This window comes from Zingiber officinale, chromosome 1B (assembly GCF_018446385.1).
Source record: "Zingiber officinale cultivar Zhangliang chromosome 1B, Zo_v1.1, whole genome shotgun sequence".
Lineage (NCBI taxonomy): Eukaryota > Viridiplantae > Streptophyta > Magnoliopsida > Zingiberales > Zingiberaceae > Zingiber > Zingiber officinale.
Window position 1 is genome coordinate 112554651 of NC_055986.1, and position 72089 is coordinate 112626739.

Here is a 72089-nt window from a genome sequence, read left to right on the forward strand (position 1 = left end):
GCAAAATTGGAGAGTTTGAAGATGCAAAAGAGCTATGGAGCAAATTGGCCAAGCTTCATGAAGAGATCCCCTCCACTGTACAAGATTATGAAGAATCCAGAGAGGGTGACTCTTTGGAGCAAGACCAAGAGGAGGACTCCGAGGTTGAGAGATGCTCAACCTCCGAAGAAGAGGAAATCCAAGAAGCTTCATCCTCAAGGGAATGCAACGAAGGGAACGAGGAGGAAGCATACTCCTTGTTTCATGTTCAAGATGATGAAGCCTCCACCTCTAGGATTGAGGGGGAGCAATCCTTGGTGACGCCAGATCAAGAAGAAGGAGAAGCTTCTACATCCGGGCCAAGTGAAGAAGAAGAAGAAGATGGTGCCACCTCCGAAATTCAAGAAATATCAAATGGAGGAGCAAGTGCCATCCCTACACAAGAAGGTATAAAAATTTCAATTAATAATAAAAATCATATCATATGCTTTGAATGTAGGGAACATGGGCATTACAAAAGTAAATGCCCTAAATTGGCCAAGAAGAAGGGCCAAGTGGCACAAAAGGGCAAGGTTAAGTCAAAGGAGACCACTCCCGGAACAAAGAAGAGCAAGGAGCATATTATATGCTTCTCTTGCAATCAAAAGGGGCATTACCGAAGTCAATGCCCCAAGGGGAAGAAGGTGGTCAAGGCTCAAGGAGGCACTAGTCAAGGGGGAGCCTCCAAGGTAAAGAAGAAGGTATCTTTTATTGAGCCTACCCCTTTACATTATGGTAAAAAGCATGATAGTTCTAATTTTTATCATTTTAATGCGATTTACCATAAGAATAGGAAGCATGAGGGCTTTAAGGAAAAGCATGTGGCCCTACATGCCAAAACTACTACACCTAAGGCTAGGAATGTAGGTAAAAGTATAGGCAAGAACTCTAAGGATTGTAGCTACAAGCCTAGAAACAAAAATGCTCATAGACTTAATGGAAAACCAAAAACTAAGGACTTAGTGATGGAAAATCAAGTCTTGAGGTCAAGACTTGATAAAATGGAAAAGACCCTAAAAAGGATGGAAAATATCCTATTAGGGTAAAATGAGCATAACCTAGGTTTAGGGGTACAAAAGCCATCCAATGGCCATAGAGGTTTGGGATACAAACCAAAGGCTAAGAAGGATGTGCCCTCTTACCATAGAGTTCCATATAGTTATGGAACAAACCCTAGGTCTAGTGGTCAAGCCAAAAATACTAGGGAAGTCATCCCTAAGAGTATTTTTGCAATAAATGTGACTAAGGCTTCTAAGAAGTCTAAGAAAGTCACAAACAAGGTCACAAGGGAGGCTATCCCTAGAGTTGACCTAGAAAGTGTGACCAAGGCCTCCAAGAAGCCAAACAAGGTCACTAGGAAGGTATCTAGGGAAGTTATCCCTAGTGAATACCTAGAGCATCCAAGGAGCACCAATAGGTGTTGGGTTCCTAGGAGCATCTTCTCTACCCCATAGATGGGTTAGAGAGTGTCAACTCCGATTAGAAGGGTAGTTAACCCAACTTTGAGGAAATTGACACTCAAGGAGCATTTTCAAGGTTTTTGTTAACCTTTGAAAATGAAATGGAATTATTATTTACTCCTTGAAAGAGTAAAATGTGCCTAATGGTGGAAAAATTGATTTTAATCTTAAATGGCACATATTGGGAAATTCATAAGAACTACCAAGTTGGGATTTTGGTATGTTCTTAGGAAATTTAAGGCAATCCGGGCCTTAATTTAAAAGTGCTACTCTTGTGGAAAAATGAAATATGCCAACATTTGAGGATATGCTTACTTTCAATTGGCATACATTAATCAAGGGAATTAGAAATGCCAATTTAGGCTTTGGCAGTTTCTTGAAGCACTTTAGGGCAATCTAGGTTTAAGTTGTAAGTTTAGCTAAGATTTTAAGGATACTTAGATAGTTAATCTAGGAATACTTTATTTATGCTAAATCTTGCCATGATTGTTTGCCCATCATATGTCATGACATCATGTCTATTTTTGCATTCATGTTTTATTATGCAAAATCCAAAAATACCATGTCATGACATTCATACATCATGTAGTTATAGGAATCTTTCTTTTGAAAGTTATTTTATTTTGATGTATGCCATAACATTATCATGCATTAGTTTATTTCCTTGTAATTAAGGACAAATGGCATTTAACAACAATTATTGACAAGTGACATCCTAGGTGGATGTCTAATATCTCTAGAATGCCTAGATAGATATGCATGATCCCTAGATTTGGGCAAAACCAAAATCTCACATCTCACAAGGACTATAAGGTGACTTATACGTGTTTTAGTGTACATTAGATATAAGTGAGATGTTAGGAAGATGAACAAAACTCAAGATGTTGATTTAGTGCATTCTTTTGAGTTTTAGGTTCATCAAAACACATAGTTATGTGTTTTCCCATCATTGGGAAAGCTAATGTACAAGTCATGTGCATTATGCCCAAGGAACATGATGGGATATTGGTTTTGAAAATGTTTTTAAATGTTTTTGGAAAACCTTGGTGAAGGCTGTCGTTTGATAGTAATCACCATTGAATAGTTAGACACAAACTTGAAGAAAACACTAAAGTTTTTGCAAGTTTTCAAGTTTGTGTCAATCTTTGAAAATATGATGTATTTTCATAGAAAACTATTTTTCCATGATTAAGTATGCCCTAAATAATGTCTACACGAAATTTCATGATTTCTGGATTTTTGTAGAATTCTCTAGGGGTTTCTGAAGTTGACTGAAATGGAATTTCAGCAACTATCAGAGCTCCGATCGATCCATGGATCGATTGGAGTGCCCGAATCAATCCGTGGATCGATTCAGAAGGCAATTCTCCCGCGCGCAGAAGCTCGTTGGATCGATCAGCCGATCGATCCAGGTAGTCTGAATCGATCAGTGGATCGATTCAAATAGGTTGAATCGATTGGAACCCAACTCCAATCGATCCAGGATGCTGATTTTGGCTGGGAAGGTCTGATTTCAGCACTCTAAACCTAATTGAGTCTAGGTAACCATTCCAAACCCCTAAAAATACATTTGTATATATAAAACGGGTGTTTTCGTGTGGAAAACAAGGATGGATTGGTTAAGGAAGGCTAAGTTGAAGTTTAGGTTGAGGTTTGTTTCAAATTTTGAATATTTGAACCTCAAAACTTCTAAATTTGGGGTTCCTAAAGGTTTAGGGATTCCAAGTCATTGTTGGTGCAATGACAGAAGTTACCACCATGTCTTTAGGGGGAGGGACTCTTTAAAGACATGAAAAATTATCTTTTCATGAACCTTGGAAGGTGGTTAACCTTCTTTTAAGGAAAATGCTCATGTATGAGCTTTTGAACTTGAAATGGGGAGTGGATATCCTCATTAGTTCAAGTGGGAACTCACGTGGTTAGAAAATGCTCAGGGTTGAGTATTTGTCTACAATGAGGGAGAAGTTAAGGATGAATGAAGGGTATGGGACCTTCTTTAGCATGTTGATCACAACGAGTGATGTTGTGAACAACGATGAGCAACTCTTCGGGGGGAGAGTCTTTTACCAATGGATTTGTTGAAGTATACCCGAAATTGAGGCATGGGTTGATGTGTGCCTAAAGATGGGTTGAGTGTGCCCTACAGGGGAGTTTGATGTGTGCCAATAGGGGGAGAATGAAAATACTAGTGAAAGGGAGTCAGTTAGGCTTTCATTATCTAAGAGGGAGTTTGCCCTCTTAGGGGGAGAATGAAGAGCTTAACTTATGCTTTCATTACCTAGTGGCATGAAGAATGAGACTATGGGATTAGCCTAACTTATATGTGGTATTGTAAGTGTTATTGTGGTATTGTCAAACATCAAAAAGGGGGAGATTGTTGGTGCAACATCCCTCAGGTCAAGGTTGACCTGGTTGACCAAGCTGAGTCTTGGTTTGAGTTTAGATGTTTGACAATAAGATGTTAATTGAAGAAGAGTCAAGTAGGTCAAGGTTGACCGAATACTTGACTGGGAAGTCCTAACTGGGATGTTAGGCAGAAGGAAAATCCTGGTGAGTGAAGCCAGGTGAAAGACCTAGTGAGTGAAGCTAGGCAGATGGAAAACCCTAGTGAGTGAAGCTAGGTGAAACTCCTGGTAAGTGAAGCCAGGTGAAAGACCTAGTGAATGAAGCTAGGCAGATGGAAAACCCTAGTGAGTGAAGCTAGGTGAAAGTCCTGGTGAGTGAAGCCAGGCAAGGGAAAATCCAGATGGATCAAGGATGATCGGACATCTGGTGTTGGGAAGTCCAAGTAGGTCAAAGGATTGACTGGATACTTGGCACGAGAAAATACAGATAGGTCAAAGGGATTGACCAGACATCTGAATAGGAAAGTCCAAGTAGGTCAAGGGAGTGACCAGATACTTGGCATGACGAGAAAAGTCCAAGTGGGTCAAAGGAATTGACCGGACACTTGGTGGGAAGTCCTGGCAGGTCAAGGGAGTGACCAGATGCTAGGCATGATGTACCAACAGTCAAGGATGACCGGATGTTGGTTTGGAGTCTTGGAACTTGGTTTGGGCAAAACCCAAGTCGATGATCGATTCAGAGGCTGGATCGATCCGCTGATCGATCGTGCTTTCGAAATCAGAAGCTCGGATCGATCCGTGGATCGATTCAGATGTCCCAATCGATCGTGGATCGATTGGGATGCGGCCGCTTCGCGATAAGCGCCGGATCGATCCGTGGATCGATCCGGTGTTTTTCCTGAACAAGGCGCCGATCGATCCGTGGATCGATCCAAAGCCTCCCCGATCGATTGGGAACATTTGAATCGATCGGGTTCCGACCGTTGGCGTCGATTTAAGCTGCAGGCGTGCGATGGCTGCAGTATCTCTTCACCGATTCACTCCAGATCTTTCGCCAACTCCTCCACAGCGCTCTCAAAGATCAGATCGCCAGTTCTTGAAGGATCTTGGAAGCTTTCCAAGTCAAGAGGCGGATCAAAGGCAAGAAGAGAAGCTAGGGTTAGGGTTTTCTGTACTCATTGTAAGCTTTGCACTTGTATTTTGTTTCCCTTTCCTTTCTTCTTGTACTGAGAGTCTTGTAGGGCTTCTCCGCCCTCGGTAGTTACCGAAAAGGAGTGTTTTCATAGTGGAGGGTGCGTGCGTGGTGTGGATCCTTGGACTAGTCACCTCTTGTGAGGTGGATACCAAGTAAACCAACCTTGTTAGCGTTGTGTGATTTGTTTCTTTGTATTTTCCGCTGCACATCTTAGAAGAAACAAGCATCGCCGAGCAACGAGCACGCGACGAGCTATTCACCCCCCCCCCCCCCTCTAGCTACTTTTGGTCCTAACAAAGGGGACGTGGCAGTCAGAAGTCAAGGGGACGTGACAGTCAACAGGTATGGAAAGAGGAAGTAAGACCCAGTGACGACGTCAGCTACCTGATTCCCGGTCGAGTTCTCACAGATCGAAACCTCAAGTCAGGGACACCGGGGTAGGTAGTCAGGGGAATAATTGGTCGGGATCTGATTGGTCGGGCTTTTGCGACATGATTATACCGAAGCCAGGTGCACTCAGTGAGCTAATTCTTGGGCAATCAATTCTCGGTCGGCTCTTGAATGATCTCTCCATAGCTCTCGACCCCCACAGTTTTGGCCAGATGGTATATCCGACTGATTATCCCGAGCTACTCTATTCATACTCGGTCAGGACAACATACTCTACAGGACAACAAGGTTAGGGAATTGTAACCGCCTGTCAGAAGAATAACTGCTGCATATTAGGAAATATTCCAACGGTCCACAACCACCTACAAATGGAACCTTCCTTCAGCCTATAGGAGGATGTCATGTGTCCTCCAGCACCCGACAAGTCTTGAAACTCGACATTCTCTGACATCATCAGTCAGGCTCCTAAAGGTACGCACTGTCATATAAAAGGGGAGGTCCTCTCCCTTTCGCAGGTACGCTCTCTCGCACAATGACACTTATCTTCTACTTTCTTTTTTGCTTCGTACACTGTTCTTTTGGGGAAAAAGTACTTGACTTGAGCGTCGGAGGACCTGCTTCGGGAACTTTTTTCCTAGTTTCTAGCCTCTAATGCCCGTGTGCTTGTCTGAGTGTGCGCAGAGCCTAGGTACTATCAGCTCAAGTGATACGGTGCGTGATGGTGGGGTCCGATAAGGTTTGGCAGTCTGGAGTCAAGGGGGCGTGACAGTCAGAAGTCAAGGGGGCATGACAGTCAGAAGTCAAGGGGACGTGATAGTCAGAAGTCAAGGTGGCGTGGCAGTCTGGAGTCAAGGGGGCGTGGCAGTCAGAAGTCAAGGGGACGTGGCAGTCAGAAGTCAAAGGGGCATGACAGTCAGAAGTCAAGGGGGCATGACAGTCAGAAGTCAAGGTGGCGTGACAGTCTGGAGTCAAGGGGGCGTGGCAGTCAGAAGTCAAGGGGACGTGGCAGTCAATAGGTATGGAAAGAGGAAGTAAGACCCGGTGACGACATCAACTACCTGATTCTCGGTCGGGTTCTCACAGATCGAAACCCTAGGTCCGGGACACCAGGGTAGGTAGTCCAGGGAATACTTGGCCGGGATCTGATTTGTCGGGCTTTCACGACATGATTGTACTAGAGCCAGGTGCACTTAGCGAGCTAACTCCTGGGCAGTCAACTCCTGGGCAGTTAACTCCTGGTCGGCTCTTAGATAATCTCTCCACATCTCCCGACCTCCACAGTTTTGGCCAGATGGTATACCTGACTGATCATCCTGAGCTGCTCTATTCATACCCGATCAAGACAGGAGGCACTACAGGATAACAGGGTAAGGGAATCCTAACCGCCTGTCAGAAGAATAACTGCTGCGTGTCAGGGAATATTCCAACGGTCCGCAATCACCTGCAAATGAAACATTCCTTCAGCCAATAGGAGGATGCCATGTGTCCTCCAGCACTCGACAAGTCTTGACACCCGACATTCTCTGATATTAGTCAAGCTCCAAAAGGTACGTATTGTCATATAAAAGGGGAGGTCCTCTCTCTTTCGCAGGTACGCTCTCTCGCACATTCCCACTTGTCTTCTACTTTCTTTCTGCTTCCTTCGTACACTGCTCTTCTGGGAAAAAAGTACCTGACTTGAGCGTCGGAGGGTCTGCTCCGAGGACTTTTTCCCTGGTTTCTAGCCTCTAACGCCCGTGTGCCTGTCTGAGTGTGCGCAGAGCCCGGGTACCACCGGCTCAAGCACATCGTCCGTCAATATCACGTGGGAGTCCATTTTCGGAAGCGCATTCGAAAAAGGTGTCCCAGTCACCCCTCCATTAACGCTAGCAACAGCTCACCCGACCTTCATCTGACTCAAATTCCGGACAGGATCATCAAGCATCATCACCTGTCAGTACCACGTGGGAGTCCAATTTCGGAAGCGCATTAAAAAAAGGTGTCCCAATCGTCCCTCCGTCAACGCTGGCAACAGCTCACCCGGTCTTTATTTGACTTAGATTCCGGACATGATCAATGATTATTGAGATTCGGTCAGAATAGATGAAATCGATATGATTATACATTAGAAACGATTTTACATACAATTTAGAATTTCACGGACAACATTGTAGTCGGCGGTGGGTGGGCAACAATAGTAGAGGGGGCGGGCCAGAGTGTGCGAGGCAACGCAGGTGGCTTGCGAAAGACTTGCTTCAGGCGACAACTGGTAGCTACGACGACATCACAGGGAAGGGAGCAGTAACGACCAATGACCTCGGCGACAACGGCGACAACGGCGACCGGCAGCGACAGCGGAGGGACGCGTGAGGAGGCATCGTCGACAATTTACGGATGGCTTGCATCGGCCGGTGGCTAGCAACGACGGCGACAATGCATTCGCGTAGGTGAGAGGAGGATGGGCAATGCATTCATGTAGGTGAGGGGAGATTGGGGAGCGATGAGGGGCAGCGTTAGGTGGTTAGGTTTTCAATTTAAAATTTATTTAATTAATTCAAATAATTTTTAATTTAAATGAGATATACATAATTTGTGATAGAGGGGATCCCCTACCATTTCATTAAATTTTAATGTTTTGCAGAGGAAAAGTTATAAGCACATGAGTAGGATTTTAAGTTATTACAATAAATATTTATTCATTTAAATCTCATATAATACATTCGATATTTATTTAGCCCCTAAAGTTTAACTTGTGAATTCATCTAAATGGCTTGCTAAAATGAACTTGAAGAGAAGGTGGGGACCAGGTTCTTCCAGCTAAATCCACTTGAAACTCAATTTTCATCTTTATCAATTGTCCAAGTCGTCCTTAAGCAAACTTTTTTTTATATAGAAAATAATGTTTTTTTTTACCATTAAGAATAGATTTAAAATGTAAGTAATTGATTATAATCATTAATTGCTATCGTTAAGTTAAACCTAGATGCCAAGTTCCAACATTAAAATATAAGGGTATCTTTAATTAGAGCTTTAATTTATCCTAATATGTCACATCAATAATATGAAAGTTCATTAAAATATTTTAAATAAATTTTTTTATGAGTCAATTCATAGTATGAGTTGTATGACTTCATACATATTACATCAAATTCAAGGCAAAAGAATAGGTTTGTACTTTCACTACTATTTTTAAACTATAAATCTCAAACTTCACTTCTACCATTGTTAAAAAAAATTTATTCAATTTTTTAGATTTTATAAATCTGGTATTGGAGATGCCTTAAGCCTATGCATAGGATATTTGTCCAATTTGTGAGTATCAAATTTATTTGGATGGCCGATAAGAAAATTTTGATTAATCATGATTATTTGATTTAATCGTATGTTAAATTCAAAATCATACAAAAAAAAAAAAAAAAAAGACAAATTTACTAATTCACCCTCCTAATTCTTGTTATCACGTACCGGCACATCTGGCCATCACGTGGCTGCGAGACCGCAATTCCTCAGCCCTTTTCCCGTCTCCTCCTGTCTCCATTTGCACAAACATGGCGGATGAAGGAGGCAAGTCCGGCGGCGGAGCGAAATCGCCGCCTCCGCCGGCGTCGGCCGCTGCGGAAACGCAGGCTTCGCCCAAGATCGTCTTGAAGAGCATCGACATGAGCGAGAAGATGCGCAACGACGCGATCGACTGCGCCCGCGCCGTACGCCCCCTCCTCTCCCTGCAACATCTGTAACTTCGGTTCTATTTCCTTGATTCGGGCCGGACTTCGCCTCCGGCGCTGATCTCGTCGTCGGTTTTGTGGTGGTGTGTGAAATCAGGCGTTCGAGAAGCACAGGCTGGAGAAGGACATTGCGGAGTATATCAAGAAGGAGTTCGATAGCAAGTACGGACAGACTTGGCACTGCATTGTGGGTCGCAACTTCGGTAACCCACTTTTTTGTTTTCATCTCTGCACTTCTCCGATTCGATTTCAACAATCGATTTCATGCTTGATTAAAAAAAACAACAAAATTGAAGTTCTCGAGGAGTTATCCTGTTTTTGTGGTCCAACAGTGATTTCGTTTGGGGATTTGGTTTATACATCCGTAGATTGCTAGGTTTCCGGACTAAATAGCTCAACTATGTACTCTTTTTTTCTCCTTCCTCATGTAGACAGGAAACGAAACAAACTCATTGTTCATGCTCATAAGTGGGTTTTTGTTGAATTTTGTTTCTGATTCTACTCAATCATGGCCTGTTGCTATGTTCTGACAGCTCGAAGTTACTGATTAGGTTACAGTGGGTGTTCAGTTAGACTGTATTGACTAAACAATTTGGAGTTATTATTGTGATGCTAAATTGGACATATTGAAGACAATCAATTGATTTGTGGTAAGATTGAATCTGTTAAAGTCCAAAAATATAAAGAGCAAACTCAAGAGAACTCTGATTAACATAACTTGGCATAGAGTTGGATGGAGGAACAATATCCATATAGTGAACCAATATCAAATAGTTGGACTAAATGATTTTAACAGCACGAGATCGAGAGGCATGGCTTAATTTTTAGTTTTTAGAGGGACAATAGATGTAAATGATGGTTCCAAATAAGTATTAAGGCACTGAGCAAGATCTAGGGTTGATAGCCAATTTCGAGGTTTGACAGCTGGAAATGGTGTTTACTGTAGATCATAGAATTTGTTGTGTTTATTTAGACATATGAGTGATGGTATCTAAAGTTGTAAACGAGCCAAGCCAAGGGTGATATTGTTCGAGCTTGTTTATTTTTTTATGACCTTGTTCAAGCTTATCTATAGCACAAGCAGAGCTTATACTTTTGCCTAGCTGAATTAGCAACATGGTTGCCCTTAGATATGTTGAAAGTCCAAAATGTATAGAATAACAAAAATAGGAGATACAAATAGTATATATTGTTTATAGATTTGAATTAAAGATCACAGAAGTCAAAACGTAATCGAACCTAAAGTAAGTTTGTGAATTTCTTTGTTCATGAGCTCTTCGTGAACTTTCTTTGTGAATGTAATTGAGTTGAGTTTACTAATGTTCAAGTGCATATTTTGTTTATATCGAACAAATATAACCCAGCTCTTATCAAGTCTAGGATAAAAGCAACATAAACATAAATTTTGTGAACAAAATTTATATTATTTGCTACAATAGTATCAATTTTGTTCACAAACATTATGTTTATGCTGCTTTTATCAATGTTGATAAGGTTTCCCTGCTCAAAATGCGCAACTCAGGGGTATCATGCTACCAACATGTTAAATGCCAAATCACTAAATAAAGGCCAATTCAGCTACCTTGAATGGACTGCAATAGCTGGTCTAAAGATATATATATATATAAGATGTTTTTTTTGTTATAAGATTATTTACTTGTCAAAGTTTGTTTCCTGGCCCCTAAACTAATTATCTCCTTGAAATCATGAACTCGAGTGTTCTTTCTAATGTGGCATTTGCATTGCAGGATCTTATGTAACTCACGAGACCAATCATTTCCTTTATTTTTATGTTGACTCAAAGGCGGTACTGCTATTCAAATCTGGTTGAGTGGAGCATGGATGCTTGCTGTTAATCGATACATCTAATTCGACGAAGCATGTCCTCAGCATTTCTCTCCCTTTGGCCGTCTGGTCGTGTACTTTCAGCTGCTGTAACTAATAAACCAGTGCGAATATGTATATTGGTCATGTGTATTATCGAAGTATTGCCAAAATATTAACTGGAGTATGTATCCTTTTAGCACCGTGCTATGCAAAATAATGCGGGGAGTGCTTGCTCCATTCCAAGTATCGCCTAACATATTCGCTGAATTTTGATAGTACTATTATCTTGAACTTCAGTCGAGTACAGCATCATGTGTTCTCCTTCTATGCTCATTGTACACTAAGCATACTCTATATTAGTCTGCAATGTAACTGAACCACTATTCATGATCATTAGAGAATCAAACATAGCAGACAAAAGACTCTGTAGAGCATTTCGAAAGTTTAGACTACAAGGAATTTTGTTGCTGCCTCAAGATATACTATTTATATCGCATCACCTAGAGCTGCAACAACATACAATAGAAGTGAAATTGTGATATCCTAAAAACAGAGCCGCAGATAGATCTTGAGATTGGATCTTGCTGAGTTCTTTCATAAACTCTCGATGAATAGTAAGTTCATGAGATGATATCTTCAAGACGCACCGCAAAATGTCATCGATCTCTCCAGCCACTTGAGAAGCACAATGGTGGCAACATAGTGTATGAGTGCTCCAAGGAGCACAAGGACATGGAATATCTGATGGCTATGTCCAACAAGATCAAATTCTCCTGGACGCCACTTCTCAGGAATTCTGCTCGCATACACCAACGCACCGACAGCATAAGCTACGCCCATGAACACCTCTAGCCCCAACACCATATGGGCTTCGTGATGCTCCCAGTTCAACCATATAGCATGGACAGCCGGCACAACTCCGAAGAAGCCCATGGCAAGGAAAAGGGTGGCTCGAAAGGGGCGAAAGTGTGGGGTAGAGAAGGCAGGATATAGGAGAGTGAAAATTGCAAGAAGGCCTACAGTGGAAATGGTTGAAAGGTAAGTAAGCTGGGCTATTGGTTGGCAGAGAAAGATATAGTAGATAGGTGGAACAAAGGAAGAGACGATCATGAGGGAGATGCCGGCGTAATCAAGCCTCCAAAAGAAGAGACTGAAGTGACGAGAATGGCACGCAAGGAGATGGGAGATGGCACTGATGATGAGGCAGCCCATACATCCAACCAAGAATACGAGCATTGGCCATCTTGGTATCGAACGCTCACTGGGGAAGCTAGTTCTCGACCATGACAATTGTAATGCTGAAGAATTCTGAGAAGAAGACAGTAATCATTTTAGTATTGCAACAAGATGAAGCCTACTAAGACTTTAGACTATACTAATACAATCAGGGTGTTGGATTTCAGTTTAGCATGAATTAATGAAAATCGTAAAAGAATCCAGATTCATATTACTATTGACTTCGAGGCTAGAGATTTAACATTGAGGACCGAGATAGAAAACTAAATTTAGCTTTTACACAATGTAACTAGATAGGGTTAAGGTCATTTAGAATTGTAAGCCACCGAGATATTCTTCTTAGATTTTTCAACCACATGGTATAAGTACAAACCCCGCTGAAGAAGACAACAGAAAAACTTTCTTGCTTAAGCATTTCAATATGTTTAATCCTATCTGAGCAAAGGAACAATAATGTGGAGTTAGTTTACAGCTACAACTAAACGTACTAGAATTAGATCATGGAAAACTGATGGCAAATTGTTTCTTTTCCCCCTTTTCTGTGAGGTAATTGAAGCACTATAGAACAGTTGTGAATGATGGAGCAAGATAGCAAGCATGAAGCATATGAAATTACACGCACAAGTAACAATTTCACTGATATTATTGTATATTACCTACCGAAAAGATGTTTTCTGGTACATTGTTCTTGGAGGAGCCGAAGAATCTAATCATCAAACTGCAATGAAAGAGAGATCTTTAGGGGGGAAAAGGTACCAGAAATATGAAGGAGACAAGGAAATGCCAACCCTGAGAGCTCCGGAAGGACCGCATGAGTGACCTTGTCGACCATCACCACCAACTCCGCCAACGCCAGTAGCAAGAAAAGGAAGAACCCTCCCAAATGCCTGTAGAAGAGCGAGAAGAAAAACGAATCATCCGATCCATAACCGGAGTGGATCAAAGCTATGAATCGAGGGGGTACGTCCAAACGTTGAGCGTCTCGTTGTGCCAGGCGAAGGCGCTGAGGAGAGCGTCCCGGATCGGCCACTCCGACCGGTAGTGGTCGAGGATGAACTCGTTGTCCTTGAGAAAATCCGGCAGCTCGTCGTAGCGCAGGAGCCGGAGGTCACGACCGGCGTCTCGCCCGCCGATGGGCTTTCCCCCAGCAACAGCCGGCGTAGTGGCGATGGGAATCCACCGCGTGCTCCTCCGCCGCCCACGTTCCGGCGCCGGCGCCTCCATGACTCCGCTGGGACCAGGCGAAGGCGATGAAATCGTGATGGGTTGGGGCCAAAAGGCAAAGGAGAGCAAAATGGTACAACTTTAATTGGAGAAGTGACAAAGAAGCCCTTCCTTGATTAATAATTGAAGAATTTGCTCGCTGATACACGAGGGTCGAGGGCTCTAACTATTCAGTCTTCGCCACTCAAATTTGAAAATATTACACCAAGGGCCATTCATAAAAGTAAAGTTTTTTATCTTTAAAAATAAATAAATAAATAAATAAAAAGAAGCTTTCAATTATCATTTCCACTAAAGGACGGACAATGATTTTTTTTATAACAATTAAAATAGTTGCTTTAATTAAAATCAATTTAATTTTATTCAAATCATTTTAAAAGTTATGAGAGTATATAGCTAATACCACGTAATAGGTATGCAATAGCTATACAACAATTCTCGCCAGACACATGTTCTTATAAAAAAAAAAAAAATTTAAACTTCTATGTCAATTATAAATTAATTCTATAATTTATCGGATAAATTATGAAAGACGCTTGATATGAGTATAATCATATTTACTAATACTTATCCTAAACATCCCCGCAATCTGTTCTTATAAAGTAAACATAAAAAAAGAGGAATGTTTTTTCAAATCATCTCACTTTAATTTTTTATGAAAATAATGTCCATAGTATTTTTCAATCGTTTAGAATTATCTAACTATCCTTTAATATTATTATCTCTCGCCTAAACCTTAAGTCGCCTAAATCTTAGGCTGATTGAATGTATTGTAGTAATTATGATTTTATACCTTTTATAATATATACTTAATCTATTTAATGTTGTAGGAATTCATGTTTGTAGCAATTATAAAATTATAACCTACTGTAATATATTCATGTTTAAAAATTAGATGGAAAATAATAGAATTAAGCAAGATTAAAGGACAATTCAATCATTATACATAGCCAAATAAGAGTGAGACTACAAAGTAGAATGGTTTAGAAAACAGAATGTTTTCCTAAGTTTTACCCAATGTATAACTACTAAATTTGGATAAAATTAAAACAATTTTAAGTAAATTTAAATAGTGATTATTTTAATATAAAAACTATAATTATTACAAGAAATAAAATTATTTACAAAAAAAATAGTGTTATTTTAACTCTTTTAAAAAAACATACCCTAAAAGAATAATAAGCACCTCTCTCTCTCTCTCTCTCTCTCTCTCTCTCTCTCTATATATATATATATATATAAATTAAAGGTAAATGGATTCTATTAAAGCTATATATCCCATGATTTGGAACTCAAAAGTGTTTGGCAGTTTAGTTTTGTTCGTGTACGAACGTTTTCTTTATATCTTTTTTTAAAAGAGAAAAAAAGGCTTTTATATTAATCCAATTTATCCACTTCCGATGCAATAATAATTTAGAAAATTAAATCGTGAGCAAATGCAATTAAGCTGGCAAAACATGAACATAATGAGCATTAACAAAACTTAATACCTCAACCTATTAATACAATGGCTAACTGTTTGGCAATCAAAGTTCACTGGAAAAATACAAGAACAATTTGTAAAAGTTTGAAGGAAAAAAAGTTCTTAATTTGTTGACCATAGCTAAGTAAACTAAGTTGGTCGGCACAAGAGACAGAATATAGTTCATCGGCATACCGCTTAACTACCTGCAAGAGTTCAAATCAAGTACCATTGTGTTACATTGTTACCTTTACGGTCTATGCGAAAAAGATTGCCAAAGATAGCAAACAAAAAAAACAAGAGTAGAGCACAGGACAACAAATCAGATGTTACCTCGAAAAGAATACTTTAAACAACTACAATGCATTCTCAAGATCCAAGCTGACAACTTAGTTTCAAGATAAAGGAACAAGAGTTGAGCAAAATTCTAAAAAAAAAAAAAGAAACAGAATATGGAGAACAGAGATGCGGCTGTTCGATATGGTGTGGATTTAGAGAGATTATACCCATTTGTTCTTAACCAGATAAGTTATCTGGCAATCGTACTGCTCAATTATGTATGAGTGCTAGCAATGAACTGTATAAGTTATAACCATTCAATGGAGACAATCAATTGTGCAGCAGTTCCAGATGCCAACCACTAGTATAACTATATGCAGATATTTCACATGTTCAATAGCCAAAAGAAAACCAAAGAGCCTCCAATTTCACAAAAGATTGCATACTAAATAAATTGCGTCAACAAATTGTGTGGTGAAAATTAGAAGAAAAAACAAACTTCCAAAGAATAAATATTATAGTGTGTATATTAGTAGAAACTAGAAACATTTTGTTACTTTTAGGTGGGTCTATCAGAAAAGCTTACAAAAAATATGGTATCATAGTGTGAATAATCATTCTCGTTAACAATCTCCCGTTTTTATTTTCTCAAAAGCACATAGCTTCTTAGGATATTAGGACATCAGTCCTAGTATTCAATAACATAAAATAGTTCTCTTAAGAAGAAAAACACCCAAAAAAAATTTCCTCAGAAAAAGATGGATTGAAAAGAGAATACAACAGTCAGAATAGGCGCTTGTTCTTTCGATTACCCACCACAAATGCCCTACTGTATACATGAAGAGAAATTCAGAGAGAAGGTATGAAGATACTTCTAGCTGATTACTAGAGTTACTAGGAGAGCAAAGCTATTACTTGTAACTTATATGGGTGTGAGAGAGGTTATAATAAATTAAAATCAATTAAGATTTGTATGAACATGTTGAAAGACAAGTAGTCAACCAACAGGAATCATTTTAAGTGAAGTTGAAGTGGTTAATATGCCATAGAACTGAGAACTGAAGTCCACATTTCAAACATATAGGGATAATTAAAGGCATTACCTCCGACCAGAAGACAGAGATTCTTATGTCTTCAACACAGAGAGCTTGCCTCAAAAACAACCTTTTGCATATTAAAAACCAACTAAAGGGGCATTGTATGCCTAGGAGTTGAAAATTCTCTCTTCTAAGAACAGGAATAAAGCACAAATTATTCAGGTACATCCTATAGTTGAGACTTATTGATTTTAACTTTGAAATTGTCGCTTCATCTAAAAGGTCGGTTTGCAGGGTAATAGGATTTGTCTATTCTAAGTGCCAAATTAGACCAAGGATAGTATAGAACTATAGATGAGCAAGTTATTGTAAAGCATTCAATTAAGCTAGGATATTTCCAAAATCTTAGCCAATCAACAAAAAAAACATTGAATGATAATAACCAATAGGATATGAAATGAAGAATTAATTCACATAGAAATCATGTAGTCAATCCAAAGGAAGATGTTGGAAAGGAAAATAAGTCACCTTTATCGTTGATCAGAGGTCATCCTCATTCCGGAGGTACTCCCCGGCGTCTGCCTGGCGGTTGACTATAATAGCATCGGCATGAGCCTTGCGGCAATCCTGGGTGGAACGAGCCGCGACGCCGAAGCCAAGGGGCAGGTCGGACATGGAGAAAACAACAACGCCGTCGCCGGGGTTTACGCCCTCGGTGATGCGGGCAAGACCGGACTTAAGGACGGGGTTCCCGTAGAGGAAAGACATCTCGGAGGTGGGCTTAAGCCAGACCTTGCGGCGGGCGTGGGAGGCTAGGAGGTCAAGGGATTGGACGGTGAGGCGGAAGGAGCCGGTCTTGGTGAACTTGCCGATGCAGGTGCCGAGGGATACGAGGCGCTCGCGGGAGACGCTGACTGCACGGCGGACGAGCGATTCGGAGGCGTAGAAGACGCGGTTTTTGTGGAGGCGGAAGCAGTAGCGGCCAGGATCGTCGCCCGCAGGACCCTCGACGGCAGGGCGCTCGACGATGAGCTTGAGGTTTGGACCGGTGAACTTGAAAAGCTTCTCGAAGACGGCCGCCGTCTCCTTCTCGTCCAAAGTTCGCATTTTTTTGTGTCGTTTTGGCGATTAGGGATTAAGAACAAAGGCTTTTATACGGTAGGCGTGAACCGGGTTGGGTTGGGTTTGGTTTGAAGGATATTTTCAAGCCTAATAAGTTACATATCTTTTTAAACGACAAATTAGGCGAAGTTCTTTACTATCAAAATCAGGTATATTTTAAAATTATATCCAATTTAATTTTCCCCCTCCCAATCAATTGCTACAGTTAATAATCAATTCGAGATATTATTATACTGGTAAGCAATGAATTAAAAATTTTGATTCATGTTAAAAGATTATTTGTCTCAATGTGATTGAGTATAAAAATAATATTTGAGAGTACTAAGTATAGTTTCATATTATTCAGAACCTATATATTCATTAACTAATTTTAATTCAATTTTAGTCAAAATAACTTATATAATATAAAAAGTTCGGAATGATATAGAATAAGGTAGTATGTATTTATCTAATTCTTATAATTATATACATGCTCTAAGACATTATTTACCTACGTCATATTGAGAATAATAATTTTTTAAACATAAATTTATTTAAAAAATGATAAATTTATATTCAAAAAATTACTACTCACAATATAGTATATCAAAAATAATATTTGAGGATATAAATATAATTATGAGAACTAGCATATATAGTATTTAGTTTTATATCATTTTAAGTTTTATAGATCCATCAATTGATTTTAATCGAAATCAAATTAAAATTGATTGATGGACTTAAAAAACTTAAAATGATATGGAACCATCTCTTATGTATTCGTTTAATACTCCTGATTATATTCACGCTCTCAAATATATTTTTATAATAATTATTTAAACCCAAATAATATTTTTAATTTATTATTATAATATAACAATTGATTCGAAATATTACTATGCTGATAAATACTATCTGAATCGACGCACTCGATTGAGATAAGCACGAGTAAATGCGGAGGGACAAAAGAAAACATTTAGACATTCAGGGGGCGTTTGGTTCTTTCATAGGAATAGGAATCGGAATGAGAATAATTGTATTGTGGAATGGAAATGGGTATGAGCATGGATATCACTCTTAAAAGTAATGTTTGGTTACTTGCATATTTTCTATCGGAATAAATCAAAATTTTCTTTTTTACCCTTAAAGGAAAATAAGAGAAAAAATTAGATGTGAAAGAAAGAAGAATGTGAGAGAAAAATATGATGAAAGAGAATGATGAGAGAGAAAGTACGATGAAAGAGAAAGTGTGATGAGAAAGAATGAAGAGAGAGAAAGTGTGATGAGAGAAAATGAGAAAAGAGAGTGTGATAGGAGAGAGCATGATGAGAGAAGATGAGAGAGAAAATATAATACGAGAGAAAGTATGATGGGAGAGGATGAAGAGAGAGAAAATGTAATGAGAAAAAAAGAGGAGAGAGTGTGTGATGAGAGAGAATGAGGAGAGAGAAAGTATGGTAAGAGAGAAAGTATGATGAGAAAAAAAAGAATAAGTGTAATGAGAGAGATTGAGGAGAGAGAAAGTGTGTTGAGGAAAAAAAAGGAGGGAGTGTGACAAGAGAGATTGAGGAGAGAGAAAGTGTGATGAGAGCGAAAGTGTGATGAGAAAAAAAGAAGAAAAAAAAAGTGTGATGGGAGAGATTAAGGAGAGAGAAAGTATGATGAAAAAAAAAGAAGGAAGAGAGTGTAATGGAAGAGATTGAGGAGAGAGAAAGTATGATGAAAGAGAAAGTGTAATGAGAAAAAAAGAGGAAAGAGAGTGTGATAGGAGAGATTAAGGAGAGAGAAAGTGTGTGATAAAATGATGAGAGAGAAAATATGATGAGAGAGAACAAGGAGAGAGAAGTGATATGAAAGAAAAAAAAAAAATATATTTTGATATTTGATATTAAGAGAGAAAATTTTAGTTTTAGGTCAAGGGTATTTTTGGAATAAGGAAATATTTTGATTGATGAAAATAAGGTAATGACTCATTGAATGAGAGGTACATAGGAATGAGTCATTACCCAATTTCAAGGATTCATTCCCTTATTTGTATTCATATTCCTATAATCCAAACATTAACAATGACAATCAATAATTCTCATTCCCATTCCCTACTCCTATTCCTCTAAACCAAACGTCCCCTCAATAATTTTAGCTACCAGATTCAGTAATTTGCCATTTAAAATATCTAGAAACTTTAAATAATTTCAATTTGATCTTGAAATTTTACTTTTATCCAATTTGACAGAGATATAAAAATATGAGACTTTCTTAAAATATCAAATTACAATTATTTTATTTATTTAGGACTATTGAGGACTCCAATTCAACCGTTTCACCAGCTTCACCGCCGCTAATTTATTAATTTTCCTCATCTTTATATGCTTTGCATTTTATCATATTTAATTATATTCCCTCACAAAAAAAATATTAAATAAACACATATTCTAGAATAATAAGGGGGTATTTGATTAAATAATGGAAATGATTATGAGTATGAGTTTAATTGTAGGATGGGGTGGAATGGGAATAAAAATGAAAATGAAATCCATTAAATTATATGAGTTTGGTTGATTCTCATAAATCTAGTAATCATTCCTAAAATGTCATTCCTAAATCTATAATCAAAACACTATCTTTTACTATCATTCCATTCATTTATTCTCAAACTCATCAATCAAACACCCCTTTAAAAAAAAACTAACAATCGGAGATACCGGACTAAAAAAAGATCCGGTATTAGAAAACAAATATAATCTCAAGATGTGAAATATCTTAACGTACTATTTTTTATTTTTTAATAATAGATCAATACCATATATGATAACAAAAATAGAGACTGTTTTGTGCAGTTCATCTAGATATGGACTTTTTAATGAGCAAGTTGACAATATTTTGTTGTTCCATAAGAATTTGAATTCGTTCATGCAGTCCAGAATAGTTTACTGAAATTAAAACTTCAGTAAATTTTATTCAAAATCCATGGTAGAAATTGGGATATACTATCATATAAAAACTATAAAAATAGCCGCTCGGCTAATTATGGAAAACTATAATTTATTACCACCTGACTTTTATGAATCACCTACTGACTTGTAGAGTTGCACAACCTCTTCTCAGGATAGATCCTTTGGTCATAACGGGATGAGCTATTTGTAATTATAGTTAAATTATGATGATGATTTAATCATAATTAATTAGGATTTTTTTTAAAATTTATCGTCCATGTTTATATTATAATTTAGATCGAGATGAATGATCAAAGATCATTTGAAAGCTACCAATTGTGAGTAAGTGGCCAGATAGTCTCGCATCAAATGAGGACGACCATCAAGTGGCTCGACCCAAACTATAAGATTGGGAGGAAGGACGAATCTAGAAAGGAATCATAATTAATTATAACCGATCGTAGTTATAATATAATCGTAATTATAAATGATCTATCTCCTAATCTATTTATTATGGACTAAAAGTTCTCACCTCCCTCTCCCTAGGCCCTACACCCCCTAATTGCTCTATTAATTAATAGTTCCATTATAGATACTCCAACTGAGTATTGAATCGTGATATTATCAGAATCCACCATTCGTCTCAGTGTTAGATTGTTGGAGGGGAGGTAAAAGAATGAAAAAAAAAATGATGATCCTCGCATATAAACATTTAAATTTAATCTTTGTAGTGGTAAAAGGTGAATACGTTCGTCCCAGCGTCCCCGTCAATCCGTCCCAGGGTCAATATAGAGAAAGTAAATCACGGACGACTATTAGCTTTTGGAATAGTGACTAGCACATAAGGAAGACATTTATCTCGACTTTACCGAGATTCGAACATCAGACCTCATAGTGGCAAACCTTATGTGCTAGTCACTAGATCCATCCGAGGGGACCTTAAATTTAACATTTGTGATTATACGAGGAATCACAAAATTTTTGTATATTCGCTCCCTCCCCTTCCTCTCCAAGTTGAATTATTATCATTCCACCGTAATATACATGCAGTTAACGTGATGCAGTTGATGTAGGTACAATTTACACTAAGAGTCTAATTTAAATTTTAATAAATTACAAGTAAATTAAATTAAGTAATTTTATAATTTAATTATTATGTTCCGAGGGTAAGATTGTCTAATAAAAATTAAACAGTATCTCTCTTGTAGTAGTGACAAATAAAATATGTATATAATGTCACAAGACTACTCACAAGCTATCAACAGCTCACACGGCTAGATATAAGCATAACCACGTAGTTTATAAGCAGTCCACATGGTTGGAATTAAACACAATCACACAGTTGATAAACAACTCATACAACTGAAATAAAACATAGCAGAAGTTACAAAATAACGAACACAAAACTATAAAACAATTAACTGTGAGCTGGTTTGGCTTGACACAACAACATCAAATCAAACACAAGAAACCACAAGGCTAAACTCTAAGTCCACGTCGAGTTATTATAATACCAAGTTCACAAACTCAAACTACAAATAAAGCAGGAAACAAAATCAGAAAACCATTCTCGGATATGACGTGGGACCGATAGTTAGGATCCTCCAAATGTTCTTGTATCATCTACCTGTTCTCCAGCGAAAGAAAAACCAATTCAAGGGGTGGTGAGTGCTAATGACTCAGCAGGTAATAAACAGATAATGCATGAACGTAATATATAATTTAAGACCCAAAGGTATACAATCTCATAAGGAAAAACATCATAAACTACAGAAATATCATAATAGATGTCTATAACTGAACCCATATACTAAGCTAGTAATAACAAGTCAGGAATAGTGAGGATCTGCAATAGTGCTGCTTATAACTACAAGGGTAACATGTGAAGTATATATATACATACTATCAATAAGTAAGCCAATGTCTAACACATGCAACAGATATATAACTCAACATATGGAAGTATATCAAGTCATATGGATACAACAAAAACAACAACATAAGCAAACATAGGAACATAAGCGTATGCACGGATGGACACTCCCGCCCACTCCTCTGCACCACGACCCCTGTATAGTCAAGAGACCAGGACAGTGATAACTATACAACACTCCAGCTGCCACTACTCTCGAGTGACCGAGTGGATAGTTTGCATAATAACTGACTAGCTACGTAGCAATAGGGTCCATGTTGCTCGCAACTCCAGCTACCACTACCCATGAGCAGTCGAGTGGGGGCACGACAGGACAAGGGGCACGTACTCCAGCTACCACTACCCATGAGTGGCCGAGTGTGCAGCTCTGGTCAACGGCTCTCTCGACCACAAGGGAGAATTTGTCGTTGGCATGCATGCAATGACATGATGAGCAAGATGCAAAAATCAACACATATATAAATAGCAATCATCTATGCTAGAATAAAACCAACATGCTCAATAAGGTATATGAATAAGCATCAATCAAAGCAAGTTAACATGGTATCTAGTATATGTTAAATATCATGGATGACAATGAGAGACTGTATAGACATGAATCCAATTATCTCAAAGATCAAGCAGGTAAGTATCAAGCTTAGGAATAATATGACTGGAGTCAAGGTAAATACAACATTTATCCAAACATCTAGCTCATGCACTAAAATCAAAGTACTAAAGAATCAAGGTAAGAAGTACCCACCTCTATATGTAGTTCGTGACAAATGACTCCTACGTTGTGCTGCCCGTTTCAATTAAAGTCTTATCAACGTATACAATTAGCTATCTTTAAATGAATCAAATAGCTAAATCAGATTCCCTAAACCATTAGGGTAGCCCTAATCGTATCATGATCCACGCCTACACTCCAAATAGATATTTAGATCTCTCTAATCCTATTTTTCTTCATTAGATTAGGTTTAATCCTCAATTATCCCTAATCACCTCACAATTAAATTGGTTAGCTATTATTTAAGCATTCCATACTCAATTTGGATTTACATTCATACACAAATCAACACAATACTCACATAAGTCCAATCGCACAGCTGTTGACCCATGCTCAATGAAACTCCACTGTCGACAATTGTGGCAGAAACCAAGGAAAGTTGCTATCCTCAAACAGATGCCCCAAATAAGCATCATGCAAATATCTAATACCTAAATCTTATACTAGGGTTAACTAGTTACCTCTAAGACCCCCCCCCCCCCCCCCCCAGTAGGATGAGGGAGTGCAATGGCTATTGATGGCCACCTGAAATGCCAGCTACAGCTGAAATCTGGCGCCAGTGATTGCGATTCAACTATAGCAAAGGAAGATGGTGCAATGATGGACAAAATGCTAGGGATCCGTTGCTGACAAGCCCTCGAGTGGCACTAGCTACGACTTTGATTCGGTCCTAAGCCAGAGGAAGGGTGGCTCTAGCCTTCCTCACGTCATTTCCCCTTTCCATCACCCGACAACACCTAGCGATAGGCCAACAATGGATCAAGAGCAAGGGCGCGGCGTTGGTGTTGCTTGGCGCGAGGAGATCGGGAGAGGGGTTGTCCTTCGCTCTTGTTATGGTTGTGTTTGATCCTCGTGAGGAGTTGATGGTGGTGTGCACCGACTATGAAGAGGGGAGGAGGGAGAGTGGGATTGGCGTAAATGAGGAGAGGTAAGCGGTGGATCGGGAGAAGAGAAGGTGAGATAGGGCATCGCGATGGGAGGGTTGGCACCATCGCCCCCTTGTGACGACAACGGTTGTGGTGTCGCCGGCCGCGTGGCACTGGCGTCGACCGATGATTTCGAGTAGAGATGCGAGAGGGAGAGGAGAGGAGACGACAAATGAGGATAGGGAGAGGAGATAGGACTTAGGTTTTAGTACTTATAACGTTAGGTTAATTGATTTTAACCTTATATTAATTTCATCAATCAATTACCAATTTAAATGGATAATCCAAATAGGTTTTCTCCTAGCCCAATATATCCATCCTCTTAAAATGTATCATACGGATTCCATTTAAATCCCGATTTTTTTTAATTTTTAAAAAATCTAATAAGATTATTTATCCAATAACACTTACTATTTATTTGTTGCATCTTACACTAATAGATTTACAGAGCATGCAGGGATTGATGGGTCTAGAGGATCTAATACCAGGATGAAACCCAACTAGGTCTGAGGACCCAATAGTTGGTGCGAAGCCCATATAGGTCAAAGGGCAGATCTGATATCTAGCGGGAAGTCCAACTGGGTCGGCGGAGCTTGACAGTTGGCCGAAGTTCAGTTGGGTCTATGAACCTGACAACTAGTGAGAAGACCTGGTAGGTCGAGAAACTAGTCAATATACTATAAGTTGGTAAGTAAAGATAAGTCACTAGAGGAGAGAGTTCCAGTGAGAACGAGTCCAAGTTTGGACTTTAGGCGTTGGTCTAATTTAGATCCATTTTGAATTCCTAAATTGAAATCCTGACTATTTTTTTTTTTAAAAAAATATTTTTAAAGTTGTATCAATACACTTGGAGTGGCCGAAGTTGGGCTTGCCTAATTATCTGTATACTTGATACGTCGTTATAAATTTTCTTGAACTGATCTTAGGAGGTGCTTTTCTACGAGGATGGTGAACCATACATTGATGGAGACAATGGTAGATCAAGACAAAAAAGGAAGATAGTGCTTAAAGAAGGGAGCTGGAGTTTTCCTTCTTTCTCGTTGCCCCTCGGACTGCAGCAAAATTATGGAATTTTTCGGGAGCAAGGGGGTGCTCAAATACACCCCCGCTCCCCGGCCCGTAGATGAGAAGCTGGAGATATGAAGGTATTTCATTGCATTTGCCCTTAGAACATGCACATTAGGTTATTCTCTGAACCTATACTGCAATGAGCAATTCAGGATTCGATCAGCACCTTACCATCAGTTCCAACGGGAAGGGAATGACTTACATGCAACCGTCACCATTTCACTGGTTATTAGTTTCCGCTACACTTGTTTTGATTTTTCCTACTCAAGGCTTAAGCTTTAATGCTGCAAGAGTTGACCGGCCCTGTCGCTCAAGTTCAGTAATAAGTTAGTAAATACGTTGTCTTCCTGTCTCAGCTTCAAGCGCTTGTAGGTTTTGAGAAAAAACTATTAAGCATCCCGATGAGCTGAGCTACACATCGAAATAGGCACCAAGGTGATCAAATCAGTCGGCATCAAATCTTCCTGCCCTTTTTCAAGTACTTTTATCAATTTGCTGGTTTGTTTTCTCAGGGTATCACGAAACCTAGAGAGGTGTGGAAGTTTGAAGGCGAAGAAGGGATGTCACTGAATTTGAGCACAAAGAAAGGAGATTTATACGTAACTTTTGGGATGCGTTTGGTTAAGGGTTATTCATGATAACCTTGATTATTCATCGAAGGTTATCAACAAAAATCCTGTTTGGTTTAGATAATCGATGATTCCCGAGTAATGTTTCATGCTCGACACGTCAACAAAAGGGACATGCAACCAAAAATCGGAAAATCTCGGAAAACTGAGGTTTTTCTTGATTCCGGGGTTAACGAATTTTTTTTGCCCAAAATATCCTCGGATTAGAGAAAAATGTGGCAAAAAAAACATAAAGGAAAAAATTAAAAAAAAAACATAATTTTTTTTAAAAAATTAAAAATTGTAAAAGGCTTTAAAAAAATAGAAAAATCATATTTTTTAAAAAAATGAGAAAAAAAAACTTTAAAAAATGTAAAAAAAACATAAAAAGATATAAAAAACGTAAAAATAATTAAAATAAAAAATAAAAAAATAATAATAAAAAATAAAAAAACTTAAAAAATTAAAAAATAAATAAACTAAAAAAACAAAAAATAAATAAAAAACATAAAAAAACAAACAAAATAAAAAAATATAAAAATTAAGAAAAACGTGAGAAAAAAAGTAAAAAAACATAAAGTTTAAATAATAATAATAATAATAATATTATTATTATTATTATTATTATTATTATTATTATTACGTATAGTTGGTTTTGTAACTAAAAGTAATATAGTAAAATATTAAATTAGGTTATTCATTAAAACATTCAAATAAATAAGTTTTGGTTGCATTACCTAAATTGAATCAAATAATATTTAGTTATATTTTATTCCTCATAACCTTAGTTATGTGATTACCAGGTAATCACATAACCAAGATTATACATGATAACTTGAACCAAACATACCCTTGAGATTTTGTTTCCCAATTCTCTAACTCACGACCAGAGGAGTAAGATCACGGCGACCCTTTCGGAAGGTTTTTTATTATGTTTTAGATTTTTAGTAGATTAGTACGATCCTTCTAGAGATGGATAATCCCTTGGCAGAGTAATTTTGCAAGTGGTTTTTTGTGATGCTGAAATTGATTTATATCATTTCGACTCTTGATCGTTCCCTCTTTGAGACGAGTTTAGTTTTGAATATTTAACGTGGATAATGAACGCTATTTATTTTTTATGTGATTTGTGTATTTATTTTTGTATATAACTATATATCTGATGAAATGAAAATGGTGTTTTAAGTTATGACTGATCTTCTATTGATTCAATCAATATTGGATAGTTAAGCTAATTGAACACGCATTTCAAATATATATCATGAATATATAAGTTGTTATAGTAATAAACTTGTATTATATACTCAAGGTCATCAAAATCCTATAACCCAATTTGAATGGTCGAGGCTAACTAGATAATTGGATGGGAATATGAGCATCCATAAAAAAACAGTCTAATCTTGGTCAGCAAGTTAAGAAAGTCAAATCAGATATCACAACCTAGCGATTTACATATTACACTGTGACAAACTGATTATCTGAATTTAAAATTTTAATTTGATTGATTTAAAAGTTTGTTTATTTATTTATTTAAAAAAATCAGTTAATTCACTTCAAATTCGATTTTAAAATTATTTTATGCAATTAAATTGAATAAATCAAAATTTTGAATCGAATGGAATTTTGTGACCCTAAAGTTTAAATCGAACTGAATTATTCAGGTAAACTAAATTTTTAGAAAAAAAATCTATTTGTTTCGATTTTTTTAAATTCAATTTGATTAATTTAATTTTTATAAAAAATCAATTCGATTTAATTTATTAAAAAAATTAAATCAATTCAATTTAAGTAATTCAATTTTAATAAAATACTTACATCCACGGACAGATTCGCCCATCGGATTAATTCAGTCCGATTTAGTTAATTCAGTTTAATACAATTTTAACTGAATACTTGTACCGACCAACAAATTCGTCCATTGGATAAATTCCAAAGGCGGAATCTCACCCAATAATAGAGGTGCGTTTGATTAGGGATTATCTTGGATATCCTTGATTATTCATTTAAGTTTATTAATAAAAATCTTGTTTAATTTAGATAATTGATGATTTCCGAGTAATGTTTCATGTCTGACACGTCAGCAAAAGGGACATGCAACCAGAAATCGAAAAACCTTTTAGATAAGAGAAAAATGTGACAAAAAAGAAAAGTATTAAAAAAAAAGAAAATTTTAAAAATAAAATTTATTTTTTTTAAAAAAAAATAAAAACCCATAAAAAATAATAAAAATTGTAAAAAAAACTTAAAAAATAGGAAAAAATAAAAAATATAAAAATAGAAAAATAAAAATAAAAAATTTTAAAAAATAAAAAACGTAAAAAATTTAAAAATAATTAAAAAGTAAGAAAATAATTAAAAAAAACGTTAAAAACATAAAAAATAAAAAAGAAAAAAAATTAAAAAAACATAAAAAATTAAAAAAAACAACAAAACGTAAAAAATAAAAAATAAAAAAAAACAAAAAACGTTAAAAAATAAAAAAACGTAAAAATAAAAAATAAAAAAAAGTAAAAAAACTTTAAAAAAAATGGAAAAAATAAAACATAAAAAAAACAAACAAAATAAAATAAAAAATAAAAAATATATATATAAATAAAGAAAAATGTGAAAAAGAAAAAGTAAAAAAACGTAGAGTTAAGTATAATTGATTTTGTAACTGAGAATATTATAGTAAAATATTAAATTAGGTTATTCATTAAAATTTTCAAATAAATAAATTTTTGTTGCATTATCTAGATTGAACCAAACAGAGTTAAGTATAATTGGCTTTATAATTGAAGGTAATATAATAAAATATTAAATTAGATTAATAATTAAAACCTTCAAATATTACCTGATAACATAATCAAAGTTATACATGATAACTTGAATCAAAACACCTGATAACATAATCAAAGTTATACATGATAACTTGAATCAAAACACCCTAAAGACTATGTTTATGAGATGGAATGGACTCGCACCAGGATAGTAAATTACTATTACTTTATCCAAAAAAGAAGTTTTTATATTATAAATAATTTACAAAACGAAAGACTGAGCAACACAAAAAGGGTAATGAACTGAGTATTTTTTTTTTTTTTGAAAGGATGTAAAAGTTAAAAAAAAAAATGGGGAAAGAACTTGAGGAGATTAAACACCAGTTGTTAACAATAAAATCTAAATGAAATTACAGCTTAAGAAACTATAAAATGTTTTTTTCTCGTCTAAATTTCCTACATGGATCCAGCAAGAACCTCCAGATCTTGAATCATTAGCATTCAACCAGTGCTATTGATGGTTATTTAATTGACATGAGAAAGTTTAATTAAATTATTTACTAGGCCAGGATTAGTCATAAAGAGCTGAATATCTAGATTTAAAAAAAACAATCCTACTGGATCACAGCTGATCCAACTTCCTGATAAGGAAGTTAAGAGTACTATACAAGTGCTGCTGGATTATTTCAACACAGCCATGAAAAAGTAACTACTTGACATTTCAAGAGGAAGTGCTCGCACGGCCAAACCTTTGTAGATGCAGCTGGTGCTTAGCTGCGGCTGCCTTATCAGCAGCCTCTCGTTTCATTGCTCGTTTTGCCCGTCTACCTGTGGGGTCTTTAGAGACGACTTCCTTCTTCAGGCCATGAGATGGACCAGCATCTGCTGCATCATCATGACATTGTCGAACGACTGGACGTGCTTCTTTCCTTCCGGTGCTCACATAGCCATTGCCTCCCCATCTCCTATTCCCAATACGAATACTCGCCCTACTAATGTAATAGCTTTCATCTAGTTCAATATCATCCAGTTCTTGGTTGACTTCATTTTGAAGAAATTCTTCCAACAAATCGTAACCCTCTTCCTGAGGCTCTACTTCTGGAGTATTTACAATTGAAGGTACAAACCAATGGGCCCTTAGTAGGAGACAAACACTCTCCTCAAACATGTAATCCTGAATGCTGCACAACCAAATCAAATTAAAACAAAAACAAGGCTATATATTCAATAATATGCAATTTTATAATTTAAGATAAAACCACAGATGAAAATATGACAACTAACCAGCCATCGAGTGAGCGATGAACATTCAGAAACTCAAACGGGTTCTTACACTGAGGACAAGTGTGCCTTTCATTGTATGTTGCCCATCTCAAAATGCAAGTCACACTGCCCAGAGCAAATATTGATGCTATCATTCTATTAGCAACAGATGCATAATCAGAATTTCACATAGATAGTTTATTTCATTCCATTCAGTTAACGGCTGCATAATCAGAAACAGGGGTCAAAAAAATAATGTGATTATTGCGCATTGGATTCTCATTCATAAAACGATGGTAACAAATATAGCATGACATGTACAAGATGCAGTTGAAATGTCAGGATTTTTTTTTCCTTTCTAGTAACTCTGATATAAAATGTATAAAATGGGCATTCATAATCAGAGATGGATATTTAGGTGATGAGAACAGTGTGAATGATTTCTTAATCTATTTATGAAGTAACTCTGCAAGTTGTGCGAGCAAGTATGGCTATGTAGCCACTCCATCTATTGAATGTTTGAATACCAATATCAGATAGAAACCACCAGTGCTTCCAATTTAACCTGAATTTCCTTTGATAAAGAGATAGGAGGGGGCTGCTAGCAGTTTCATATCACAAATACAATATGAATAAATCATTGTGTCCGGTCTCTCAGCTCAGCTTCTCAGCTAAATCAGAAGTCAATCATGAGAATCATAACAGAAAAGAAAAATATCTAAAAGCCTAGTATTCTTAATAAGCTCCACGATACAAGATTAAGACTAGGACTGTCACATCTCACAAACATTCATCCACTACTATTCCTTCCTGATAGAAAATTTTCCATATTTTATCTTCAAAAACTCCTGAAAATCAAATAGATCTCCTTACTTGTTGATCTGACTATAAAAGGAAAAACTAGTTCTTGATTGATGATAGCCTACAGCACTAACAACTTTGAGTAGCCATTTGCTGTGATGGAAATTATTACTACTAAGCAGGAGAGAGAGAGAGAGAGAGAGGATAAATATTCTATTGTCAGATTTTACCATACTAAAAAAGGGACCAAAGTGCTAAGGCCTATACTTGGGTTCCTATTTATTTTGTTTGTTTTCCAATCATATACCAATGATTTCTCCCCAATCACTACAATTCTCTTCTTAGTACTCTTTCCACCAGCAATAGCTATGCAACTTTCTTACCGTACTGAAGTTGGTGCAACCATGAAGGATTTTAGGACATAATATTAATTATCAAAATCATAGTTAAATTTTACATATTGAATGACCTTTATGCTGGCTCAAGAAAGCCACAGCCGATCAATAAAAAATTTCTAATCTTTACAGGAACGAAAATGAAATTAAGACCAACAATAGAGAATTACAAGGTTCCAAATGATATGCAACTTTCAGTAATAATTTCCCAAAATCTACCTTTGCAAAAATAAGGAGTTAGGAACAGATAAATAACATGGTTGAGCTCAATGGAAAGATAAGATTCAAGATTCACATGAATTATTTCAGGATCTTGTAATTGTTATACTGAAGAAGCAAACACGGAAGCAAGCAGCCAAAACCACTGGCTCTCCTAAAACCTAGAACATGCAACTTCTATATGAATAATCTTCTATAAATCAAGTCCAAGGACACAGATAAAAAAGGCTGGATCCAACAACATTTATGAACGCTACAAAGTTGCAGACAAACCAGTAAGCGTGTTCGCAACCTTTTACAAGCGCCCTCTCCTGCAGAGCAATCTTTTCCAAGCAAATAGCGCAGACACCGCAATCCTCCCCCGATCCGACCGAATCACCGATCCCCTTTCCCTTCGCAACCATGACCTACACGGCACAATAAAAAAAAGAAACAAATCCCAGGGTAAATCGAACAAATCACCAAAGAAAGAAGCAAAAGAAATGGGAGAAAGGGATTAGGGGAGAGTCGGATCTGGCGTTACCTCCTCGGCCGAGCGCGATGCGAGAGAGATCAGGTGATGGTCCTCCATGGGGACTGGAGAGGATCGGGGAGGTGCGGGAAGAGGGAGAGAGGGAGAAGGGAACAAGGGAAACTTGGAAAGGGGAGATCGAGGAGGAGGAGGAGGAGGAGGAGAGAGGAAAAATGGGGAAGAAGACCAAGTGAGAACCTTCAATTTATCCGATTCGCGATGGTTTATTCGGCGAATATAATTCGGACTTTTTTTATTTTCAACCTCAGAAGTTTAGGAAATTAAATACTTAAATTTACCATAAATATAGATAAAATCCCTAACACCTCTTCCAACTTTGTTTCCCTCAGCCCCTCGGTCAGATTTTTTTTTTTTAACTTCTTGACACAACTCCTTTTGTATGTTCTCGTAATATCACAATATCCCATCTCAGAATATTCACTAATTTTAAATCCTCTTCCTCCTTTATAATTTTCATTAATGATAAAATAAAAAAAAAACATTCAACTTTTAATACCCACTTTCAACGAATTAAATATATCCATCATAGTTCAACATTACATGTCTATATTGTACCAACTAAAAAAATTATACCCTATAGGTAAATTTGTTACAGTAAATATATTTAATCAGATATACTAGTCATATGTTCAATCTAATTTCTAGTGATCAATTCTCATCATTTTAGATACTCAAATATCCACAATAAAAAAATGACAATCCAAAATTTAAATGGTCACTTAATCTCTAGATTGAGAGTCTACCCATAAAAGGTATCTCCACAACTCTTCTAATCGTGTCTGTAAATTATTGGTGTGATTTGCACTAATGATCTAACTCATGTTTTGATAAATGACAAATGAATTAAGTTATGTGTATTTGTGATTTAAGTACTTTACCAAGTGTGTAGGAATTGATGAGTCTAGAAGACCAGACACCGGGCTGAAATCCAGCTAGGTCTACGAGACTGGATAGTTGGTGCGAAGTCTAGATAGATCAACGAGTCGACCTAATATCTGACAGGAAGTCTGGTAGATAACCGACAGAAGTCCAGTTAGGTTTGCGAACCTGGCAACTGGCATAAAGACCTGGTGGGTTGTGAGGCTAGTCAACCTGTTGGTTGGTCCTAGGAATATTGTACCGGTTCTCTTGTACAAAAATTTTGTACAAGTCTTAAACCTTTCCTAACAACCTATTGTATTCTTTAGAAATTAAATTCGGAATTGTAAACGGAACTTACCATTATTGATTCCAAATTTAACTTATCTGTTCTTAGAGGTTTAGACTTGGATCGCAAATGATATTTAACATTATAGATCCAAATCCACCTATGTTACAAATTCAATTAAATATTTATTTTGAAAATCGACTCCCAGGTTAAACATGGTGAGACACTTGGCCTTCTTGGGTATGGGAACATCCACCACTGCCTCGACAAAGCCTCTTAACGAAATTCAATATTTAATTTCCTTATATAGCTCTAGGTTTAACCAAAAAGAACAATCAAATCACAAGATCGAAAAATAAAAAAAACACAAATTCGAAACAAATCCGAACATCTAGAATCTCTAGCCTCTTGTGTTTGGAATTCATACAAAGAAAAACTAATATGATGTGGAAAATAATTACTAGTTATACCTTTCTTTGTATGCAACAACCTCTTGATCTTCTACCGTATTCCTCTTCTTATCTCGGACGTCATGTGGACGACGATCTTCCAAGACAAGAACCACCCAAGCCCTTCTTCTTCCTTCTTCCAAGTTTTGGCCAAGCAAATTTCTCCAAGAGATAGCAAGTCTTGGCCACCACCACCAAGCTCCAAGGGATGCTGGAAATAAAACCTCCTTTTCCTCCTTCTTCTCCTAGCAAGATCCGGCCACCTTCCAAGCTCCAAGAGATGATGAGGTTCGGCCAAGGAGAAGAAAGAAAAAGGAAAAGGGAGAATAAGAGGGCCGGCCACACCAAGGAAGAGAGGAGAGGAATAGAAGAGAGTTCCCTTTGTGAAGGCACCCCCTCCATTTCTTTTATAATTCTTGGTCTTGGCAAATAAGGAAAGTTTTAATAAAAACTTCCTTATTTTCTTTGCCATAAAAAGGAAAATTTAATTGATAAAAAACAATTTCCTTTTCTTTTATTAAAGTGGCCGGCCACCTCTAATTCTCCAAGCAAGGAAAATTTTAATCACAAGAATTAAAACTTCCTAATTTATTTCCGGAAATTTTTAAAATAAAAATTTCTCTATTAATTTTTACCTTCATTAGTTATAAAAAGAAATTTTATAAATTAAAATATCTCTATTAAAACATGTGGATGATTTTCAAAAAGGAAAGTTATTTTTAAAATTAAAATCTTCCTCTCAATCTACAAATAAGGAAAGATATCAAATCTTTTCTTAATTTTTGTAGAAACTATAATAAGAAAAATTTAATTTTAAAACTCTCTTTTAAAATCATGAACATGGTTTCATAGGAAAGTTTTATCAAAAATTTATCAAAAATTAAAATCTTCCTTTCAATCTACAAATAAGGAAAGATATCAAATCTTTTCTTAATCTTTTGTAGAAACTATAAAAGGAAAGATTTAATTTTAAAACTCTCTTTTAAAATTATGAGGATAGTTTCATAAAAGGAAAGTTTTATCAAAAATTAAAATCTTCCTTTTAACTACAAATAAGGAAAGATATCAAACCTTTCACTTAATCTTTTGTAGAAAGTTATAAAAGGAAAGATTTAAATTTTAAACTCTCTTTTAAAACCATAGTATCCACATAAGAAAGATTTAAAAAATAAAATCCTTTTTAATTTAATGTGGCCGGTCACACCAAGCTTGGATTCAAGCTAGGGCCGACCACACAACTTGGCTTATCCTATTTGCTTGGGCGACCCAAATTTGGGTTCCAAGCTTGCTTGGTCGACCACCTTAGGATGGGTATAAAGGTGAGTATAGGTGGGTATAATACTTTATTAATAAGAGGCTACAATAGGGATAGAGAGGAGAAATTGGTTTTGGTCTCCCGATGAAATTAAGCATCCCATGTTCGCCCCGAACACATAACTTAATTTCATCAATAATAATGCATTCCACTAAAGAACTATTATTGAACTACCGCACCAATCCCAAATTACATTTTGGGCTCCTTCTTATTATGAGTGTGTTAGTCTCCCTGTGTTTAAGATAATGAATGTCCACTAATTAAATGAGTTACTGACAACTCACTTAATTAATATCTTAGTCCAAGAGTAGTATCACTCAACCTTATTGTCATGTCGGACTAAGTCCATCTGCAGGGTTTAACATGACAATCCTTATGAGCTCCTCTTGGGGTCATTCTCAACCTAGATTACTAGGACACAAATTCCTTCTATAATCAACAACACACACTATAAGTGATATAATTTCCCAACTTATCGGGCTTATTGATTTATCGAACTAAATCTCACCCATTGATAAATTATATAAATAAATATCGAATATATGTGCTTGTTATTATATTAGGATCAAGAGCACACACTTCCATAATAACTAAGGTCTAGTTCTTTTATCAAGTCAGTATAAAAAGAACTTACCTAAAATGATCCTACTCAATACACTTAGAGTGTATTAGTGTAATTTATTAGTCAAGATAAACTAATACCTAATTACACTACGACTATTCCAATGGTTTGTTCCTTTCCATCTTAGTCGTGAGCAACTGTTTATAATTTATAAAGAACTGATAATATGATCTTTTGTGTGTGACACAACACACCATGTTATCTACAATATAAATTAATTGAACAACTACATTTATCATAAATGTAGATATTTGACCAATGTGATTCTTATTTCTAGATAAATGTTTATACCAAAAGCTAGGCTTTTAGTATACACTCTAACAGAGTCTGCAAGAATTGGTAGAGATGGAGATGAGCCCAAAATTCCTCCCTCACTTGGACTTTAAGTATGTCTTATTGCAATATATGAGAATTCTAGTATATTTATTAGAAGAAATCAGAAAGGTGCCTTGATTATCTGAAAGAATGTCCGAGGAAACAACTGTAAAAGAAAGAAAGACTCATCAAAAGTAACATATCAAGAAATATATATTCTTTTAGTTGATATATATAGGCAATGATACTGATGGTATATGGATTTATTCCCGAGCATCTATATAGTTGCTAGAGTCTTCTCCCAAGCAATGATATTCTCGGATGCTACAGTACCTTGCTCCACAAGATAAATTATTCTCCCAAGCAATCCATTCTCGAGGCGCTATAGTACGTGCTACAATAACCATTGTTCTCCCAAGCAATCCATTCTCGAGCGTTACAATAACCATGGTACAGTAAATGCTACACTACAAGAAATTTTGGATTTAACCACACCTAATAGACAACAGTTTTTCAAGAAATTGTTGTCTTTTTTCCATTTAACAACAGTTTTATTGAAAACTGTTGTTGTTCACCATAATGTTTTTTAAATAACAATAATTTTTCAAAAAACTGTTGTCTAATGTGTGTCAAAGACAACGGTTTTAAAAAAACTATTGTCTTTTAGTGTTGCTTATGTGATAATATACAATAGTTTGATTAAACTGTTGTCTATTGAATGTTGTTGAATCATAAAGGTGGGAGTTTATTTATTTAATAACCTACACTTATAAATCTAAACAATCTCATGTTTTTTCCCCCATTCCTCCTCTTCTCCTGCCGATCTCACCGTCACCGCAATCTCCTCTTCATTTGAGTAAGTCTTCTCCGTAGAGATCTCTCTCTTGCATTTCCGTAAACACTGCATTTGCACGACGTTTGCAGGTTTCCTCCCCGCTCTCGACAAGCTCGGCCGGATCTGCCATGTCTACCTCACACCCGACCACGCCATGTTCCTCCACAACCTCCTCGGCGGCGGTGGAGTCCAGTCCGTCGCCCAGTTCGACAAGGACGTCCTCTTCCGCCACTATCGCATCTCCAGCCAGAACGCCGGCCGGATCGCCTTCGCAGTGGACGCCTCCCTCCTCCACCGCGCCCTCCGCAGCGCCCTCACCATCCAGGAACAGGCCCGCGATGAGACCGCCGCCATCCAGATCAAGCTCGTCAAGAAGCTCCCCACCGGCTCCCGCAACCCTGCCCCCTTTCTCACCTTTGAGACCAAAGGGAGGGTTTCCGCCATTGTGCAGGACGTGCCCATCTCCAAGCCCCTTTCCCAGTCCGACGTGCTTCAGATCCAGTCGGCTTTGGATGCTTCTCAAGATCTGCCTCAGGTATCAGTCAAATTCCAATCTTTTAATCCAAATTATGCTACATGTACTTTGCAAATAGATCTTTTGGTGATAATTGCGTCCTGTAAATTGATTCAATTGGATTGAAGTGATATACTGGGATGATGTTCTGTAGTATTTTCTTGGGCTTTAATTGAATGGTTGTGTAGTAGCTTAGCTGCTATGCTTGTTCTTGTAGACTTTGGTTCAGGTCTCTGATCTCGCTCAGCTCCAAAGCTTGGTGGACCGTCTCAAGTATGTCGGTGATGTTCTCACTGTCTAAATCGCACAGTATGGAGATCTTCACCTGCAGGTTTCTACTTCCCTTGTCACAGTTGGGTCTGAATTAAGGAAACTGAGAGTCCTAGGTGTTCGAGGTACTCGCTCAAATGTCTTCCTTCTTCATCCATCTTTTGTTGATTAGGGCACATAGACAATTAATTATCCCATTTTGTTTTAGGCTGCGAAAAGTTTGATCATTATAGCTCATGATTTTACAGTTTCAAGCTTTTGATTTTTGGAGAATGACTAGAAGCGAGCCGTTCTCACAACTTTTCCATTGTCTTTATGCTTATCCTTTAACTGTTAGCTTAGGTCGTAAAAGAAATTTGTTCATAAGGATATAAATGCGAAAGGATGACACTGACATCCAAAAGTGCCATTAAAGGTTTGTGTTAATGAGAAGTGGTTAGTGTGAATGTATGCTTGCTTTTGGAGGAAGAATGTTTGTTCTTTCTACTATTGAGAGTTAATTGTTAGTTGTTTTACTTATCTTTCCTTTGCACCAATTAGAATGTTGGTATTGATAGAATCATCAACCTCACTTTTAGCTGTTTTAGTAGCAGATATAAAATTATGTGGTTCTTCCTTCTAAAGTTAATTATGATCCAATAGAAAACTTCCTTTAGTATTTAATGCAACATGTTGGAGATTTAGTTTTTCTATAATTCTTTCTATACCAATTGCCATGTATGCTAGTTTTTGTTAGGACCAAAAGTAGCTAGAGGGGGGGGGGGGGGGGGGAATAGCTCGTCGCGTTCGCTCGTTGCTCGGCGTTGCTTGTTTCTTCAAAGATGTGCAGCGGAAATGCAAAGAAACAATCACACAACGCTAACACGGTTGGTTTACTTGGTATCCACCTCACAAGAGGTGACTAATCCAAGGATCCACACCAACACACACACCCTCCACTAATAAAACTCTCCTTTATGGTAACTACCAAGGGCGGAGAAGCCCTACAAGACTCAATACAAGAAGAGAGGGAAAGGATACAAGAAATACAAGCTTACAAGCTTACAATGAGTATAAACCCTAACCCTAGCTTCCCTTCTTGGCTTTGATCTGCCTCTTGACTTGGAGAACTTCCAAGATCCTTCAAGAACTGGCGATCTGAGCTTTGTGAGTGCTGTGGAGGAGCTGGCGAGAGATCTGGAGTGAATCGGAGAAGAGCTGCCGCAGCCATCGCACGCCTGCAGCTTAAATCGACGCCAACGGTCGAAACCCGATTGATTCAAATGTTCCCAATCGATCGGGGAGGCTTTGGATCGATCCACGGATCGATCCAGAGCGCCTCTGTGCTCTAGGAAAAACGCTTGGATCGATCCACGGATCGATCCAGCACTTATCGCGCGAAGCAGCCGCGTCCCAATCGATCCACTGATCGATTGGGACATCTGGATCGATCCACGGATCGATCCAGAGGCTTTCTGTTCGCTGGGAAAAGCCTGGATCGATCCACTGATCGATCCAGCTCCTGGATCGATCCCCTGATCGATCCAGCACTTGGTTTTTGCCCAAAACCAAGTTCCAAGACTCCCAAACCAACATCCGGTCATCCTTGACCTGTTGGTACATCATGCCTAGCATCTGGTCACTCCCTTGACCTGCCAGGACTTCCCACCAAGTGTCCGGTCAATTCCTTTGACCCACTTGGACTTTTCTCGTCATGCCAAGTATCTGGTCACTCCCTTGACCTACTTGGACTTTTCTATTCAGATGTCTGGTCAATCCCTTTGACCTATCTGTATTTCCTCGTGCCAAGTATCCAGTCAATCCTTTGACCTACTTGGACTTCCCAACACCAGATGTCCGATCATCCTTGATCCATCTGGATTTTCCCTTGCCTGGCTTCACTCACCAGGACTTTCACCTAGCTTCACTCACTAGGGTTTTCCATCTGCCTAGCTTCACTCACTAGGTCTTTCACCTGGCTTCACTCACCAGGACTTTCACCTAGCTTCACTCACTAGGGTTTTCCATCTGCCTAGCTTCACTCACTAGGTCTTTCACCTGGCTTCACTCACCAGGACTTTCACCTAGCTTCACTCACTAGGGTTTTCCATCTGCCTAGCTTCACTCACTAGGACTTTCCTTCTGCCTGGCTTCACTCACCAGGACTTTCATTCTACCTAACATCCCAGTTAGGACTTCCCAGTCAAGCATCCGGTCAACCTTGACCTACTTGACTCATCTTCGATCAATTTCTTATTGTCAAACATCTAAACTCAAACCAAGACTCAGCTTGGTCAACCAGGTCAACCTTGACCTGAGGGATGTTGCACCAACAATCTCCCCCTTTTTGATGTTTGACAATACCACAATAACACTTACAATACCACATGTAAGTTAGGCTAATCCTATAGCCTCAATCTTCATGCCACTAGGTAATGAACACATAAATTAAGCTCTTCATTCTCCCCCTAAGAGGGCACACTTCCTCTAGGTAATGAAAGCCTAACTTACACCCATTCACAGGTCCTTTCATTCTCCCCCTATTGGCACACATCAACCCATCTTTGGGCATACATCAACTCATGCCCCTATTTTGGATACACATCAACAAATCCATTTGTTGACGACTCTCCCCCTGAAGAGTTGCTCATCGTTGTTCACAACATCACTCGTTGTGATCAACACGATAAAGAAGGTCCCATACCCTTCATTTATCCGTAACTTCTCCCTCATTGTAGACAAATACTCAACCTTGAGCATTTTCTAACCACGTGAGTTCCCACTTGAAATAATGAGGATATCCACTCCCCATTTCAAGTTCAAAAGCTCATACATGAGCATTTTCTTTAAAGAAGGTTAACCACCTTCCAAGGTTCATGAAAAATAATTTTTCATGTCTTTAAGGAGTCCCTCCCCCTAAAGACATGGTGGTAACTTCTGTCATTGCACCAACAATGACTTGGAATCCCTAAACCTTTAGGAAACCCAAATTTAGAAGTTTTGAGGTTCAAATACTCAAAATTTGAAACAAACCTCAACCTAAACTTCAATGAAGCCTTCCTTAACCAATCCATCCTTGTTTTCACATGAAAACACCCTTTGTATGTATACAAATGTATTTTAGGAGTTTGGAATGGTTACCTAGACTCAAAGAGGTTCAAATATGCTGAAATCAGGCCTTCCCAGCCAAAATCAGCAACTTGGATCGATTGGAGTTGGGATCCAATCGATTGAACCTTTCTGAATCGATCCACTGATCGATTCAGACTACCTGGATCGATCGGCTGATCGATCCAGCGAGCTTCTGCTCGCGGGAGAATTGCCTTCTGAATCGATCCACTGATCGATTCGAGCACTCTAATCGATTCATGGATCGATCGGAGCTCTGATAGTTGCTGAATTTCAAATTCAGTCAACTTCAGAAACCCCTAGAAAATTCTACAAAAATCCAAAAATCATGAAATTTCGTGTAGACATTATTTAGGGCATACTTAATCATGGAAAAATAGTTTTCTATGAAAATACTTCATATTTTCAAAGATTGACACAAACTTGAAAACTTGCAAAAACTTTAGTGTTTTCTTCAAGTTTGTGTCTAACTATTCAATGGTGATTACTATCAAAAGATAGTCTTCACCAAGGTTTTCCAAAAACATTTTAAAAACATTTTCAAAACCAATATCCCATCATGTTCCTTGGGCATAATGCACATGACTTGTACATTAGCTTTCCCAATGATGGGAAAACACATAACTATGTATTTTGATGAATCTAAAACTCAAAAGAATGCACTAAATCAACATCTTGAGTTTTGTTCATCTTCCTAACATCTCACTTGTATCTAATGTGCACTAAAGCACATACAAGTCACCTTATAGTCTTTGCGAGATGTAGATTTTGGTTTTGCCCTAATCTGGGGATCATGCATGTCTATCTAGGCATTTTAAAGATATTAGACATCCACCTAGGATGTCACTTGTTAATAAGTGTTGTTAAACGTCATTTGTCCTTAATTACAAGGAAATAAACTAATGCATGATAATGTTATGGCATACATCAAAATAAAATAACTTTCAAAAGAAAGATTCCTATAACTACATGATGTATGAATGTCATGACATGGTATTTTTGGATTTTTCATAACAAAACATGAATGCAAAACTAGACATGATGTCATGACATATAATGGGCAAACAATCATGGCAAGATTTAGCATAAATGAAATATACCTAGATTAACTATCTAAGTATCCTTAAAACCTTAGCTAAACTTACAACTTAAACCTAGATTGCCCTAAAGTGCTTCAAGAAAATGCCAAAGCCTAAATTGGCATTTCTAATTCCCTTGATTAATTTATGCCAGTCGAAATTAAGCATATCCTCAAATGTTGGCATATTTCATTTTTCCACAAGAGTAGCACTCAAATCAAGGCCCGGAGTGCCTTAAAATTTCTAAGAGAATACCAAAATCCCAACTTGGTATTTCTCTAGGTTTTCCCAATTTATGCCCTTTTTTTTTTTTAAGATAAAATCAATTTTCCACCATTAGGCACATTTTACTCTTTCAAGGAGTAAATAATAATTCCATTTCATTTTCAAAGGTTAACAAAAACCTTGAAAATGCTCCTTGAGTGTCAATTTCCTCAAAGTTGGGTTAACTACCCTTCTAATCGGAGTTGACACTCTCTAACCCATCTATGGGGTAGAGAAGATGCTCCTAGGAACCCAACACCTATTGGTGCTCCTTGGATGCTCTAGGTACTCACTAGGGATAACTTCCCTAGATACCTTCCTAGTGACCTTGTTGAGCTTCTTAGAGGCCTTGGTCACATTTTCTAGGTCAACTCTAGGGATAGCCTCTCTTGTGTCCTTGTTAGTGACTTTCTTAGACTTCTTAGAAGTCTTAGTCACTTTGGTTGCAAAGATACTTCTAGGGATATCTTCCCTTGTATCTTGGACTTGACCTCTAGACTTAGGGTTTGTTCCATAGCTATATGGAACCCTATGATAACTAGGCACATCCTTCTTAGCCTTTGGTTTGTATCCCAAGACTCTATTGCTATTGGATGGCTTTGATTTTCCTAACCCTAAGTTATGCTCATTTTGCCCTAATAGGATATTTTTCATCCTTTTTAGGGTCTTTTCCATTTTATCAAGTCTTGACCTTAAGACTTGATTTTCTATCATTAAGTCCTTAGGTCTTGATCCATGAGCATTTTTGTTTCTAGGCTTGTATCTAAAATCCTTAGAATTATTGCCTAGATTTTTACCTACATCCCTAACCTTAGGTGTAGTAGTCTTGGCATGTAGGGCCACATGCTTTTCCTTAAAGCCCTCATGCTTCCTATTCTTATGGTAAATTGCATTAAAATGATAAAACTTAGAACTATCATGCTTTTTACCATAATGTAAAGGAGTAGGCTCAATAAAAGTTACCTTCCTTTTTACCTTAGAGGCTCCCCCTTGACTTGAGCTTCCTCCTTGAGCCTTGACCATCTTCTTCCCCTTAGGGCATTGACTCCGATAATGCCCCTTTTGATTGCAAGAGAAACACACAATGTGCTCCTTGCTCTTCTTTGTTCCGGGGATGGTCTCCTTGGGCTTCACCTTACCTTTTTGTGCCACTTGGCCCTTCTTCTTGGCCAATTTAGGGCACTTGCTCTTGTAGTGCCCATGTTCCCTACACTCAAAGCATATAATATGATTTTTATTATTAATTGAAATATTTATACCTTTGCTTGTAGGGGTGGCATCTTTTCCTTTGGATCTGGAGGTAGAAGCTTCCTCTTGATCGGACCTTGATTCTCCTCCATTTGATTTTTCTTGACTTGTGGAGGTAGAATCTTCTTCCTCCTCTTCATCTCTTGACCCGGATGTAGAAGCTTCTCCTTCTTCTTGATCCGGCGTCACCAAGGATTGCTCCCCCTCAATCCTAGAGGTGGAGGCTTCATCATCTTGAACATGAAACAAGGAGTATGCTCCCTCCTTGTTCCCTTCGTTGCATTCCCTTGAGGATGAAGCTTCTTGGATTTCCTCTTCTTCGGAGGTTGAGCATCTCTCAACCTCGGAGTCCTCCTCTTGGTCTTGCTCCAAAGAGTCACCCTCTCTGGATTCTTCATGATCTTGTACAGTGGAGAGGATCTCTTCATGAAGCTTGGCCAATTTGCTCCATAGCTCCTTTGCATCTTCAAACTCTCCAATTTTGCAAAGGATGGTGCTTGGCAATAAATTTACCAAAAGCTTGGTCACTTTGTCATTGGCCTCGCACCTTTGGACTTGCTCCGGGCTCCATTTGCTTTTCTTTAGAACTTTGCCCTTTGAATTTCTTGGAGCCTTGAAGCCTTCCATTAGAGCAAACCATTGCTCTATCTCCATCATAAGAAAATTTTCGATTCTTGATTTCCAAGAATCGAAACTCGTAGAAGTGTATGGTGGAGCCACCCTTGTGTCAAATCCAAGCCCATCTTGGAATTGCATCTTGAAGTTGAGCTTGATAAAGTCTTGAACTTGAAGAATTTGCTCCAACTTCTTCACCCTCTAGCTTTTCTTGATTTGCTTGACCCTTCCGGCGATGATTCCGGTGAAGAGCAACCTCGCTCTGATACCACTTGTTAGGACCAAAAGTAGCTAGAGGGGGGGGGGGTGAATAGCTCGTCGCGTTCGCTCGTTGCTCGGCGTTGCTTGTTTCTTCAAAGATGTGCAGTGGAAATACAAAGAAACAATCACACAACGCTAACACGGTTGGTTTACTTGGTATCCACCTCACAAGAGGTGACTAATCCAAGGATCCACACCAACACACACACCCTCCACTAATAAAACTCTCCTTTATGGTAACTACCAAGGGCGGAGAAGCCCTACAAGACTCAATACAAGAAGAGAGGGAAAGGATACAAGAAATACAAGCTTACAAGCTTACAATGAGTATAAACCCTAACCCTAGCTTCCCTTCTTGGCTTTGATCCGCCTCTTGACTTGGAGAACTTCCAAGATCCTTCAAGAACTGGCGATCTGAGCTTTGTGAGTGCTGTGGAGGAGCTGGCGAGAGATCTGGAGTGAATCGGAGAAGAGCTGCCGCAGCCATCGCACGCCTGCAGCTTAAATCGACGCCAACGGTCGGAACCCGATCGATTCAAATGTTCCCAATCGATCGGGGAGGCTTTGGATCGATCCACGGATCGATCCAGAGCGCCTCTGTGCTCTAGGAAAAACGCCTGGATCGATCCACGGATCGATCCAGCGCTTATCGCGCGAAGCAGCCGCGTCCCAATCGATCCACTGATCGATTGGGACATCTGGATCGATCCACGGATCGATCCAGAGGCTTTCTGTTCGCTGGGAAAATCCTGGATCGATCCACTGATCGATCCAGCTCCTGGATCGATCCCCTGATCGATCCAGCACTTGGTTTTTGCCCAAAACCAAGTTCCAAGACTCCCAAACCAACATCCGGTCATCCTTGACCTGTTGGTACATCATGCCTAGCATCTGGTCACTCCCTTGACCTGCCAGGACTTCCCACCAAGTGTCCGGTCAATTCCTTTGACCCACTTGGACTTTTCTCGTCATGCCAAGTATCTGGTCACTCCCTTGACCTACTTGGACTTTTCTATTCAGATGTCTGGTCAATCCCTTTGACCTATCTGTATTTCCTCGTGCCAAGTATCCAGTCAATCCTTTGACCTACTTGGACTTCCCAACACCAGATGTCCGATCATCCTTGATCCATCTGGATTTTTCCTTGCCTGGCTTCACTCACCAGGACTTTCACCTAGCTTCACTCACTAGGGTTTTCCATCTGCCTAGCTTCACTCACTAGGTCTTTCACATGGCTTCACTCACCAGGACTTTCACCTAGCTTCACTCACTAGGGTTTTCCATCTGCCTAGCTTCACTCACTAGGTCTTTCACCTGGCTTCACTCACCAGGACTTTCACCTAGCTTCACTCACTAGGGTTTTCCATCTGCCTAGCTTCACTCACTAGGACTTTCCTTCTGCCTGGCTTCACTCACCAGGACTTTCATTCTACCTAACATCCCAGTTAGGACTTCCCAGTCAAGCATCCGGTCAACCTTGACCTACTTGACTCATCTTCGATCAATTTCTTATTGTCAAACATCTAAACTCAAACCAAGACTCAGCTTGGTCAACCAGGTCAACCTTGACCTGAGGGATGTTGCACCAACAGTTTTATTGTTGGAGTTTAGCTCTTTTATAGAAGAAATTCTTTCAGTACCAATTGCTATGTTAAGTTAGCTTTATTATTGGAGTTTAGTTCTTTTTACAGATAAACTATCTGTAAAAAGTGATTGTTTGAACAATTTTATAGCATGCATCTTGACAATTAATATAATTTTGCAGATCACTATCAAGGAAGAATGTTCAAAGGAAAGTAAAGGCTAAGGAGAAGAAACTATATACTCCATTCCCTCCTCAGCCACCAAGCAAGGTGAAGTTATTTTTACAATCTGTGAACATTAAATTACAATTACTTTATCATTTCTTAGTTTTTTTTTTCTAACTTACATTTGCAATATTTGCATCTCGATTCATTCGATTATGTTCACTTTGTATTCAACATGAAGCTAAAAGGTGTTTTGTACATATTAAAGACTCTTTGGTGGTTTTTTTAGTTTCAATCTACTGCTCTTTTTGGCATCTTTATCCTGCTATAATGTTATTCTTTAAGATTATGTTTCATTGATTTCTAAAAGTTGCATGACCTCTCTCTACTCGGCCTTCAAAACTAACGATTTATGTTGTTTCAGGTAATTACTGCAGCCATTCCTACTATAGTTGGTGAAACCCACATGTTCATGACTTTAAGAGCCACCATATTGTTTCAAGAGGTTACCATTTATATTACATAGATAACGCTTTTTGCACTTCTGTTAGATGACTAGATCAAATGGTTTTATGGTTATGTAACATTTATGCAGTGCAATTAGAATCACGCGTACAGTTTAGTTTCTAATTTGTAATATATATCTTTATTCGAATAGGTGTCCTCAAGAGTACTGGGAAGAATGCCGACAAGCCAAAAAAATGGAGAGACTTTAACAAATTAAGAAGCACTAGGAGCTGCAGTCCCTCCTCTTCACCGACATCTAAGTAGAAAATCTCGTGTTATATTGTTCTACCTTTGTTTTAATAGTGTTATCATTTTGTTGGTTACTTATGAAATTTCTTCAAAATGTTATAGATATTATTTTTGAATGTTAGAAAATTGTATATTAAATTTTATTTTGAAATTTAATATTTTGAATGATTTATAATATTAGAAAATTGTGTATTAATTTTTTTTATTTTTTATCTAAAAAAGACAACGGTTTTTCACCGTTGTCGTAGATAGTTTAAAACTGTTGTTGAATATCCTGTTGTTAAAGGTAGACGCTCAAAGACAACAGTGAAAAACTGTTGTTTTTGAAGGAAAAGATAACAGTTTTTCACCGTTGTAAAAATGTTGTCTTTGCCTTCGAAGACAACGGTTAAAAACTGTTGTCTTTGGGCACCCCTTTTAACAACATAGCCTTTAACAACAGTTCAAAATGGGCTACAACAACGGTGAAAAATCGTTGTTGTTAGGCTTTTTTCTTGTAGTGCTATAGTAACATCATTGCTACAATACGCTACAGTAGCTACACAGTTATAACATTCTAGCATCAGAGTCTTCCTCCGAGCAACAATATTCTCAATTGCTACAGTGTTGCATTGCTATAGTAAATTATACTTGTCCTTCAAGCAATCACATTCTCAATTGCTACAATACCACATTGCTACAACGCCACATTGCTATAATAAATTCTACAGTAACTACAGTGCTAAAGAAATCAACTTGTTCTTCCAAGCAATCATATTCTCGGATGCTACAATACCACATTGCTATTAGTATAAGCTCTAAGAGCCAATCAAGAGTTGATTGACTTAGGACTATTTGTATCATATTTCATTAATAAAAGGCAAAGGTTATGGTTATTATAGTTATTTCAGATCTGTGTCAGATGAATAAGTATAATAATATCCTAGGCTAGTAGGTTCTAGTCTACAATATATCAACTAGTTGAATTGATAGTGGGAGACTGTAGATATATATAGAACGCTACTATTAACTATTCCTAATTAAGCATTAATATACAAAGGTAATATTAATACGTTAAGACTAGCATGTAAGTCAATTGATGACTTAATCTCACAAGTTATGGATATGAGATATCAAGTTGATACATGAGTATATGTTAGAGAATATATACTGAATTGGATTATCATGAGAATGTTTCATAGATCATTATATGAGTGTCATAAACATTCTTATAGTGGCTATTAATATGAATAGTCCTTAGACCTGAAGTTACTACGGTTCTCTATATAAGGAGTTGTGTATTTTGGTATATGCAAACATCACCTGTAACAAGATGGACTATAAAATTGATCATTGGGTATGCAATAAGTTATGTGTAGGGATGTGAGTGATGTAGATGAGATCTATCCCTTCCATATGATAGAAGCAATATATGTGAGCTCCTTGATTAAGTAGGATTGCTAAAATGCATGGTCATACTCAAATTAGTCAATATGAGATATTGAACTCAGTTGGTTAAGTGAGTATACTTAGAGATCAAGAAACACAAATATTGATAAGAGGATGACACAGTCTATGCCTCATCGATCAATCTAGATATCATGGATAGAAAGACCAAGTCATATTAGGTAATAGATACAAAAAGGTAAGGTCGGATCTCGACATTCTCGTCACTTAGGTAGCAATAATGCATTACTAGATGTCACTCATTGCTTATGTATCTAAAATGTTTTAGATACATTGTCAATGTTACAAGAGCTCATTGGGTCACACACAAAAAATATGTTGATTTGGATATGGATATATTTTAGTTTGACTAAAATATGATGGACCCTAAGACCATAGAGTTAATTCTAATCCGAATTAGACTCATTGAGTTAGACTCAAATTGGATTGAGTCTAATCCAAATTAGACTCATTAGATTAATGAGTTAAACTCATTGACTTAATGTGTTAATGGTTAATCTCATATACTAAAGTCCAACCCATTAAAAAGATAATGTATTTTAATAGAGATTAATTGTTATCATTATTGGAAGAAAACCAAAAGGCAAACTCTTGGTATTCCTTGAAGAATATAAAAGCCTTTTGAGTAAGAATTTTCATAAGAGATTATTGATCATCTTCTTCTTCCTCCTCCTCCTTCTCTTCTTCTTGGACAACCCTCCTAAAGTGGCTAGCACCACGAAGGTGGTTCTTCTTCAAATTTGAATTCGTGTGATGAACGGGAAACGTGTTGGTGTAGATACCATAGAAGCACGAATATTCTAACCGAACTGAGATTTACATCCGAATCAAAGTTGTTAAGAGTACCAATCATGCATCAAAGGTAACTATTCTATCTGATAGAGTAGCAAGAATGAGTATACCGTATTCGCAAGGATCTCTGGAGGGATCATTTTTCCGCTACATTATGTATTATTTTATGCATAAGATCCCAACAATTGCTATAGTACCGCATTTTTACAATATCACACTGCTACAGTAAAATAAAGTTACAATGCTATGAAAATCTATCCATTCTGCCAAGCAATATATCTAAGTTTAGCGGAGTAATATTATCAAGTTCCGATGAGCAATATTATCAAGTTCCACTGAGCAATATAACTAAGTTCTACTGAGCACTGTTAGCTTTCTGGTTAACAATACGTGGCGATCAGAGAGTGGAGAAGTGGACAATGGGTATCGTAGGTAGTTTTCTTGATTCCTTCCTCCTAATACGTGGCAATTAATGAATGGAAGAGGATGTAACGGACTGTCAAAAGGGTTATCTTCACCAACTCATAAGAAAAAGTAGAGGGGCACACAACATCTGACATTGAAATGTTTTTCTAATAATTATATAAACATCACGGATGATAAGTTCTAGGTAAGTTGGTCTTCTTATTCTCGCAAGCGAAGACAACGCTTCTCCTCCAAGCTCTTCTTCTTTGTCTTATTTTTCTTCTTCCTCTAATCATTGACTGACTTAAGTGTCAAAGAAGTCGTGCTGGCAAACTTGCCCAAGATCTAATCCCCGTTACATCTCAGGATACTTGGATCTCGTCAGGTGGAAAGCCGATCTCACATTCTACAGAGGAGGAGCTCGAGCTAATGGAAAAAGAGACCATCAGAATGCTTAATCTTGGAAAAATCCTACAAAAAGTCATGATGATTTCTCTAACTAGTTTTTGCAGAACGAAAGTGAGAAAAAGATGATGTTGGGGTGGAGATGTGAAAGTTAAAGGCGAGGAACTACTTTGTTTCCTCTCTGATGGTCCTGTTGTAATTGTAATAGAACTAATTACACTAATACAGTAATCTATAATTGCACAAATAAATGACGAGCATGCAATAAACGTTAATAACAGTAAGGGTTAAGAAATTGTGTATCTCCGGTCGAAGCGTCGGACGTGCCGACTGTCTTTAGAGAATTGATTGCCGCCCACGGTGCAGAGGCTCTCCGGCAAAATCCTCCCAAGATCCGACAACCGCTCGCGTCGCTCGTAGGTGCACTCCAAAACGAGCGCCATTGCGAACCAAGCCTCAGAACTCAGAAAGAAGGAAGAAGAAGTAGAAAGCAAGGGAGAATGAATGCTTTGCTTTCTGGAGTGAGTTGAGAAGGAAGTGAGGAAGTGTATTTATACACTTGAAGCAGTGCAGAGGAAGGGACGCACATCCCTTCCTCACACGCGGAACCAAACTCTGGACCAGAACTGGAAACCAAACTGGTTTGGTTCAGACTGAACCAAACCAGCAAAAACAGACCGGGCCGCCCGTGAGCGCAAGGCCCACGGGTTGGGGATTTGCACCCCCGCACGCACGTGACGCCCGGTTTATGGATTTCCAGCTCGAACCCCCCAAATCCACTTGATTTGGGCTTGGCCCGCGCATACGTGTAGGTCCTCTTATCATTGCTAAGCAAGGATGGAAGTACTTCCTATATAAGCCCTTCCAAACTTCTTCACTTAATAATATAGGACTAAAAATACTTTTAAATTTAAAACAAAATTCAACAGGTCCTTCCAAATCATCCAACCAAAGCATTAGTAGATTTGGAATTTTTCATCATGTCAAATTTCAAAACTTTAACCCGCCATTGGTATGGAGATCTGTCGCCACCTCGAGGTAATCGATTTCTTCTTCTGTATTTTTAATTAATATATTTCTCGATCCAATTTGGTTTCTCTTTGCAAGTACCTATCTGAGTGGTCAACAACAACAAATGCTCCTTTGCAGCGGCATCTTCCAAATCACTGCAGTCGATTCTTCCGTGAGATCCACAGCCCATCAGAGATCCAGACCCTCGCCCCTCTCTCCATTGCCACTTTCGCATCTGCTTCTTCGTTTCAACCCATCTTTCATCAAAATCTAGTAGTATCACAAAATGCATCTTCCCTTTGAAACATTTTAGCCTTGAAATGAGAAAGAATAACGTAGGGCTTGGACAGTAAAAGCAGCATAATCAAATCCTCTCATCTTACACTGGTTGATAGACCGACGAATGAATCAAGAAAGAGAGGGGAACACCCAATCTTGTCTTCACGACTTCTCTGTTTTTTTTCATGTTCATCAAGCTAATTAAATCCTTCATTAAAGGTGGATCCACTCCTCCCATCCATTCTTTGCATTTACCAAAACTTCCCCAAGCACCCTTAACAAATGGTGGGACCCACTCCTTCCATCCACCCACCCCTGATTTCCAATGAGGTAACCCAGTCCTAATACAAAGATTATCCTGAACATTCACTTCTTGGTGCATAGTTGTTGAGCACCCATTTACTCATGCAAGTGCACCCAAGCATCCACTTCCTGATCGATGCCAAGCACCTACTTTGAGGTTGAGAAGAAGGGCGGCGGAGACACTCGACCATCACCTACCACAGCAAGGAATGACTCCGATGATCTTCTCCAACCGCTCCATTGAGTATTATCCGAGCAAATCTTTTAAGTTTTTGTCATATCGGTATCCTTAAGTGATCGGCGATAACAAATCCTTCTCCCCTGTTGTGGACGTGGTGACAGTGGCACCTTCTTTTCTTTTGTATGAATGGGGGTTGAGGAAAGAATTCTCAGGCATTGCTCTCAGTTTTCAGTTCTGTTTTTAGTTTTTTATGTTGCCTAAAAAGAAGCAGGTTCTCAACAATAGGAACACTCATGAGGAGAAAGCTACCTCCCGGCCATGGCTGTGTAATTATATTTATCTTTCTTCATATCTATGGGACCGACTCTAGGGCCGTTAACATGACAATTTCACATTTTTTTTATGAGGAGAAAGCTACCTAGCACATAACGGACCCCTTCACTCTTCCCCCTTGCGATCCAATCCTCGTCACCATCATCGGTTATGTTCACCTGGTAGTCGCTCATGCTGCTACAAACAGTTATCACTGGCGACCTTTAGGTTCTTTATACAAGGACTTGGAGAAGGTGCTTGATTCAATGATTGAACCAAACATTGTCCATGTTGGCATTGGTTATTCCTTCGAAGTATTCATCACAACTGTCTGTCGGTTCGAATGTTGGCTGCACTACACTGCATGAGCTTTTCGGAATGTTATCTACTTGTTGAATTGTCTGTTAAATATGTGAATCGGGAAGAGGTGGAAAAAAAAAGAAATTTTATTGTGAATGAGATTTTAATTTCATATTGGGAGCTTCAAAGTTTATTAGTTAGTTTATATTGATTCACATATATTGAGGATGTGAACAAATGTATGGGGAAAAACTTTCTCTCACGCGTGAGTGCGCAAAGGAGGTGCAAATCTAGGGTCTGGATTACATTAAACTATGTTGACTCGTATGCGAGCATGACTTGCACGCATTGGATCGGCGAAATAAGCAGAAGCTTTCCACCTCATTTCTCTCCTCTGTCGTGCAACTCTTGCTCGGCAGAGTGCCCGTGATAGCGATTGGGTTCCACTCAGTTCGTTGTGACCACCAGTGCTTGGTGGGGTTCATGGTTTGTATCCTAGGAAACAGACGACCCGAGTAAGCCTCAAAGCACATCCGGAGGTGGGGACGAATTTGTTTCAAGGAAACTGCGACTCTCGTAGGCCTCGGTCAGCTCGGCCAATCCGCTCGGTTGATCTGCCCTTCACTCCTCCGATCCACCTTCTTCTTGGTCGATCTGCCCTCTGCTTGGTCGGCGTGCCTTCTCGGTCGATCCTCCCTGTGCTTGGCCGACCTGCCCTCTTGGTCGATTCGCCCACTCGACCGCACAGACTAGCGACTCAGCCGATCTTCTTGCTCGGCAATTTTTCGACTCGTAGCAGAAATCAACCCCTACTGACAACCTGAAATTATCTACTCAGGTTATCCTGATTATAAGTTGAATTCAATTCAGAGTAATTTAAATTCAGTTAATACCCTGTATATCTCCGACAATAAATTATCAACATTATCATTTCTCAAGGAGATGCCATCCAACGTTATACTTCATCGTTGTTACTCCAGAACTTCGGAGCAGCTCAATATGACTCGATTCACATAATGAGGATCAACTATTAGTCTCCAGGAAACTCCACTAATAAGATAAGTCACCTATCTCTCACTACAACCTAGTAGTTTATACATTCAGTGGATGAATTATTTTTTCCTGATTATGCTTAAGTTTAATATGAACATATTTAGTATGACTATTTCTTATCAAGCTATTCTTTTGGGTTATGCTAAAAGAGGTTGTGTGGTTTGAAAATCTTATAAAAATGCTATATAGCACAATTTGGAGTTCTTCTCGAATAATCTACAGTAGGTGCAGTGGTTGAGAATTTTTTATATTAGTTCAACATACATATGAATGATACCAAAAATTGTATAATCAGGGATTTTTTATTAACACCACGATGTGTCAAGTCATATTTCTTTAAGTTCCTGGTATTCTCCTTAACACATTTTGTGTGATTTAATGTGCTAATGGATATTATCTTTGGGATTATTCTTGGAATCATATTATTGGTCGACGTTGAAACTATTTATCTTTGGATTTTGACTATCATCCATCATGAACAAAAGGCTGGTTGTGTTGTGCTCGGGTTTTGTATGGTCGAAGGGTGCATCAATTGATTTTATAGTGAGTCGGCAGATCTTATAGGCATAATTTCTCTTGATACAATCAAAGAGACTCGCTCAAGGTATTGGGTTTCCTACCGCAAATGATAAAAGACTAGGAGTTATTCTTACCATTCTTATCTAATTAGAGGCGGTGAAAGATATTATAGACTTTTGTTGAGGCAGACACTTACTTATGACATCATTTCCTCTCAGAAATAGAATCTCTTAGTTGAATCTAAGCCACTACAAATCATGAAAACTTCTTCTAGACTTCTTTTCTAATTTTGTAGTTTGTATAATTGTCAAATTTAAATTTATGTGATTATTCTCTCTACTTTTTTTTTTATTTTTTTATTTTCAGGAGCCTTCAGATCAATTCGATATTTACTCTCTCCATATGGATGACATATTTTATTCTTTCAACTATAACTTATTCGTGGATTGATTGTCTCCCTTAACGTTCTAGCCAGTAGTTTCACACCATGTTCCATCATATTTAATTCCATTTTGAATAAAAGCTTACTTAATGACCTAAGTACTAGGTAAATTAGTGCTTTGGAGCCAATAATAACGGTCAATGCACTAGGTATTACTATTATAATAGCCTTCGAGGTACACTCTCTATGACAGCCTCTAGGCTACTCTTGTGAAGCCTATGGGCTACTCTTGTGATAGCCTTTGGGCACAAATATAATGGCCTAAAGGCCATATAACAAGAGCATCCTGGCCATAATAATGGAAAATACACTAGGTATTACTATTATAACAGCCTCCAGGCTACTCTCTATGACAACCTCCAAGCACAAATGTAAGGGCCTAAAGGCCAAGTATTTGGTGCCTCCAAACCATAATAATGGTCAATGTGCCAGGTATTAAATCACAACCTCCGGATATCAATATAAAGACTTAAAGGCCAGGTTGTCAGTGCCTCCATGTCATAACAACGATCAGTATGCCAAGTATTAAATTACAGCCTCCGAGCATCAATATAATGGCTTAAAGACAAAGTAGCTAGTGCCTTTGGACCATAATAACGGCCAATGCACCAGGTATTAAATTACAGCTTTCGAACATCAATATAACAACTTAAAAGTGCATCTGAGCCATACTAACGACTAATGTGCTAAGTATTGAATTACAGCCTTCATACATCAATATAACAATTTAAAGGACAGATAGTTAATGCCTCCGTGCCATAAAAATGACCAATGTGCTAGGTATTAAATTATAGCCTCTGGCATCAATATAATGACTTAAAGGCTAGGTACCTCGTGCCTCCTCTACGTCATAATAACGGTCAATGTGCTAGATATTAAATATTTTAATAGCCTCCAGGCACAATTATAATGGACAATGTGCCAAGTGTATACTAACAACCTCCGAGCACAAATATAACATCCCTTATCTCATATTATCTTCTAAAATCATAGTCCAAGTTGCATTATTTAATCATGTATCAGAATAGGGATTAATTTCATGGTCTTCTCAGATTTCTTCAATTACCTCCCTAGATGGGAGTTAGTCTTATTTCTATCAATATCACTCAATAATATTCCCAAGCAAGATTAGATTTCTGCTGATCTTGGATTTCTTAGAAATATCCCCTAAGCGGGATTTGAATTCTTATCTTATTTGACTTTGTAGTATTTAATTTTCTGCTATCATTGACATATCTCATGTGGAATCAAATTTCTTATCTTATCAATGTGCTTAGTAATATCCCCCGAAAGGGTAGGATTTCTGGTCTTATTATTTACTTTAACAAAATCTTCTAATGGGATCAATTTTCTGGTCTCATTATTAAATTCGTAAATATCCCCCAGCAGAACTAGATATTTCGGTATTCTTAGAACCTCTTGATTTAATCCATAAGCAGAATTTGCTCCTTTTTTTATAAGAACTTCTCAGTATTACCCCAGGTTGGATCAGATTTTTTCTTCTAAATATTGCTACTTGCCCTAGTAACCAAAGGATCGAACTCCTCTCCCTAATCTGGACATTAGTCTTTCATTCTTCATGATATTCTCATTATTATCCCTAGGCGGGGTTGGTCTTCTTATTATTATCCAGGATTGGGTTTCTTTTGTTCTTGAAATTCTTATCATTCCCGATCAAGACTATCAAACTTCAGATTTTATTTTTGGTCCTTTTAATGTTCCATAATAGTGTTTCTGTTTGATATTACTATCATGCTTATTTCATGCTTATATCATTCTTTTGTTGGATACAAAACATAGCATTTACTTCATTTAAAGAAGTCTTCCTTATATAGAGAGGAACATTCTCTCTATGATTTTTTTACTATTATTAGAATATTTATCTATGTTTTTAGTCTTAGTGCATGATGACATCTAGTGTTCTCTTCAGATTGATCCTATTCGACCCGATATTTTTAATCAAACTTCGTTCAATTTCACTCTTCAGTCTGACTCAAATGAGAGACATCTGATGGTAGCCAAGTTTTCTCCCTGAGCAATTATCTTGGAATTTGTACATTAATCGGGCTTCATTCGACTACACTGTTGGTGCGGGAAGCATCCGACGATCGAACCTATATTTTGATTATGTCAAAGGGTTCAAAGTTAAGGTGTTTTGTTTTCTAACAAGTTCATGGAGCTTGCAGGAATGTCCTAAGTGGTTCTTAGGCAAAAGTCCTAGCTGCGGTTAGGCAGGTGGAAAACCCTAGGGGGTGGTAACACTATGCGGAAAGTCTTGGCGGGTCGAGAGCTTCAGACAAAAGTCCTAGGGAGGAGGGGGGGGGGGGGGAATCCTAGGTGGAAAGTCCTGGTGTCGTGAACCAGGTGGAAGACTGGACCAGCCGGGAAGCGGAAGTCCAACAGAAAGTCCGGAAGCTTCGAACGCTGAGCAAAAACCCAGTCGATCTGGAGTATCGCATTGCAACAGGTAAATCTCCTGAGTGGAGTAGGTGAGGACGCGTTCCCCGTAGAGGGAACAGTAGGCGTCGGGTCGACCTAGGGTTTCCGGTGGGAAATCCGAAGTCAGACCCGGACAGTCCGTTGACTGTCGATATTTTGATTTAGTATACCTATTCTGTGCTAACTTTATTTTGCAGGGCATGTGTTTGGGACTAACACATTTTGCAGAAACAAAGAAGTAACTTTGGCCTCGGATGAACAGTGTCCGAGGCGCCTCCATGGAGCTTGGAGGCACCTCGGGTGCAAGCCAGATGGAGTCCGCGAAGAGGAGCTGAAGGCGCCTTGCTTGGATCTGGAGGCGCCTTAGAGCTGGGATTAAAGGCGCCTTGGACTGTCATGAAGGCGCCTTGAGCAGGATAAGCGCAGAAGAAGTCTGTGCTGATCTACGCGGCTGAATCGACTCGTTGGAGGCGCCTTGGATGGTACTGGAGGCGCCTCCAGCATGCTATAAAAGCAGGTCTCGGGTAGCTTCTAGAATAATCATCTTTGAAGCGACCCTTCTGCTACGAGCTGCTAACGCAAAGTTCCAACAAAGCTACGACTTGACGCTGACGACCCGGAACTTTACTTTCTCCAATTCTGTTGTCGATATAACTTTAATATTTCAGTTTTTAATCCATATTTGTAATATATTTACGTGAAATAGTGAATTGCCCACAGTAATCGCTCAACGAGCGAGGGCTTTGGAGTAGGAGTCGCCCAAGGCTCCGAACCAAGTAAAAATACTTAGGTTTTTGTGTGTTGCTCTTTTCCGCTGCTTTAACTCGAGTTTTACGAATCGAACGAAATAACCACGAGCACTATTCACCCCCCTCTAGCACATCTCGATCCAACATACACTTTTTAGTTCGACTTGAAGGAGGGATATCTGATGGTATCTGGATTTATCCTCGAGCTTTTCATCTTCGGCCTAATGTTTTTAATCAAACTTCATTCAACTTTGCTCCTTAGTCTGAATTGAAGGAGGTACATCTGATGGTATCCAGATTTATTCCCAAGCAACTCGAGTTGCTAGAGTCTTCTCTCAATCAATCACATTCTTGGATGCTATAGTACCTTGCTCCACAAGCTAGATTGTTCTTCAAAGTAATCCATTCTCAGGGAGCTACAATACCCGCTACAATAACCATTGTTCTCCTAAGAAATCCATTCTCGGGCACCACAGTAACATCATTGCTATAGGATGAACAACATAGTTACAACATTCTGGCATTAGGGTCTTCCTCCGAGCAATCATATTCTCAATTGCTACGATGTCGTGTTGCTACAGTAAATTCTACTTGTTCCTCCAAGAAATTACATTGTCAATTGTTATAGTTGATAGATCGTTTGAAGCGATAGAGGGGGGGGGGGGGGTGAATATTGTGCTTTAGAAAACTAATCTTGTCTTTCAAATCAAAGTTGTGCACAGCGGAAAGTAAATAGAGACAGTTTGTTTACTTCATTCGGAGCCTAGCTCGACTCCTACTCGAAGGCTCGCAGTCCTTGACCGCACCGGTGAGCAAACCACTATAACTCTTCTTTCCGAAATTCTTCAGAAAGAAGCAGATCGTACAATGAAGCAAGATAGTAACACCCTATTATCTTGCTTAAATGAATTACAAATGCAAGCTTAAAATAAATTTTACCGACAACTTAAAATGAAGATATAGCTTAGGTCGGCACTTCCGGATGGTGTAGCTTGCTGCACAGATGAGGACGAGTTGCTTGCAGAGCAGGAATTTTTTATCAGAAAATTATTACCCTTGCCTCTGTCTTCGAGCCTGATTTTATAGATATACTGGATGTTCGGTCGACCGATCCCACTGTTCGGTTGACCGAACCCGCTCCCTTCCTTCCTGGCTGAAGTTCGAAGCTGGCTCAGTCTTTTGCATTTACTGGTGTTTAATGGTTCGGTCGACCGAACCCCTTTTTCGGTCGACCGAACAAACTTTTTCCTTGTTCGTCAGAATCTGCCGTGATCTTGATTTAATGCAGCTTTAATGTTGATTGGATCGGTCGACCGATCCCTGGGTTCGGTCGACCGATCAACCCATCTTTCCTTTGCTGCTGATCGGTGCTGATGAACTGGCTAGGCTGAGTCATCATGGTTCGGTCGACCGGTCTTACGGTTCGGTCGACCGATCAGGCTTTGATCCAATTCTGGCTCAGTTCTGATCTGAACTGACTTATGTGCTGATCTTACTTGGTTCGGTCGACCGATCAAACTTAACCTGCAAGACAGTGTTAGACCTGCAACACAGATGTTTGGTGTCACGCCCCCAAAGGAGTCTCTGCCAGACAAAAATCCGGCAGCATCTCCCCTGTACCGGTGACAATCTGAAGCATAAATACAAACAAAATACATCAGTCACATGCGGCTGGAATATATATGTATACAACCACGCAGTTATAATCACAGTCCACTCGGCTGGAATGAAACAATCACAACCACGCAGTTATATATAAAGCAGCCCACACGGTTGCACTAGAAACACAGCGAAAAAACGAAGGAAAGCCCACACAAACCAAATAAATACAATGCATGCCGGCACGGCTTAAACACAAATACAACACCAAAACCATAAGATAGCCACATGGCTACCCATAAATACAATGCCAAAAAAATAATAAAAATATATACAAAAGAAAACAAGCACGGTCTTCGGATGTGATGTAGGACCCGACAGACAGGATACTCCGAGCGACACCAACCATCTACAAGCTACCTGAAAACATAAATGTATACATGTGGTGGTGAGTATAGGTAACTCAGCGGGTAATAGACAAGATAGTGCATGGTCCATAAACAAACATGGAGATCACAAGTATACAGTCTTAGTAGGGAATAAAGAACATGATCATACTATCATAATCAATGCACCTACACATATCTGACATAATAATCTGACATATAAACTGTACAAACCATAACTAATATAATGATAGATACATACCCAATCTGGAATCGACACATGGTACAATGATCAGTAAACTCACCGGATCTGCAACAGATATACCCGTGACACTTGTGCAATATAAATACGACTACATATACATGTAAAATAAATAACATGTATGCAGCATGACAACCAAATGCAACAACCATATCTCAATCAAGTGCAACAACGACAATCGCATGCAACTAGTATCTACTAGACATGTATGCAAATGCAGATGCACCGCGCATCAAATGCAAGAATAATAACTGCGTATGCATGCTCCATGGTCACCCCCGACACTTCTCCAGACACCACGACCCCAGTATGGCCGAGAGGCTTGGGTCCGTGACAACTGTACAAACCTCATACTCCAAACTGCTATAAAGCAGCTGAAGCAGACGGAATGCTAAGTAGTTATCTAACTACAAAGCATCAGGGTCCCTGACTGCTCACAACGCCGGATCTCACTAAACCTCGTGACCGGGTGGCACGACAGGACGAGCAGCAACTGCTCCAGCTACCACTACCCATGAGTGGCCGAGTGTGCGGTGCTAAACCAAACCGATGACTCTCTCAACCACAAGGGAGACAATGGTCATCAGATGCAATGAATGATGAACATGATATATATATATATATATATATATATATATATATATATATATATATATATATATATATATATATATATATATATATATATATATATATATATATATATATATATAATCATCATCCATGCAACAACCCCAAACCTCATAAATACCTCCAACAAGAGTATAATCGTCATGATACATCCACATATCCCACCTAACATATGTACACACTACACATGTATAATCAACCAAAAATCTCCAATAATCCCACCAGACACATATACACAAAAATATAAGTACAATCAACATGTATCTGTTGGTGCAATCGACCTCCAAGGTTTTAATGTCAGACAAATATGTTTAAGTATGCTTAAGTATGTATGGAGCTTGATCTAGGCAAGTCCTAGTTGTAGGCTAGGCAAGGGAAGTCCTAGTTGGAGGCTAGGCAAGGAGGGAAATCTTGGTATATCGTGGAAGCCAGGTGGATAGGTCTGGAGGACTTGATCCTTGGGTAGCCGAATACTGAGTCCTAGTTGTAGGCTAGGTAAGGGAAATCTCGGTATGTCGTGGAAGCCAGGTGAATAGGTCTGGAGGACTTGATCCCTGGGTAGCCGAATACTGAGTCTTGGTGAGTGAAGCCAAGTGGAGAAAATCCTAAGGAGTGATAACCTTAGGTAACGAGAAGTCTTGGAGAAGTGAATTCCAAGCGAGGTTGATCGGATGGTTTCCGGTCGACCGCGCGTGGTCGACCGGACCAGTGGATCTCTGTAAATCTAGGTTTAGGTTTACCATTGTTTTCTGTATTACTATGATTGCTGTTGGCTAATATGGTATTGCAGGAAGAGTCTTAGTGGATCAGGCGATCAGACACTGAGCAGACAAAAGACCAAACATGTCTGGAGGATCATGTTTGGCAGGTAAGTTGAGGTATGCAACTGGAAGAGCGACAGTGAGGTAGGGTTCCTAAAGGGAACAACCTTAGGTCGCTGATCCAACTGAAGAAACCGGGAAGGTTTCCAAGTTGAGATCAAGAACAGTTCTACTGTTCTTTTATTACTCATGCATTATTATACTGTTATGCTAACATCTGTGTTGCAGGGTGTTTTGTTGTTCTAACACTGTTTTGCAGGTCTAGGCAGATCGGTCGACCGAACCAGAGGACCGGTCGACCGAACCAAGTAAGATCAGCACAGAAGTCAGTCCAGATCAGAACTGAGCCAGAGTCCGGTCAAAGCTTGATCGGTCGACCGAAAAGTAAGATCGGTCGACCGAACCATAGTGACTCAGCACAAGACAGATCATCAGCACCGATTAGCAGCAAAGGAAATAGAAGCTGATCGGTCGACCGAACCTGGGGATCGGTCGACTGATCCAATCAGCATTTAATCAGCATTAAAGGGTGATCTCGGCGAACAAGGAAAAACCTTGTTCGGTCGACCGATAAAAGGGTTCGGTCGACCGAACAATTGAAGGCCAGTTAATGCAGAATTTACGAGCCAGCGTCAGACTCCAGCTGTGGGTGATCGGAGCTGGTTCGGTCGACCGAATAGAGGGATCGGTCGACCGAACCTCAGTCCACCTATAAATTCAGACTCGAAGACAAAGGCTAAAGTACAACTTTCTGATCACAAGTTATTACTCTGCAAGCGACTCATCTTCAGTGCAAAGCTACGTCATTTGGAAGAACTGACCTACGCTACATCCTCGATTCATTTGTCGGTATACTTGTTTTTTGTTTTATACTTAATTGCTAATAAGATAGTAGGTCTGTTACTATCTTATTCTATTGTACTTGTACGATCTACTTCTCTCCGAGGAGTTCGGAGAGAAGGGTTTTAGTGCTTTGCCCATCGGTGCGGTCAAGGACCGCGGACCTTCGAGTAGGAGTCGAGCCAGGCTCCGAACGAAGTAAAATATTTGTGTCTCTATTTACTTTCCGCTGTGCACGACTTTGATTTAAATACAAAAAGAATAGTTTTTAAAGAAGTGATATTCACCCCCCCTCTATCGCGCTACTCGATCCTATCAATTGGTATCAGAGCCGGTTAGCTCTGAAATTTCTTAACCGATTTTCAAAGCATTTTAAAACTTTTTCCTTTTCTTTTAGTATATTCTTTTTTCTTCGTATATTTATCTTTCAAGCACTACTAATCCCAAGACAAAAGTCTTGGAAATATTTTTTAATCTTTTCTTGGAAGAATGTTGATATCATATCAAGAAGGACGAAGTATCTATGACCCTCCTCCGTATGATCAAGTCTACTTCAGTTCCTGGAGGCAAATGATGGAATGCTTTGTTGGAAGTAACAATTTCGACAACTGGATCGCACTAAGACAACCTTCTCGAAACTCTGAATCGAACAAAAAGGTAATGAATATGTTAATAGATATTTTGCCTAATGAAGTTTTGTGTCAACTAGAAGGTTACAAGAATGCATTCGAGATGTGGACCAAATTGATCAAGCTTCACGAGACCCCATCGAGGCTAGAAGATCAAGGCGAAAGTGAGTTCGAATCCAAATCCGAATCCGAAGAGCTATCCTCAGAACCAGATCTAGAAGAACAAAACCAAATCAGCTTCATCGCTTTAGTGGCTGAGGAGGAGGCTAATGGATCTGAACCCGAGTTTGACCGAACACTTGAGCCTGAATTCGAAACGACAATGGTCAAGGGGGAGAATCCTAATGAGGAATCAAAAGGTAATATTTTAAATACAAAATTTAAAGAACACATAACGTGTTTTAATTGCAGTGAAAAGGGGCACTACAAAAATAAATGCCCGATGAGTCTATCTGCACAACCGAAGCAAAGGAGGAGCTGAAGCCTAGAGTCCAGAGAAGGAAGGACCACATTGAATGCTTCAAGTGCAAAAAGATGGGACACTACAAATCTTAATGCTCGGAGAGAAGACCTAAGGATTCAGGGGAGCTAGTATGGTAAATAATTTTAAATTATATGAAAATTTGCATGCTTTAGAGTCTTCTTGTTTGAATTATAACATGAAATTAAAAATGCATGAAAATTCAACATTAAAATTACTTAACAAAAATAATCTAATTAATAAAAACTTAATTAATTCAAATATAACTAAAATTGACCAAATCAACCAAAAACTTAATCAAGACCCCGATTCAGTTAATCAAAGTTTATTTATTCAAGATAATTTAAATTAAAATTAAAATAATAATTATCTAGAATTAAATAACAATAAACATAATTTAACAAAAAAATAAGAAACTAAACTATAAATCAAAGTTTAGAAAATTAGAAAAACAAAATAATGTTTTGAAAAATAAAATTAATAAATTAGAAAACATTATTAATAATTTTATCAACTCACAAAATCTAGATTTAAGTTATAAATTAAAACCAAATCTAAAACAAAATCTCCACAAACCTAATTATAATCATGTACCTTTTAATTATGAAACTAAATAATAATAATAATAATAATAAAATAATAATAATAATAACAATAATAATAATAATAATAATAATAATAATAAAACAATAATAACAATAATAATAATAATAACAATAATAATAATAATAATAATTATAATAATAACAAAAATAACAAAAACAATAAAACACAATACAACAACAATAATTTAACTTGTTTGAATTGTTTGACTTGCCATGATCATACATAGTTATTTGCCATGTCATGCATCTTCTCTTTATGCTCAGAATGGTTAGATTAAAAAGGTTTACCAAACCCTATAACATAGCACCGGAATGGATTGGGATGATAGTACGTCAAGGAAACCCTGTCGAAGGCATGTCTAGGTTGAATATGGAATTCTACCTGGTGCACTAGACTTAGTGGATTTGACCGAAGCTACCCCAGTCAAACATGGGCTAGTTAGATCAAAATTTAGTATTAAGTTCTTTGGGCAGGAACAGTTTGGAAAGTCTTCAGCAAGTGGTCTAATGATATTCAAGTAGGTCATATGTCTCGCCACTGAACTGAAACTTATCCTTAGGACGCCTGCTTGATTAACCCAAAGCTAAGTTTGAATCTAACATGAGTTCAATAACCTCTTTCAATAAAATTAATTCTAATTAGAACTAAATTAATTTTAATTTAAATCTAATTCAAACTAATTAAAATTAAAATTATTTTAAAACTTAATTAAAATTATTTTAAACTTAATTAAAATTATTTTAAACTTAATTAAAATTATTTTAAAACTTAATTAAAATTATTTCAAACTAATTAAAATTATTTTAAAACTTAATTAAAATTATTTTAAACTTAATTAAAATTATTTTAAAACTTAATTAAAATTATTTTTAATTAAAATTATTTTAAAACTTAATTAAAATTATTTTAAACTTAATTAAAATTATTTCAAACTAATTAAAATTATTTTAAAACTTAATTAAAATTATTTTTAATTAAAATTATTTTAAAACTTAATTAAAATTATTTTTAATTAAAATTATTTTAAACTTAATTAAAATTATTTTAAAACTTAATTAAAATTATTTAAAAACTTAATTAAAATTATTTTAAAACTTATTTTAAAATTTTTTTTTAAAATATTATTTTAAAATTATTTTAAAAACTTTTTAAATATTATTTTAAAATTATTTTAACCCTAATCATTAACTAGTTTAACTTAATTAACTTAATACACTTAATTGATTCTTATTATATTTCAACTTGAAATCTTATCTTTAGTCAACTAATAAAGTACTTTAACCTTAAACAAAATTAAATTTTTATGACTAATCATAAAATCTTTACCTAATTAATTGCTAAGAAATTAATAATAATTCATAATCAATTAATTCGTAACTATTAATTATAAAAATTTAATCAACAATTAAAATTAATTCTTAACCTAATTAATACTAATACTAAATTCAATTGAAACTAATTTTTAAATAATGTTTAAATCAATCAATAATCAACCTATAACCATAGTTATTAAAAACAATTCTTAATCAAATCCACTTAATAACTTTACAATTTCTAAACTAAACATTAATTCAATTAATTGACAAAGTAAATGTTACCATCTATTTAACTTACAATAATCAAAGTTTAACTAAAATAAACTTTGAAAAATTCAAAATCAATAAAGTCATCTCACACAATTATAGGATTACCATACTTGAAAATTTAGAATGGGTGAGATGCTAAGAAAATTAAAATTTTAAATTATTTTAAACATGTTTTGAAAACTTATATATCTATTTTCTTAAGAATTATTTTCAAATTTTGATTGATGATAGATTAGGTGTATTATATATATAAATTATTATTATTCACTGCCTAAGTCTTTAGAACCTTAAGTCAATCGTGACCCTTAGACACACATAGAAAAGTCTTCCTTGTGGGTAACAATGATATCTAAAAATAGTGTCTAGTTAAGGGGGAGAGACTTGATTGAAGGACATATTTTCTGAAAACATATTTTGAAAAATGTTTCAAAACACTCTTTGAAAATTGCTTAATAAAACTTTTTTACAAATCTTTTTGAAAAATATCTTAAAATCTCTTAATCAAATATTTTTTAAAAATGGAAATTATTATTTTTACAAAATTATTCTTCAAGCATAATCTTTTCAAAATCATATTTTTCAAACTCATACTTTTTAAAAAATCATAGTTTGAAAAATACTTTGAAAATTCCTCTACAACTTTATGTTTCATACTTTGAAATATTCTTTGCAAATAAGAAAAAAAATCCAAGCCTTGGTATATCTTAGTAAAATTCTTGAAAATATTTTTCGAATTCAGCTATAATAAGGATGCTTGATAAAAACTCTTTCCGAATATTTTTGAAAAGCATTTTTGAAAGAAATTCTAAGAAATTTTTGCAAGCATTAAAACTTCTATATCATGTTTTTGCAAAATACTTTAAGTCTTGGAATAGTTTTTGAAACATTTTCTTGAGAGATTTTACTTAGTGTATTCTTCAAAATTATTTTGAAAAAGATACTGTAAATTTACTCAAGTTTTTAATGGAATGAGACTTTTTCAAAATCTCTATGACTCAGTTTTGAAAACTCTATTATACATCAAATGGGTGAGGGAATACCTTAGGCATATCCTGACAATATTTAAAAGTATTCCATCATTGTTGGTGAAAAACTTAGGGATCCTTAGCAATTAAAAGTCATTTATGAAGGGTTCTTTTTGTTGTATGACAAAAGGGGGAGAAAAGAGGTTTAAGTTAGAAATCTAAATCTTTTTGAATTGACCTAACTTAAACATATTTGTCAAACATCAAAAAGGGGGAGATTGTTGGTGCAATCGACCTCCAAGGTTTTAATGTCAGACAAATATGTTTAAGTATGCTTAAGTATGTATGGAGCTTGATCTAGGCAAGTCCTAGTTGTAGGCTAGGCAAGGGAAGTCCTAGTTGGAGGCTAGGCAAGGAGGGAAATCTTGGTATATTGTGGAAGCCAGGTGAATAGGTCTGGAGGACTTGATCCCTGGGTAGCCGAATACTGAGTCCTAGTTGTAGGCTAGGTAAGGGAAATCTCGGTATGTCGTGGAAGCCAGGTGGATAGGTCTGGAGGACTTGATCCCTAGGTAGCCGAATATTGAGTCTTTGTGAGTGAAGCCAAGTGGAGAAAATCCTAAGGGGTGATAACCTTAGGTAACGAGAAGTCTTGGAGAAGTGAATTCCAAGCGAGGTTGATCGGATGGTTTCCGGTTGACCGCGCGCGGTCGACCGGACCAGTGGATCTCGGTAAATCTAGGTTTAGGTTTACCATTGTTTTCTGTATTACTATTATTGCTGTTGGCTAATATGGTATTGCATGAAGAGTCTTAGTGGATCAGGCGATCAGACACTGAGCAAACAAAAGACCAAACATGTCTGGAGGATCATGTTTGGCAGGTAAGTTGAGGTATGCAACTGGAAGAGCGACAGTGAGGTCGGGTTCCTAAAGGGAACAACCTTAGGTCGCTGATCCAACTGAAGAAACCGGGAAGGTTTCCAAGTTGAGATCAAGAACAGTTCTATTATTCTTTTATTACTCATGCATTATTATACTTTTATGCTAACATTTGTGTTGCAGGGTGTTTTGTTGTTCTAACACTGTTTTGCAGGTCTAGGCGGATCGGTCGACCGAACCAGAGGACTGGTTGACCGAACCAAGTAAGATCAGCACAGAAGTCAGTCCAGATCAGAACTGAGCCAGAGTCCGGTCAAAGCTTGATCTGTAAAATACCGGAAAAATAGAGAAATATTAATAAGGGAATTTTCCGGAATTTTTGGAAATTTTTCGGGAATTTTTCGGAACTCGTACGAACGAGTTAACGGGGATGAAAACGGGGTCCGGGGAAAGCCTGTTTAGGCTGCCCCGTTTACGTGAGGAAAAGTTTAGTTTTTCTTTTCCTTTTATTTTTGTTTTCTTTATTTTATTTATTCTCTCCCTGCTGTGAACCCTAGCCTCACTCGGCGATTTCCTTCTCCGCACAGACGGCGTTTCTTCTCTCCTCGCGCACAAACCGCCGGCTGCTTCCTCTGTGGTGAGCCTTAGCGCTGGTCGCCGGGCAAAGTTTCCTTTCCACTGCCCTAGCGACAACGGCCGGCCGAAACCCTTGTGCACCGACACCGACTCCTTTCGATCGGCCGACCTCCCTTCTCTTCTTCGAGCGCCGACCACCGGATTCCCCGAGCCACTGCCGGCCGAGCTCGTCCCTCTGCCTAGCACCGGTGCCCTAGCCGTCTTCACAGCCACTCTTCTCTCTGCCCGAGCCGAGATTACGGTAACAAGATGAGGCTGAGCGCCTCTGTCTGTGAGCCCTAGCCGGCCGACCGCGACTCCATCCTTTTCCTCCTTCCTCCTCGTGCCTCTGAATTGGAGCGATGGTGCTGTTCCTCTCTGCACTAGTGCCGGTAGTCGTTCTCTTCGCTTCTACCAAGTGCCACCGACCCCTCTTGTGACCTAGACTCCATCTCCTCTTTAGAGTAAGGGGTTTAAGTAAGGTAACGGCAAGGTGAGTTGGGTTGATGTTTGATCCGTAAACTCCATTGCTTGGTCTTGTTCTTGATTCGTTTAATTCCAACAGTAAGGTTCTTTTCTGCAGGGTTGTGTGATGTGGATCAACTAGCAAGGTTGGGAAGAAAGAAGTTGGATGTTTGTTTGGGTAAGGAACTGAATCCTATTAGACATCTAGTTGATAATCTTTAATTGATTTTGAATTTATTAATCTGTTGAGATTGGAGATTTGATTTCATTTTCAGTTGTGGATTAAACTAGAGTTTAGTTACAGATTTAGATTCATTAGTAATCATTTATTTGAGGAATTGTTAAGGTGGATTATGTTAACAGAAAATGATTATTTGGTGTTGGATGAGTTTTGGAAGAAAAGGGTGAGGTTATAAGATTGGATTTATTGAGGTTTCGGCTTGCATTATCCGATCTACGATAAACCTAAGTGTTGATTGTATATTTATTTCATGGTTTTGATTTGAGACAAGAGCTCTGATTAGAGGACATACAACACGATCTACATTGGAGGCGGGCACCTCTTGACTTATCTTTTATGATATTGTCATTTGGATATGCATAGTATTTTATAACTACAAGCAATGAACATGTTTGCCTTTGGTATGTCACTGTTTGATATCCATAGCATGTTAGGTTTGTCGCCTGTGATGTATCCGTGCTTATATCTCGTGATTTGTTGCCATGAGTATCTTATTGCCATGAGTATCTTAGTTTCTAGAGTGACATACCATGCTTTACTGAGGTTAGGATTAGGCTCTGGATTTTTGTTTCTGGCATGTGTATCCAAATTATCTGATACTTAGGTTTTTATGCCATGCCTGGATTGTGTATTTCTATTGGTATATCATATATGATTCGTGTACCTAGACCTTGTGGCTTTGATCTATGCATATCGTTGGTACATATGCTATGGAAGGGGGATATGTTTAGGATCTAGGTTGTTATATCATAGAGGACCTGTATACCCTGGATCCGTAGATTTGACCTACTGATACTGTGGTACCCATATTATGTATATATGGATTTTTCTATGCTGATCAGGATATTCCATACTTATTATGTTCAGGACATAGGTTTTTGATATTCTATCTGACCTGTGTACTCTAGATCTTGGTATGTGACCATCGATTTTACAGTACTCATTTTATATATATGGATATGGTTATGTTGATCAGTTTTGCTATGCTTAGTGTCATGCATCATGATTGCATGCTGCGCGATTGTCGGCTCCACTATGGTAGAGCACATCGCCAGTTACATATACTACATACACCACCACTCATAGATTAGTGGTATATCGTGTGTGTGGCGGTTCATTGCTTTGGTTCCGTTGGTCGTGACTCGTGGTAGCAGTTCCGCTCTGCTTGCTCACCGGCATTTAGTGTAGCGTGGTAGCCGCAGACGGTGGACTTTGTTTGGCTCCGCTGGTCGGGTGACTCGGCAGGGCAGAGATACCTCCTCGCTGTCTTAAGGAGATGAGAGCATTGAGCTCCCCATTTATGATTTAGGGTCAGGACAGGAGTACTCCGACAACATTCGTCACTGTTCAGGAGTAGTGATGTTAGAGTGCACAGTCATCACATGCATTGATTGCATTTATTTGCTTGTGTTTGCTGCACTTATATGCTGCATTTTGGTGGATGCATTTGTTTGACATGCATACAGGAGACATACTGCGTATCAGTTTGATGACCCTTTAGTTCAGGATAGGAGTTCCTGGTGAGTACAGCTTCCTTGGTTACTTTTCAGTTTTGTATATTTCCTATATATTATTCGGAAGCTGTATTCCATGTTTGTTGCTGTTAGATATATCTTACTAGGTATGTCTATTGGTATTCGCTGAGTTGTTGAACTCACCCCCGTGGACACTATCTTTTTCAGGTACCAGGTTATTTATGGTGTCGCTTGGAGCATCCTGTTTGCTGGTCCCCGCGTCACATCAGAAGACATGTCGCTGTCTTTTTGTTGTTTTATCATGGTATATGATATGTGAGTTTTTGGTTCTGTGTTCCGGTTTTGTTTCTGGAAATGTTGCTTTGTTTATTGTGTAAGCCTAGCCGGCTAACAGTTTTCGTTTTGGGTTGTATGTGTTGTCTTTTTCCGTTGTGTTTTCGGTTTTAGTACAGCCGTGTAGGCTGTTAAATATATATATATATAACTGCGTGGTTGTTTATTTTGTTCCAGCCGAGTGGGCTGATGATATAAACTGCGTGGTTGTGTGTATATTCCAGCCGCTTGTGGCTGATGTATATTTTTTATGTAGAATTGCTTCAGATTGTCACCCGTACAGGGGAGGTGCTTCCGAAATTTCTTCGGACAGGGACTCCCTCGGGGCGTGACAATTTAGTTACCAGGATTCATAAACTCTTACATGATCAGTCGACCGAAAAGTAAGATCGGTCGACCGAACCATAGTGACTCAGCACAAGACAGATCATCAGCACCGATTAGCAGCAAAGGAAATAGAAGCTGATCGGTCGACCGAACCTGGGGATCGGTCGATCGATCCAATCAGCATTTAATCAGCATTAAAGGGTGATCTCGGCGAACAAGGAAAAACCTTGTTCAGTCGACCGAATAATTGATGGCCATTTAATGCAGAATTTACGAGCCAGCGTCAGACTCCAACTGTGGGTGATTGGAGCTGGTTCGGTCGACCGAACAGAGGGATCGGTCGACCGAACCTCAGTCCACCTATAAATTCAGACTCGAAGACAGAGGCTAAAGTACAACTTTCTGATCACAAGTTACTACTCTGCAAGCGACTCATCTTCAGTGCAAAGCTACGTCATTTGGAAGAACCGACCTACGCTACATCCTCGATTCATTTGTCGGTATACTTGTTTTTTGTTTTATACTTAATTGCTAATAAGATAGTAGGTCTATTACTATCTTATTCTATTGTACTTGTACGATCTACTTCTCTCCGAGGAGTTCGGAGAGAAGGGTTTTAGTGCTTTGCTCATCGGTGCGGTCAAGGACCGCGGGCCTTCGAGTAGGAGTCGAGCTAGGCTCCGAACGAAGTAAAACATTTGTGTCTCTATTTACTTTCCGCTGTGCACGACTTTGATTTAAATACGAAAAGAATAGTTTTTAAAGAAGCGATATTCACCCCCCCCTCTATCGCGCTACTTGATCCTATCAGTATCCTCCAGTAAAAACACAACAGACATGTGTATATACCCCAAACATACAATCAATACAACTCCTCCAAAAGTACATGACAAATACGTATGTACACACCATATGTAAATGCACAGTCAACAAGATGACTCCTATAACACATACCCACCTATGTACAGTCCACATCATATACCCAATCAGCATGGTAATACCAACAACCCGACAATCCCTACAAGACATACTCTACACATGTAATCACAACAGAGTAGATATCAAGAGTGGAGACTGTATATGAATTAAATAGATCATTACAAGGGTCAAGCATAAGTATCATGCAGGAAAAACAGCAACCGATCATGATATAAGATAAAGCAGCCTAATTCATCCAATAATAACCATGCACTAAGTTTCAAAGAAACTATAAAGAGGCCAAGGAAGAAATACTCGGCTTGATACGTAGATCGTGTCCACAATAAATCCCAACGTCGATACGCTCACCTCGAATTATAGTCCTGCGGTCACATAATATATTTAGCTAATTACATAGGTAGCAAATAGCTAAATAAACTTCCCAATCTAATTAGGGAAAACCCTAATCGAAATAGTTTACTTAATTCCTTGATCCATAATCTATTAATTCATCCAAAACTCACTAATCAACATATCTTAAATCCAACTCACTTAATTCGTCATCAATCCAACACTAATCCAAACTCATCATAAATCCTTCTAAATCCACTAATCAGTCCAAGATTCAATCCAAATCAATATATCAAAGTTGGATTCCAATAACAAACATGAAATCATGATATTCATCAAATCCCAATACAACTTAATCCAACTTAATATAATAAATCCATAGCACAACTTACCCAAACCGAATGTGAAATCCCTCAATAAAAGAACCAGCAGCTGCTATGTAGAAATGGATCTCCCCCTTCAATTCAAACACCTCCATTCACCTTCCATACATCCAAAACCAAGAATTAAACCCTAAATCATACTCCACATTCCTTTAGCTAACAACTTACCCAAATCTCTGATAACTGTTGGTGAAACACGATCAGAGAGGTTCACTGCCGAGATTGGATCACCAAAATTGTGGATTCGCCAAACTGACCGAAGCTACAAGAACAGCCAAGAATCAAATCTCTACATCCCAAATCAGAAATGGAGATTAGATTACTAGAAGAACTACTATGGACCTTACCTTACTCCAATTTCTGCATTGACAGACCGTCCACACTAGGATCAACATCCAATCAACACCGACTAGAAAGAGGAACCGGAATCCAGTGAAGTGGATCTCCCTGATCCAAGCTCCGACGATGAGGAGGCGCTGGATACCCACAAGAGACAATTAGGGCTCGAATCTTGCCTCCCTCACCGTGCCCTAGCCGCGGAGTAGCGGCTGATCGTGAGCCAGAAACTGTTGAAGATAAAATCGCACAGCCGGAGATAACGGGTACCGTCGAGATCTAACGCCACTTCCT

General features: G+C 38.0%; 4 protein-coding genes and 1 pseudogene across 4 annotated transcripts; 2 read left to right on the plus strand and 3 right to left on the minus strand.

Annotated features, from left to right (window-relative positions):
* Positions 1 to 8862: 8862 nt before the first annotated feature.
* LOC121972874 (dynein light chain 1, cytoplasmic-like) lies at positions 8863 to 11185 on the plus strand. Its single transcript, XM_042524497.1, has 3 exons — positions 8863 to 9091; positions 9210 to 9315; positions 10861 to 11185. Exons 1-3 carry the CDS (start codon positions 8936 to 8938, stop codon positions 10941 to 10943), a joined length of 345 nt encoding a protein of 114 aa, XP_042380431.1. The 5' UTR covers positions 8863 to 8935; the 3' UTR covers positions 10944 to 11185.
* Positions 11186 to 11308: 123 nt separating this feature from the next.
* Positions 11309 to 13492, minus strand: LOC121972854 (heptahelical transmembrane protein ADIPOR2-like). The gene is made up of 4 exons (XM_042524479.1): positions 13140 to 13492; positions 12964 to 13062; positions 12836 to 12893; positions 11309 to 12247 (listed from the first exon to the last, which is right to left on the minus strand). The coding sequence occupies exons 1-4, from the start codon at positions 13397 to 13399 to the stop codon at positions 11576 to 11578; spliced, it is 1089 nt and encodes a 362-aa protein (XP_042380413.1). The 5' UTR covers positions 13400 to 13492; the 3' UTR covers positions 11309 to 11575.
* A 1349-nt stretch (positions 13493 to 14841) lies between these two features.
* Positions 14842 to 17321, minus strand: LOC121972864 (60S ribosome subunit biogenesis protein NIP7 homolog). Its single transcript, XM_042524489.1, has 2 exons — positions 16706 to 17321; positions 14842 to 15067 (listed from the first exon to the last, which is right to left on the minus strand). Exon 1 carries the CDS (start codon positions 17282 to 17284, stop codon positions 16718 to 16720), a length of 567 nt encoding a protein of 188 aa, XP_042380423.1. The 5' UTR covers positions 17285 to 17321; the 3' UTR covers positions 14842 to 15067; positions 16706 to 16717.
* An 11524-nt stretch (positions 17322 to 28845) lies between these two features.
* LOC121972886 lies at positions 28846 to 31663 on the minus strand. Its single transcript, XM_042524508.1, has 4 exons — positions 31476 to 31663; positions 31226 to 31359; positions 29559 to 29663; positions 28846 to 29455 (listed from the first exon to the last, which is right to left on the minus strand). The coding sequence occupies exons 1-4, from the start codon at positions 31521 to 31523 to the stop codon at positions 28996 to 28998; spliced, it is 747 nt and encodes a 248-aa protein (XP_042380442.1). The 5' UTR covers positions 31524 to 31663; the 3' UTR covers positions 28846 to 28995.
* A 4387-nt stretch (positions 31664 to 36050) lies between these two features.
* Positions 36051 to 45531, plus strand: LOC122041075 (annotated as a pseudogene).
* Positions 45532 to 72089: the final 26558 nt, after the last annotated feature.

Coding starts and splice junctions, on each gene's coding strand:
- LOC121972886 (XM_042524508.1), bottom strand. CDS start 31,523: ATGGAGGACCATCACCTGATCTCTCTCGCATCGCGCTCGGCCGAGGAG. Junction 31,360..31,475: donor CATCGCGCTCGGCCGAGGAG/GTAACGCCAGAT, acceptor TGTGCCGTGTAG/GTCATGGTTGCGAAGGGAAA. Junction 29,664..31,225: donor GGTTGCGAACACGCTTACTG/GTTTGTCTGCAA, acceptor TGCTCTGGGCAG/TGTGACTTGCATTTTGAGAT.
- LOC121972864 (XM_042524489.1), bottom strand. CDS start 17,284: ATGCGAACTTTGGACGAGAAGGAGACGGCGGCCGTCTTCGAGAAGCTT.
- LOC121972874 (XM_042524497.1), top strand. CDS start 8,936: ATGGCGGATGAAGGAGGCAAGTCCGGCGGCGGAGCGAAATCGCCGCCT. Junction 9,092..9,209: donor CGATCGACTGCGCCCGCGCC/GTACGCCCCCTC, acceptor GTGTGAAATCAG/GCGTTCGAGAAGCACAGGCT. Junction 9,316..10,860: donor CATTGTGGGTCGCAACTTCG/GTAACCCACTTT, acceptor TTTGCATTGCAG/GATCTTATGTAACTCACGAG.
- LOC121972854 (XM_042524479.1), bottom strand. CDS start 13,399: ATGGAGGCGCCGGCGCCGGAACGTGGGCGGCGGAGGAGCACGCGGTGG. Junction 13,063..13,139: donor GAGACGCTCAACGTTTGGAC/GTACCCCCTCGA, acceptor GCTCTTCTACAG/GCATTTGGGAGGGTTCTTCC. Junction 12,248..12,835: donor TACCAGAAAACATCTTTTCG/GTAGGTAATATA, acceptor TCTTCTTCTCAG/AATTCTTCAGCATTACAATT.